Source organism: Leopardus geoffroyi, chromosome X (assembly GCF_018350155.1).
Source record: "Leopardus geoffroyi isolate Oge1 chromosome X, O.geoffroyi_Oge1_pat1.0, whole genome shotgun sequence".
Classification (NCBI taxonomy): Eukaryota; Metazoa; Chordata; class Mammalia; order Carnivora; family Felidae; genus Leopardus; species Leopardus geoffroyi.
In genome coordinates, this window is record NC_059343.1 from 98564614 (window position 1) to 98635333 (window position 70720).

General features: G+C 46.9%; 2 protein-coding genes across 3 annotated transcripts; one reads left to right on the forward strand and one right to left on the reverse strand.

Annotated features, from left to right (window-relative positions):
- The first annotated feature begins 16056 nt into the window (after window positions 1-16056).
- Window positions 16057-24517, forward strand: PGRMC1 (progesterone receptor membrane component 1). The gene is made up of 3 exons (XM_045473110.1): window positions 16057-16483; window positions 19869-20024; window positions 23132-24517. The coding sequence occupies exons 1-3, from the start codon at window positions 16156-16158 to the stop codon at window positions 23233-23235; spliced, it is 588 nt and encodes a 195-aa protein (XP_045329066.1). The 5' UTR covers window positions 16057-16155; the 3' UTR covers window positions 23236-24517.
- Window positions 24518-27760: 3243 nt separating this feature from the next.
- On the reverse strand, window positions 27761-57298 carry LOC123595397 (A-kinase anchor protein 17B-like). Of its 2 annotated transcripts, none has more exons than XM_045473111.1 (6): window positions 56925-57298; window positions 53253-53318; window positions 38625-39393; window positions 37001-37131; window positions 34596-34830; window positions 27761-32400 (listed from the first exon to the last, which is right to left on the reverse strand). In XM_045473111.1, the coding sequence occupies exons 3-6, from the start codon at window positions 39375-39377 to the stop codon at window positions 30760-30762; spliced, it is 2760 nt and encodes a 919-aa protein (XP_045329067.1). In that variant the 5' UTR covers window positions 39378-39393; window positions 53253-53318; window positions 56925-57298; the 3' UTR covers window positions 27761-30759. The 2 variants fall into 2 exon arrangements, with proteins under 2 accessions (XP_045329067.1, XP_045329068.1); XM_045473112.1 differs by having other exon boundaries at window positions 32210-32400; window positions 34700-34830; window positions 56925-57274.
- Window positions 57299-70720: the final 13422 nt, after the last annotated feature.

A 70720-nucleotide genomic window follows, 5' to 3' on the forward strand; every position in this document is an offset into this window, starting at 1 on the left:
CCGTTCTACAAAATAGAATGGCATTAGATGTTTTAGCGGCTGCACAAGGTGAAACTTGAGCTCTGATAGAAACAGAACGCTGTGTATACATTCCAGATGACCACAAAATATTTTTGGATTTCTAACTGACAAATACTCAAATTGGCACTTTACGTGATCTCTCCCTTTCCTTTGATAATCGGTTAAATTCCTGAACTAAAGAAAGATGTTTGTTGACTACCAGAGAACTCTTATTCTTCGGGCTTCTTTTTCTTTTTGTTGTCTTCATCATGTTTTGCTGTTTTCTCCCACATTTGTCTACCTGGTGCTGAGGCTCCTTCACTGCCCGAAGTGCAAGTCAAAAGATGATCCTTTGTCATGCGTTATCAACTCTAGATACAGCTGCCTTAGTCTTTCCGAACTCCTATTAAATTCTCAACTGACCAACCTTGGCCCATAGGTAGGAACGTCTCCACCCCCCTTTTCAGCAGGAAGAAGGTACAGAAGATGAGACCTTCCAAAACCTTAAAGACTTAAGGGCCAAAGTTGTTCAGGGGAAAAATGATGAGGGAAACAAGGGCAAGAGAAATGCAGCTGAAATTAAGTCTCCTTATAGCTTGCAGCCCACTGATAGACACCTGAAACATGCAGAGTGTGACCTTGCTCGAGCCATTCATGTCTGCCTTGCTGCATTGTTTTTGTTTTATTAAAGACTAAAAGTAACCTTATCTTAACAGCAGCTAGCCCCTCAAGGTCCTGCAAGCCTTGCTTTCAAATTCCTTAGAGACTTACGCTCTCCCTCACCCACACTAACTTAAAAGTATATAATCAGTCACTCCTCACAAGCCCAGGGCAGCTCTTTCTGCCCACGGGTCCTGTCCCTGTGCTTTCATAAAATCACCTTTTCACACTTGGGGCGCCTGGGTGGCTCAGTCGGTTAAGCGTTGGACGTCAGCTCGGGTCATGATCTCACGGTCCGTGAGTTCGAGCCCCACATCGGGCTCTGTGCTGACAGCTCGGAGCCTGGAGCCTGCTTCTGATTCTGTGTCTCCCTCTCTCTCTGCTCTTCCCCTCTTCCTCCGCTCATGCTCTGTCTCTCTCTCCTTGAATAATAAATAAAAAATATTTTTAAAAATCACCTTTTTACACCAAAGACGTCTCAAGAATTCTTTCTTAGCCATTGGCTCATTTTGACGCAGGAGTTGAATTTTAAGGAGTTTGTCTTACAGAAATAATCAGAAATAGGCAATAGTTTATACACATAGTTCTCGTTACAGTTTTTGTTTGTAAACAAAAATTGGAAATAAGCCTAAATATGCAAACAGGGGAATGATTAAATAAATTATGGTTAAGGCATGTGATGGTATTATTCAGTCATTAAAATTATGTTTATGAAGAATTTTATTTCTTTTTTAATGTTTTATTTTTGAGAGGGAGAGACAGAGCACGAGCGGGGGAGGGGCAGAGAGAGTGAGGGAGACACAGAATCCGAAGCAGGCTCCAGGCTCTGAGCCATTAGCACAGAGCCCAACGTGGGGCTCGAACTCATGAACCGTAGGATCATGACCTGAGCCGAAGTTGGACACTTAACGGACTGAGCCACAGGCATCCCACAAAGAATTTTAGATGTGGGGTGCCTGGGTAGCTCAGTTGGTTAAGCTTCGGATTCTTGATTTCTGCTCCAGTCACGATCTCACGGTTCGTGAGTTCAAGCCCCGCATCAGGCTCCACACTGATAGTGCAGAGCCTGCTTGGGATTGTCCCTCTCCGTCTGCCCTTACCCTGCTTGTTCACTCTCTCTCTCAAAATAAATAAACTTTAAAAAAAAGAAAAAAGAATTTTATTTTTTTATTTGATTATATTTTTTAACGTTTATTTATTATTGAGAGACAGAGAGAGACAGACCGTGAGCAGGTAAGGGGCAGAGAGGGGGAGACACAGAATCTGAAGCAGGCTCCAGGCTCTGAGCTGTCAGCACAGAGCCCGACGCGGGGCTTGAACTCACAAACCGCGAGATCGTGACCTGAGCTGAAGTCGGACGCTCAACCGACTGAGCCACCCAGGCGCCCCGAGAAAAGAATTTTAGATATAACTAATTGATCAAGCAGAGCGGATGGTATTAACATGGGGGAATGGAATAACTGTGGGCACCAAGACCTTGGAGTTTGTTTACCACATAAGAGAAACCGACAAAGGAATGCTCATGGATAAAAGTTGGGCAGCTAGGGGAGCCTGGGTGGCTCATTCGACCTTGCTTCTGACTCTTGATTTCAGCTCAGGTCATGATCCCGGGGTTGTGGGATCATGCCCAACACCACTGATCATGGAGCCTGCTTAAGATTCTCTCTCTCTTGGGGCGCCTGGGTGGCGCAGTCGGTTAAGCGTCCGACTTCAGCCAGGTCACGATCTCGCGGTCCGTGAGTTCGAGCCCCGCGTCAGGCTCTGGGCTGATGGCTCAGAGCCTGGAGCCTGTTTCCGATTCTGTGTCTCCCTCTCTCTCTGCCCCTCCCCCGTTCATGCTCTGTCTCTCTCTGTCCCAAAAATAAATAAACGTTGAAAAAAAAAAAAAAAAAAAAAAAAAAAGATTCTCTCTCTCTCGGGGCGCCTGGTTGGCTCAGTCAGTAGAGCTTCCAACTTGGGCTCAGGTCATGATCTCATGGCTCATGAGCTCGAGCCCTGCGTCAGGCTCTGTGCTGACCGCTCGGAGCCCGGAGCCTGCTTCCGATTCTGTGTCTCCCTCTCTCTCTGCCCCTCTCCTGCTCTCGCTCTGTCTCGCTCTCAAAAATAAAAATTTTTAACAATAACAAAAAAAAAGATTCTCTTTCTCTCTCTGATGCCCCCCCCCCTTCCCCTGCTCACACTCTCAAAAAATAAGAAATAAACAAAACAACAAAACGGGGCAGATAATTGCATGTAAAACTCACCAGCTGTATAATCTTTGGCAACTTACTTGACCTCTATCTCAGCTCACTCATCTGTAAAGTGGGGCTAATATGATAACAGAATTTAGACTAGTGCCTTGCGCGTACAAAGTGTTAGGCATTAGCCGGTGCGTGCGCGCGCGCGCGCGCGTGCGTGTGTGTGTGTGTGTGCCCGTGAAGAGAGAGACAGAAGTAGTGAAGAGACAGTTGCAATAATGATGGCAACCCAACTCCGTGTTCCCGTATCTTGCCAAAGTTTCATGGATGTTGGGAAGCAGTTTATGGTCACAGCGGAAGGCTTCTCTGGGTTGCGGCCAGGGTGACGTGCTCTTGACATCAGCAACCCTAATAGAGGCTTCCAAATCGCCCACTTCCCTGACCGGGGCGGAGGTCACAGACCCGTGTGGAGCCCTGGGAGTCATTGTTAATGTCTCGTTCCTCCAGTTCTTCCAATGATCTTATCAGCACTTAATTCCTTGTGTTAAGTCTCTTTTTCAAAATGACTAAACAACTCCCATTTCTCACCACTGAACACTGACAGATACAGGGAGGAAATAAAAACTTCAGTCTGGGACACGTAAAGATGCTACTGCCTTTTGACGGCAGGTGTGCCTCAGATTGTGGGAGCCCGCAATCTAGGTGCAGGACAAGGGTAAGCAGGTTAAATATATGAGTCTTAGTCTATGGATGACATTTCAAGCCATTAGAACAGATGAAATCACCTGGCTAGAGAGTGAGAACAGACGCCGGCCCGGGACATAGCTGGGGCACCCCAACACTTAAAAGTCTGATAAAAGAGGAAGAAATGGGAAAGGACGCTGAGAAGGAGTATCCAGCGAGAAAAGGCGGGGGGAGGGGGGGATCAGAGTATGTATCCCAGAAACCCAATACGGAAAGTAACTCAAGATGCAGTGAGGAACTCTGTCAAATGCTGCTGAGAGACAAAGACAAGGTTACAGAAATGTCCCTGGGATTGGGAACATAGACAAGAATGGTTCTGAAGGAGTGGTGGGGGCTAAAGCCCAGTGGAGTGAGTGGAGGGGTAGGAGGAAGGATGCAGAGATAGCGTGTGCAGGTAGACAAGCCTTCTGAGAAGTATGGATATGTAGGGAGCGGCTAAATCGAGCAGTAGCCAGGGGCACCTGGGTGGCTCGGTTGGTTGAGCACCTGACTCTTGATTTCGGCTCAGGTCATGATCCCAGGGTCGTGGGGTCGAGCCCCACGTCGGACTCTGAGCTCAGCGTGGAGCTGGCTTAGGATTCTCTCCCTCTCTCTCTCTCTCTCTCCCTCTTGCCCTCTCCCCTGCTCACGCTCTCTCTCTCTCTCTCAAATTAAAATAAGTAAATGTTTAAAAAATACAGCAGTGGTTAGAAGGAAGATCTGGGGTCAAGAGAGGGATGTTCAAAAAGAGAAGACATATTAAAGCAGGTCTATTGCACATAAGCGTGATCAAGCAGACAGGATGATATTAACATGCAGGAAAGAGGAGAGATGACTGTGGGCACCAAAGTCTTGACCGTACACAAGGCAAATGGACGCAAAGCCCAAAGAGGAAAACAGAAAATGGAGACACACATCGAGGGTGGTGGGTTTGGTGGTGGGATGATAAGGGAGTTTCCATGTCCTTGCTTTTTTTCCTTAACGAAATAAAATGCAAGGTCATCAGTTGAGAGTGAAAGCAGAAGGGATATTGGAGGTTTGCAAAGAATGGCGATGGTGTGATAGAGAACGAGGGGGGGGGGAAGGACGGACTGTGGCCATGTAGCGTAATTATTGGACTTACGAATCGTGGTCAAAAACTTTCTTGCGATTTACGGTCCAAATCTTCAAGTGAGTCCTTCCCCATCCCCAGTCCCCAGGTAGCCACTGATCTGTTTTCTGTCACCACAGATTAGATTGCGTTTTCTGGAGATTTAGATCAATGGAACCATATAACATGGTCAATCTTGCACGCTTCAACCTTGCTAAACTCAGTCATTAGTTCTAGTAGCTTCTTTGTAGAATCCATTGGATTTCCCATATAAATGAGCACGGAGTCCATGAACAAAAGTTTTACTTCTTTTCCAAAAAAAAGTATTTTTGTCTTTTTTTTTTTCCTTTTTCCCCCGCTGGTCCCCCAGCGGGGGAGGGCCAGAGAGAGGGGGGGGACAGAGGATCCTAAGCGGGCTCCATGCTGACAGAAGCAAGCCCGATGAGGGGCTCGAACCCATGAACCTCGAGATCATGACCTGAGCCGAAATAGGACACCCAACCAACTAAGCCACCCAGGTGCCCCATACAAGTAATTTTCTTTTTTTTTTTTTAATTTTTTTTTTCAACGTTTATTTATTTTTGGGACAGAGAGAGACAGAGCATGAACGGGGGAGGGGCAGAGAGAGAGAGGGAGACACAGAATCGGAAACAGGCTCCAGGCTCCGAGCCATCAGCCCAGAGCCCGATGCGGGGCTCGAACTCACGGACCGCGAGATCGTGACCTGGCTGAAGTTGGGCGCTTAACCGACTGCGCCACCCAGGCGCCCCACAAGTAATTTTCTTAAGTGAGACCAGCCAGTTAGGACACTGTACTTTTCTGCTACTGTGTGCAGTTGTCTATGTGCAGTTAGGGAACAGGGGGACAGTCAGGTTTAACCGGGGGGTCGGTTTCGAAAAGGTCTAGTGTGTGAACAAGAGAGAAGGTGGCCACGGGTGGGTAGACAGAAAAGATGGTGGAAGTGGAAGAATGTCAAGGAAGGACAAGGTCGGGGTGTGGGATGGGTCATCCATGTGGATGTTAAAGTCACCAAGAACGATGAACCAGTATCAGCTTGAAGGGGACAACAGAGTCTGGAGGAAAAGGAGAAGTATACACTTCCTGCTTTGGGCTTCTAAGGAGTGGAAGGGGCCAGGGCATAGATCCCAGATACTCTGGGACTCTGCCTCCCTCCCTAACAGGTGCTCAGACTTAGGGGATCAAGCCCTCGCCACCCACACTCCATTCCTTCCCCCCCGAGAGGCCTCCGCTGTCAATCCCACTGCAAGCTCTCCCTAACCTAGACTTTATGCAAACAAAGTCCTCTTTACTCTCCTCCTGGGACAATTAAAGTCCAGACCACCTTGTCACCAGCCGTAGCCACGCTCTGGGGCAAGATCGAGTACGGGAGAGAAAAATCCATTTTATTTAGTGAAGCCGCTGTTGGATCATCCTGCCACACACAAAAAATAAAAGAAGGAATGATTCCCGAATCTTAACCCTGGATAGTTCTAGATGGGATAGCGGGATCACAATGTATACACATGCTGAAGTATGGAGTGTGTGTGTGTGTGTGTGTGTGTGTGTGTGTGCACAGGCAAAAGGAGATAGGGAAAATTTGCTTTTGCTACCCTACACCTGCCACTTATTTAATGATCCTTCCCCTTTTATTTAAGTCTCTTGTCTCCGTATTTTCCCTAGGCTACAGAGGGATGCCATCTGTGTGCCCTGTGGCGCAGAATTCTATTCCACTGGTTCCCTTTTGGGTGACAATGGATATGAATGGGTTAATACGATTAAAAACAACCTACTGTTGCTTTAGCAAACCACTGAGTTTCCTAGGCAACATATTGCCTGCATTTCTCCTGTTTCTTCCTGTCTCTAAAAGCCCCTATGGTGGGAATGGAGAAAATATTAACCTTGGCCAGCACTCAAGTCCTGGCTCTGTCTCTCCCCCGCCCCCCTCTACTCCCCCCCCCCACCCCCCACCGCAGCTGACCTTGCCTCCTGCTTCACGGAAAACATGGAGGCTGTCAGGTGTAAATTCCCTCGACCTTGAGGGCCCCACATCTCTCTCCCTCCCCTCTTAAAGGACCAGGCACATCACTCTGCCCGTCCTTTTGATTTCAAGGTCTCCTGTCTCACTTCCTGCCACAAGGTTGGTTAATATCCCCTCTCTCTTATCTTTTCGGTCTCTAAGCATCTGCTGGCCACGTCGTCGTGCAGCTGTGGCTATTAACCGCTTTCAGGGAAAACAAACCAAACCAAGAAATCCAGTCCCCTGTCTTCCACTCCCCGCCACCCTCCCTTTAGTCAAGTTTCTAAACCTTATTGTTTGAGAGCTAGATCTCCCGCCTCGCAGTCCACTCACTCCTGAGGCAGCTTCTGACGCAATACTAAGAGCACTCTGGCTCAGGCAAACCAGGACTTCTCAATGGCCTTGGCCGACCTGCCCTTTAGTCCGCCCCCTTCTTTTAAAAAAAAAAAAAAATTTAACTTTTATTCATTTTTGAGAGACAGAGAGACAGAGCATGAGCGGGGAAGGGGCAGAGAGAGGGAGACACAGAATCCGAGGCAGGCTCCAGGCTCTGAGCTCCGAGCCATCAGCACAGAGCCTGACGCCAGGCTCGAACTCACAGACTGCAAGATCATGACCTGAGCCGATGTCGGTGGCTCAACCGACTGAGCCACCCGGGTGCCCCTGTCCGCCCCCTTCCTGATGCTTCCACAGTGCTCAACGTCCTGAACCTCTCCCTCCTGGAAACTCTCTTCTCTCTTTGCTTCCGTCTCGGACCACACCCTCCGAGTTTTTACTCTCCCACCTCTTTGGTGCGTTCCTCCTTCTCTACCCATCCCTACAATGTGAATCTTCCCCGAGATTCTATCCCGGGCCCTCTTTTTTCTCAACAACCTGTAGACTCCAGGTGAGCAATACGAATGACTAACAGGAGGATGGTGGGTGTGGGAGTGCATAGTATGTGCCGGGATTCACAAAGAAACATGCTCCCCCCCCCCCCGCTTTTTTTTAAGAAACAGTAACCCTCTTCTCTTGCATTTTCCACTTTCCATGGAGTCACGAGTACAAAAAACATTTGACTATCTTCTCTACGACGAACAAAAACGGAGCAAAGGTGATAAAAGATAACTGATGCGTTGGGGGTACAGTAAGGAAAAGCAGGCCTCCCTTACGGGTGCCCTCTGAAGGAGGCGGCCGCCGCTCAGCTCTTGGCCAGTCGTCGCCACAGGGGGGGTCTAATGCCAGATCGTCTCCCCCAGTAAAGAAGTCAGAAGTACAGGTTTAGGTAACGATCTTTTGGTGGAGTGCTGACATTTTGGATTTTAAAAATTAACATAACGTGAGGGTCAAAAAGAAAATGCATTCGAGACAGCTCTAGTCACCAGGGTCAACAATTTTCAACCTTGGTTTAGGACACCGGGCAGTGACCTCTATCCTGAGGGATAGGGGAGGGGTAGAGAGAGGGCGGGGTGGTGGGGGGGAATGGAGAGAGAGAGCATCCCGAGCAGAATCCGCACTGTCAGCGCAGCGCCCGATGCCGGGTTCAAACTCACGAAACCGTGAGATCAGGCATGACCTGAGCCGAAACTGAGAGTGGGACCCTTAACCGACTGAGCCACCCAGGCGCCCCTTGCCTGCGCTTTTGAAACACCAATGTGCATGTGACTCCTGGGGGTCTTGTTAAAATGGAGATGGTGATTCAGTAGTTCTGGGATACCAGCTAATGCCACGAACCACACTTTAAGTCACCACCCCCATCTGAATACAAGGTCCTTTCTGCAAATTTGTTCTTTCCCCTGCATACCTCCTCTTGGTGGATGATACGCTATCTGCCCACCCACCCAAGGGTTTGGGGCATAAATAAGCTGTAGAGGGAATGGGAGAAGTAGACGCCGAATCCTAAGCCCTGTCCCATTCAACTTCTTAACCTGCGTCATATTCATCCCTGTGTTTACATCCTCACTATCACGACTTTGATTTAGGTCCTCCTCTTCTCCCGAGGTAGGGCTCCTCACTGGTGTCCCTGCTCCAATAGCCACTCGTCCGAGGCATCCTCAATGTTCCCGCCAGCATAATACTTCCAAAAAAGAAAAATGATCTCGGGTAAAGCCTGGACTCCGGAGTCAGCCCTTTGAGCGTAAGTCCCAGCTCTGCCCCTTACTAAGTGTGTGACTTTGGGCAAGTCACTTGACCTGTGTATCAGTTTCCTCATCTATAAAAAGAGGATGATAACAGAACCTGACTCAGGGGAGAGAAATGAGTTAATATACGTAACGTGTTTGTAACACTCAATACACCTTAGCTGTGAGGTTGGCCACATCGCTCCTGGTTTTAGTATCGTTGTTGACGGTACAAAGGAAGTAGAGGGGCGCCTGGTTAAGTCTGTTAAGCCTCGGACTCCGGCTCAGGTCATGATCTCACAGTGCATGAGTTCAAGCTGCCTTGGGTTGTCAGTGGGGAGCCCACTTAGGATCCTCTGTCCCCCCCCCCCACTCTCTGCCCCTCCCCCACTCATGTGCTCACGGTTTCACGTGCTCAAGCTTTCTCCCCGCCCCTCCCCCCGCTCCCCCCAAAAAGCAAAATAAACATTAAATAAAAGAAGAAGGAAGTAGAAAGAGATCAAGCTGGACAGGTAGGCTGAGGCCAGATCATGGAAGGCTAGAGCCTTAGGTTGGGTTCCCTGGGGAAACAGACTCTGTGATGGAGTTTAGGTTATCAGAGGCTGATTGGGGAGTGCTCTTGGGATGTCCACCTGAAGGGTAAGGCAAGGAAGCAGGATCCGGAGAGCAGTCACAATGCAGCCTCAGTCAATCCCACAATCCCACTGGGTGGGATGGCCCCACCCAGTCTGCCCCACAAACTACCTGCCTCACAGTGTTTTATGAAGGGTGCGTGAGTTATCCAATCACTAAAAAGAAACGCTAATGATGTGATGTGACAGAGGCGCTAATTATCGCCAAGGACAGCAATCATACACACGTACACCTTACATTTAGACAATATTCTATGTCAAATATGTTTCGATAAAAAAGAGTACACACGTTATTCCATACACAGGGTTTAGAACGTTGCCTAGCGCATGAAAAGTGCTCGAACAATGTTAGTTCTATCACCAAAGATGCAGATTCTCAGGCTTCACCTCAGGCTTTACCTTCTACTGGATCAGAATCTTTGGGGGCTGATCCTAAGCATAGGTATGTTAATAATTACCCTCCCCCCCTCTCCAGATCATTCTGATCTTCACTAAAGTTTGAGAACCACTGGTTTCCCTACAAAACTCATCGCTCCCTTGTCCACTTAGTAAACCTTTGTAAGGCTCAGGTCAAATGTCACTTCCTGTATGGAATCTTCCTAGATCAGACCTTCCAACCCTCCTTTCTCCACCTCCTCCTTGTCGTGTGCAGACCACAATCACAGCATCTATAACCTTTTGAGTGTCTGTCTCCCACTGCTAGATAGGGAGCTCTTTCCTTGAGGGGCAAAGACTTGGCATCCTTAACATCTACCACAGAGCCCAGCATGGAGCAGGATCTCAAGAGACCCTCAAGGTCAAGTGGATGTAAATGGACAGATCCTTTTTGGGTCTCTTTAAAATCTCAGCACCAAATGCTGCCTACCCTAATCTCTGAAATTGAAAATGCGGAACCCATAGGTCGGTTTTTTGGTTTGTTGGTTGGTTCGTTTTGGGAATCCATATGCCTCTATTACAGAAGACATAGTTGGCGACTTTGGAGTTTCGGTTTTTATCTTTTTAAAAGTTTGAATCTTGTATTGCCTTGTAGAATAATGCAAGTAATTTATGCTCCCTGTACAAAAAAGGAAGCAAAAATTCCCCATAAACTCACAACCCAGACATAGCTCTCATTAACTTTTTAAAAATTTTAATCCCACTCTAGTTAATGTACTAGTTGTCATTAACTTCTGCGTGTATTTCCTTCATATTTTGTCTGTGCGTGGGCTTCCATACTGAAATCAGTCACTGGTCTAAGTACAGGGGCTACCATAGGGAAGGAAACAAAATTCCTAAATTTGTTTTTAATGTTTATCTTATTTTTGAGACAGAGAGAGACACAGCATGAGTGGGGGAGGGCAGAGAGAGGGAAACACAGAGTCCGAAGCAGGCTCCAGGCTCCGAGCTGTCAGCACAGAGCCCGACGCGGGGCTCGAACTCGTCAACTGCGAGATCACGACCTGAGCCGAAGTCGGACACTCAACCGACTGAGCCACCCAGGTGCCCCGCTTTATGCTTTTTCTGTACAAATCTCTGTTCCCGTCTCCGAGAACTTCCCTAGGAAAAAGCTCAAGAAGTTAAATTCCTGGGTCACAGATTAGGAATAATTTGCGTATTGCCAAAAGGGCTTTCTAGAAAGTCTGCACTCACTTAAAATGTAATTGCGTCCAACAATATGTATTTATAAATCGAGTGCCTACTACTTTATTGAGGCACACGTGGTCTAGGGGCTTGAAATACGCTGGTGAACAAAATGAATCTTTCACTCTAGCAATTTCACTCTTGCCAGCTGTGTGCTCGCCAAAACCAAGCACTACCATTCTTAAAAAGCCTCAAGAGACAAAAGGCAAAAAAGAATGCTCCGGTCACTTGAATGGTGAAAAGGGGTACGTTGTTATTACGTCCTTTTGGATCTATTCGATTACTAGTGCAGTTGAATTACTTCCCACACGTTTTCTAGCTAATCAGCCAATTGCCCTGTTTTTCTTTAAAAGCTTCTGGAAACCTTTGAAAATAATTTAAAGGAGGCAGGGAGTGTGGAAACATTAACAGACTGAACATATATCTCGGGAAAGAAGCAGCCCTCAGGTCAAGTACATAGGCTTTAGAAATTGATTTGAAGTCCAAGAGCATATATGATGCAACTCTCATGTCTGGAGACGGCTTATTAAGTAAGGCGCTCCCTCCCTATTCCCACAGAATTTTCGAACTCCGGCTGAGACCTCTCCAAGGAGTGTTGTGACACGAGCCAGAAGGGGGGAATGCTTTTTCTCAACAATCCCGACATCCCACCTAAGAGCCCGCCTTAACATCAAATCTGCGTTGACAGCATTTACATTTTTAAGCCGTATCACTGCTTCAGGTTTTAAGCTGCACATGTCTTTTACCCTCTGCATGAGGTAGGACTTCCCTCAACCTATCATCCAGGGGAATACAGAGGCGTAGCAGGAAGGACATTGGATTGCGATAAATGGAAAATCATAAATCCCCCAGCCATCCATAAAAACATTTCCCCCACTTTTTAAACATTAAAAAAAATTTTTTTTTAATTCAAGATTTTATGTTTAAGCAATCGCCACACCCAGCGTGGGGCTCGAACTCACAACCCCGAAATTAAGAGTCCCTTGCTCCACCTGAGCCAGCCAGGCGCCCCTCCCCCACTTTTTATATATAAAATATAGCACAGACGAGATGACACATAGCACTGTGTAAGTTTAAGGTCCACAACACACTGGCTTGATACATTTATACTGTAATGTGATTGCTGTTATAGCATAGCTGACACCTTCTGTCTCATCGCGTAATTATCATTTCTTCTAGCGGTGGGAACAATTAAGATCTAGTCCCTTAGGGGCCCGTGGATGGCTCAGATGGTTAAGCATCCGACTCTTGGTCTCGGCTCATCACGATCTCACGATTCACGGGTTCGAGCCCTGTTGGGATCCCCTCTTTCTCTGCCCTCTCCTCTCTCTCAAAACTAAATAAACATTTTTTTTTTTTTTTTAAATCTGGTCTCTTCGCAAGTTTAATGTTTAAGATACAGTTCTGTTGTTTATAATCACTGTACTGTATATCAGATCTTCAGGACTCATGTATCTACTAGTTATAAGTATGTACCCTTACACAACATCTCTCCCCCTTCCCCACTCCCAGCATTCCACTCTGGGTCTTTTTTTGAGCTCAGTTTCTTTTTTTATTTATTTTTATTTTTTTAATGTGTGTTTTTTGAGAGAGAGAGAGAGAGAGAGAGAGAGCACGAGCGAGCACAAGCCGGGAAGGGGCAGAGAGGGAAAGAGAAATCCCAAGCAGGCTCCACGCTGTCAGCACAGAGACCAACGCAGGGTTCTAACTCACAAACTGCGAGGTCATAACCCGAGCTGACATCAAGAGTCGGACACTTGACTGACGGAACCACCCAGGTGCCCCCTGTTGCTTTTTTTCAGATTCCACATTTTTTCGATATCATGCAGGATTTGTCTTCCAATGTCTGACATTTCCACCGCTTCCAATAGTGGTTATTGTTGAGGAAAGAGAATCAGGGGTGAAGAGAAGGGCTTTAACTTACATTTTTGTGTCTTTCCATTGTTTGAATTTTATGTCCTTAAGCAAATATGACTTTAAAATATTTCAACAAGTGTTATCTGGGTGGGAGCTAATGACTAACTCTCATCTTTTTTACTTTGTATCTCTCTTCATTAGGAAAAAAAACCCCTGATGAACCATTTATTATTTTTAAATTTCCCCAGTTTTGTAAAACAAAATCTGTGTGTGTGTGTGTGTGTGTGTGTGTGTGTTTCATACGTCTGCAAAAATATAAACCAAACTGCTCATGTGGGGGCCCCATTCAAAGATTGTTTGGGGAGCTGGGAGAGAAAGAATGCATTTCATTTTTTTCCTATGCACTTCCGTATTAAGTTTGTTATTATAATGAGCATGTATTACCGTTCTCCTTTTTATTTCACAAAGTAATAATAAACCTTTTTTTTTTTTTCTCCTGAGGCTAAAAGTGACATGAGCTCATTGCAGAAAAATGTAGAAAACTGCAAAGAAGAAACTAACAACCACAACAGTTAACATGTTTCCTTTTAGGTATCCTTTCAATGCATTTTTTTTTTTTTTTACATAGTTGAGTTTTCATGCTGTATCGTTTTATATCTTCTTTTTCTGCCTCAAGATTAAAACGTAAGTATTTTCCCATGTCATGCATGTCATAATAATATTGTATGGTTTTGTCACAATTCAAGTGGATTAATTAGCTATTTCTTAAAGTTTAACATTCAGGTTGTTTCTAGTTTTTTCATATTAAAAACGATTTTCTGGGGCACCTGGCTGGCTCAGTCAGCAGTTCACGCAACTCTTGATCTTGGGGTCACGAGTTCAAGCCCCACGTTGGGCGTCGAGCTTACATTTTAAAAAATGGTTTTTTGATGAGCATCTTAGTAGTGAAATCTTTGTTTGCATTTCTAAGTGTTTCCTTGGCATGGATTCCTAGAGGTCGAAGTATGGACCAAAGAGTAGGTTTCTAGAAGTGGGATTGATAGAAAATATTTTTATGAATGACAGAAGATTATATCAATTTCTACTCGAACCCAAACCCACCAGTCAGGAGATCATGACCCGAGGTGAAGTCACACGGTTCACCAACTGAGTCACCCAGGTGCCTTGAGACAAAACATTTTCCATATGCTTATTCACCACTGGTATCCCCCCCTTGGGTGGACGGACTACCTTTTCCATTTTTGCCCATTTCTTGACTATCATCTTATGGATTTTCTTATCAATTAAAACGAGCTCTTCCAAGATATTAACCCTTTCTCTGTCATTAGATGTAAATGAAACTATTTTTTCACAAGTTTGTTGTTTTTGAACAACAAATCTCGGCGGTAGATTTTTTTTTTTAATTTTTTTTTTCAACATTTATTTATTTTTGGGACAGAGAGAGACAGAGCATGAACGGGGGAGGGGCAGAGAGAGAGGGAGACACAGAATCGGAAACAGGCTCCAGGCTCTGAGCCATCAGCCCAGAGCCCGACGCGGGGCTCGAACTCACGGACCGCGAGATCGCTCGAACTCACGGACCGCGAGATCGTGACCTGGCTGAAGTCGGACGCTTAACCGACTGCGCCACCCAGGCGCCCCTCGGCGGTAGATTTTTTAAAACAAAAGATAATTAGAGTCTAACTACAGCCTTGTGCCCTCGGTTTAAGCCTGTTTTCCCTTGATTCAATCAAAGATCTGAAAGGGCCATTTCAGCTAACCCTAAATTTAGGTCTGTGAAAAAAAAAAAAAAAGTGTGGGCCCGATTTAAGGATTATTCCGCTCATAGGTACTTTTAAATGATTTAAGAAGATGGGGTAGGGGGCAGGGATGGAAGCAGTTTGTGCCAGAAGTTTTTAGAATTCTCAGGTAAGAAGCCAGTTCTCTCAAATCTCTTGCATGTTGAGAGGGGGGAGTAAATTACGTGCAAGCGAACAGTACTCTTGATGGAAAAGTACTGCTCTGGGCTGCAGATGTGTACCAGGCTTGGTTTTAATTATTTTTCCCCCTTCTCTCTATCCTTTCTTCCGCTCCGCCCCCCCTAACCCCCGCCCCGGGCTGGTGACAGCAAAGAGGGCAGCCGGGTTAGGATTCTAAAGGGTATAGACAGGCCTTCCCCTGTTAGGCCTGCTCCAGTGCAGCCGGTTGGCCCAGCAATGGCAGGAGGAAATACCTAGGAAAGGAAGGGACCAAACTCAGGATCTTTCCAAACTCCCGCTTTCGTCTGGGATACAGCACAAGGAGGTGGCGACTGCCAAGGGTAGCTCGGCAGACTTCAAATAAAAGAACGCTGCCAACAAAGAAACTTTGGTCATTATTCTCAGCCAAAAAAAAAAAAAAAAAAAAAAAGCGCGTTAACCACAGAGGGTTGCTTGCTGATGCGCTGGGACTGAGCAAATCTGATTGCCGAGAATGAACTCAACCTAAATCCGGCGAACCGATCCGTCTCCCCAGATATTGGGAGAGTTGTCGGACAGGGGCCCGTGCACCGACTGGAGCTACCCCGGGGGTGTCCACACCACAGCCTCGGGCGGGGAGGACTGGAGAAGGGTCGTGGAGGAGAGTCAAAGGGGGCTCCCAAAGTGGAAATGGGTAGTCTGGGCCTCCAAGGGGCAAAAGGAGCTGGAGGAGAGAGTTTCCTTCCTGTCCCCCAAGAGAGCCCCGCGGCCCCGGGGGGGATGGGCGGGGAAAGGTGAGGCTTCAGAATGCAGGGCGGGGGAGAAGCCTGAAGCAGCAGAAATGGGGCCGTGCGCGGCGCGCATCAGGTGGCGGAGGGGGCCTCCGCCAGAGCTCTGCAAAGCCGAGGCTCTCGGAACAGGTCGGGGCGCAAGGAGCAAGCGAGGGTGCGGAGGAGGGCTGCGCGCTGCGTCGCGCTTAGCTAGAGGATGGCGCAACGATGGCGTGAGGCCGGGGCCGGGGCCTCGCAGGTAGGGCCGAGGCGGGGGGGGGCGGGGGGGGCCGATCCCGCGGCGCCAGGGTAGGCGGGATCCGGCTGGGGGAGGTGAGCGACGGCCCGGAGGCCAGGTGGGGGGCCCGAGCTGGGCGGGGCGCGGCGCCCCGGCGGCCGCGGGGGAGGCGGGGCCGGGAGGCTCCGCCCGCCTAGGCCCCGCCCCGCCCCGCCTCCTCCGCTGGCTAGACCTTGTCCGCCGATCCGTGCGCGCCACAAGCTCGCAGAGAGGGAGGAGAAAGCAGCCAGTTCCGGAGCCCTCCCTAGCCCGGCCCAACCTTTGCTCCAGAGATCATGGCTGCCGAGGATGTGGCGGCGACAGGCGCCGACCCGAGCGAGCTGGAGGGTGGCGGGCTGCTACACGAGATTTTCACGTCGCCGCTCAACCTGCTGCTGCTCGGCCTCTGCGTCTTCCTGCTCTACAAGATCGTGCGCGGGGACCAGCCGGCGGCCAGCAGCGACAGCGACGACGACGAGCCGCCCCCGCTGCCCCGCCTTAAGCGGCGCGACTTCACCCCTGCCGAGCTGCGGCGCTTCGACGGCGTCCAGGACCCGCGCATACTCATGGCCATCAACGGCAAGGTGTTCGACGTGACCAAAGGCCGCAAGTTCTACGGGCCCGGTAACGGCGGCCGCCCAGGGGACGCGGAGACAAAAGAAGGGGCCCCGGCCCGGGGCTGGGTCCGGGGGAGGCGAGGGGGAGCGAGGCGCCCCTGAGGGGAGGAATGGCGATCGTGGCGGGGCGGCTCCCAGCGGCAGAGGGCAAGGGGCCCTCAAGAAGTGCCGCGGCCGGCGGGGGACGCCGCCAGCGCCGGGATGGGGGTGGAGGGAGAAGGCTGGAGCGCTCAGGCCGGGATGGGGGGGGGGCGGGCGAGATCGCTAACCGGGAAGGGGGGCACCGCCGAGCGCAGTGTTCGAGGCGCTTCGAGGGCACGGGGTTTGGGGCTTCCTGGAAGGAGGGGCGGTGTCGGGCTGGAGAAGGGAAACGAGGGTGTCTCGAGGGAAGCCGGGGGGAGGGGAGGAGGTCCAGCCTCGGAGAAGATGCGGAGGCCGCTGCCGCCGGGAGTGGCCGTGGTGTAACGTGAAGGTGCGGGAGATGGAGCGCGGAGGTGGGATTAGCAGCAGGTCGAAGCCGCGTGCGCGCTGGCGGGTGATGTGTGTGTGCGTATCCCGTGTCCGTGGCTCGCCAGGCGCGTGTGTGCGTGCGCGCGCGCGCTTGGAATGTGGCATGTGTCAGGTATGTGTGTGGCATGTGTTTGGTATGTGTGTGCGCGCGCTGCGTGTGGCCGACCGAAAAGCTGGGAGGTGAACGCGGAGATTCCGTTGAGGGGGGGGGAAGGGAGCTGCTCGAGGGCGGAATGAGGCTGAACGTAGCGGACAATGGGGATGTGGCCAGATGAGAAGGTAATAGAGCATTTCAGTCTATAGCGCGAGAGAAAGGACTAGAAGCCAAAAAAAAAAAAAAAATTAAAAATGGAGGGAGAGAGAAGTGGGAGGATCCTGGGAAACAAAAGGGGTAGGGCTGTGAGGGCTGCTGGGTGTGGGGATTTCAGGAAAAGCCAACCGGAGGGGAAATGAGGGTGGCTGACTGCTGAGCCATTGGAGGACAGCAGGCCCGAAGGGCCTTAGAGATGAGGCTTTCTAAGCCTGCTGGTGGATCAGAATCACCTGATGCGCTTGAGGAAAAACACCGATTCCCGGCTTAATCACCGCCACCGTGGAGGAGTCTGTCGGGGAGGTCCAGCAATCTGCTACATTGTAAGAGGCTTTCCCGGGGGCGCCTTTGAGAAACGGCCGGGTTTGGAAAGTCGTGCCATGTAGAATATTTGGAGAGGAAGGAGGTTTTAGCTCGTTTAATACGGACTCCGGAAAACCGAGAGCTCAGGGAGTGTGTCCACATCGAGAGTACTCTCTCTTGCTCGCGGGTCTGGAGAGAGGGAAACGGTCTGGAGACGCGCACACATACCCGTGATCCCCGTCATCCCCACTCCTGCTTTGTTTTACTCGCCCAGTCCAACTAATCAAGATCAGATGTGGGAAAGTTCTTACGGAACTCGTCCCCTTAGCAGTGTTTCCTCGTGGCTGATTTAGAAGACCTACTTTCTGTAGGCCGTGTAACTGTCAAGATCATTTGCAAACCACACCTCTATTATCGGCACTTACCCTGGCACACCTAGAGGCATTTTCAGTGGACATAATCATGCAAATACCCGTTAGTACTGGGCTGCACCGTCAAGTAGTCCAAAGAAGTGCACGGGCCATCATCATATGATTGTAATTTGCAAAGTCATTGGGAGGAATGTAGGCCTGTGCACAGAAACACAACACTGGGAATCAGGCGACCTGAGTTCTAATCCGGGTTGGATTACTGACCAGCTGTGTGACCTGGCACGAAGCATTGTTCTCTCTGGGCCTTAGCTGTCCCTCTGAAAAATGCTGAGGACGGCCCATTGGGAGATCTTCCTAAGTCTCTACCCTGCGCTGTCGTCCTGTGAGCCCATGAATGTGTGATACCATGTGCAAATGATAATCCATGTTACAAAGGATTCCTAAAAATGATTCATGCCGGTGCCCATTATTCTATGCATGGCACCTTTGTGGGCACTGGGAATACAGCAGGGAGCACAACAGAAAAAGGGGCTGCTCATGGAGCTTATATTCTAGGGAAGGTACATTCTGGTGAATATATTCCAGAATGCTCCCCTTGGGCCATTTTTCAGTATTCAGTGACTATAATCTCTGAAGTAGCAAGGTCCAAGCCAGAACAATTGGCCTATTTTCAAGTACTAGATGCTACCATGTCCGCTAGAAGTGTGTGTGTGTGTGTGTGTGTGTACAGTGTGAAAACTGTGAAATGTGTCATGTGAAAACTGTGTAATGGGTTTGTTGGGTTTTACCTCCTCTAGTGGGAGAGCAAACAACCGGTTTTCTTTAGAACCTTATTTGCGTTCAAAAGTTGGTCATAAATTTTGTCTCATTTGTACACAAATAAATTCCTTGTGGATTGAGCTTTCCAGTGACCAGGGGGCATATTGAAACTTGATCTGTTCTCATACTTGGCCTCGTGGTTACCTACAAACTTTTTAATGTCAGAGTTGCTACCCAATCTACCTTGGGGAAACAGCACATGGTTTAAAGTACACTGGATTCTTTTCATTTACTTGTGCAATATTTAAATAAGTCTAAACATCCACGTCAAGTACCTACAAAATGATTCACCGCTCCCTTAGACAAAAGTCTCTATAATAGCATTCTCATGTCTCATATATTTGTTTGGGATATTGATTCAGTCTTTGTTTTTCATGAAAGTGTGAGGATTTTGAGTCTTGTCTTCAAGCTCACCAGGGTGACAGAGGTGATCTCTGTGCTATTTCTTCTTTATTGACGGTGTAGATTATGTAACATGAGAGATTTCTGAACCGCTGATACTCTCATAAAATGATTTCTCCTGCAGATACCACATGTTAATGTTTAATACAGTCTCACAACCAAAGATCGCCATGAGATACTTTGGAGTCGCTAAAACAGACCAGAATACATTTTATAAGGAAATGTTTTCATTTATGCCGTAGTATTTATTACCTTAAGAAACTGTAACTTTCGCTGCTGTAGCCCTAGTGCCTAGAGGAGAGGCAGGCTCTGGGTTCAGTCCTAAAGCCGGATTCTGACCCGTGGGCTCAGTATTATCTTAAACGATTTCCTACCACCGCATCCCGCCCTAGGAGATAAGCATTCATGGCTTTCTTATTAGCGGTCTGAAAATCACAGGAAATGGATGATGATGCATAACATACTGATTTGTGACAGTTTGAGGACAACAGATCCTCCAGTATCCACCATGTAATGACAAAAGCATCCACGTCACTTAGGGTTTCCAAATGGAATTGGATACTGCAGAAGGGGGCTTTCTTCCTTGATGGGGAAGGAAGCTATTTCCTATGTATGAACCACAGAGAAACTGTCCGTCTAATAAAGAACTGATCTTTGGTTTGGTTTTGTTTTTTAAGAGGGGCCGTATGGGGTCTTTGCCGGAAGAGACGCATCCCGGGGCCTTGCCACCTTCTGCCTGGATAAGGAAGCCCTGAAGGACGAGTATGACGACCTTTCCGACCTCACTCCCGCCCAGCAGGAGACCCTGAGTGACTGGGACTCTCAGTTCACTTGTAAGCATTTTTTTGAAATTGTGCCTGGATCAAATTTCTACCAGTAATGGGATTCACGGCAGCACAATAGTTACTACTAAGCAGCCTGAAACTGGGGAGCATTTTGATAGGCTCCTGAACGGACGGATCAAGTTCATGGCTTGAAGTGATTGCAGCAGTGCTGAGTCACCTGCCATGATTGCGTCCAGTTTTTAGCTAGTTCCCCATGGAAACTTGGGTTTCTGTTATTTAAGTTTTTGACGGGTTTGCCTAGATTCCACACTAGGATTTGGTGCTTGGCCTGTCGGGGAAAGGATCATGGCCATGTAGGCTACAGAGAGGGATTTCAGAAGTCCTTACTAGCAAGGCTTGCTATTTAAAAGCAGCCCACATTTCTGTTGAAGAATGGGAGACTTGTGTTCAACAAAACAGCTTCTTTTTGAATCTGACTGAGCCTGACTATAGGCCTCATCTACAAATGATGCTTATAATCTGCCCAGCAACAATGGTGTCTGCATTTTTAAAAAGAAAGGGAAAAGGAGACACTTGTTTCCTGGCTTATGCTATGGGCTGAGGTCTTTGGGGCTGGAGGGTCGGGGGAGGGAGGACGGGGATTAGTTCAAATTTTGGGAATTGAGGAATCAGCTCTTGTCAAACCGAAGTGTTTATCACTTTAGCAACATCTCACTGCTAAGAATTTGACTAACCTTTCCCAGCTTTGAAACAGGATATAAAGACCATGACCATCGCTTTCAGATTTTTTATTTATTTTTGGAGCACCTGGGTGGCTCAGTCGGTTAAGCACCTGACTTCAGCTCAGGTCATGATCTCACGGTTCGTGAGTTCGAGCCCCGCGTCGGGCTCTGTGCCGACAGCTCAGAGCCTGGAGCCTGCTTCCGATTCTGTGTCTCCCTTTCTCTGCTCCTCACCCACTCACTCTCTCTCTCTCTCAAAAATAAAAACATTTAAAAAAAAATTTTAAGGATTTTTTATTTATTTTTTATTTCTTTTAATGTTTTGTTTATTTTTGAGAGAGAGCGAGACAGAGGAGGAGCAGAGAGAGGGGGAGACACAGAATCGGAAGCAGGCTCCAGGCTCTGAGCTGTCAGCACAGAGCCCGACGCAGGGCTCGAACTCATGAACCGTGAGATGATGACCCGAGCTGAAGTCAGACGCTCAACTGACAGCCACTCAGGCACCCCCTAAGATTTTTTATTCTAAAATGCAGTTTTCTATTTGCTGTTCTCTATAGCTAGTTAAATATTACTGACTCTTTTGGCTAAATCCAACCTTCTTTTTTTTTTTTTTGGAAAATAATGCTGACTTCAGTGTTAATTATTAGCCAGCTATGGCTCTACCCCTAGATTTTGAATCCCAAGCAGACAAAGTATAGCTTTCAAGTCTAGAGGCAAGTCTTTTTACTTTGAAAACACGATTCAGCTATTTAACACTATCTAACATAGTCCCTGGTTTTCTTGTATCCTAAGGATGCTTTTGTACACATAGAGAATATTCTTCTGTATGAAACCAGCGAGTTGTAATTTATTACTGACAAAGCTCTATCTTCTAGGGCCTGCCTTCACCAAGGAGGTCAAAACCGTAAAAACTTTCTCCCTCTTCCACTAAGACCCGCCCCAAGTTCTGTTGTGACACCGGAGCTCCACTCAAAACTAGTGTGGGTTCCCCTTAAAGCAGGTTTCTTGGGCACCACCCGCCTTTTATTTGTTTTATGCAATCCCAGGCACCCTAGGGACCTTTACAACATGTTCAGATAGGGAAGTTCCAGTCTAGTGATCATTTCACACAAAAGCCGGTCTGGCTACCTGGTTAGACAGGTTGGTTACTACCTGTTCAGAAAGAGGAGACCCGCCCTCTTGGCCTCTGGCATCCATAGGCTTACTCCCTCATTAGCTTGACCTCAAGAATGCAGCCAGTGGGGCCGTGATCCCTTCTCCTGCCTTTTGCATTCTGGTTTGCACCCTTAAATCCGTTGTCTCCAACATCTCCAGTGCTCTCCTGCCTCCTCAATCACTTGCTTTTAACGATGCATAGCTTTTTCCTTGTGTTGGGAAAAACCACCGTCTGCCGCTTTTCCTCCATCCACTAGAGTCCTCGTTCCTCCCCTTCACTGTCACCCGTCTAAGAAGTGCTGGTCCCTAACCACTGCTTTCTTACTCCCGGCGATGCAGTTTCCGTCCCCACGGTCCCACAGAACTTCCCTTCCTGAAGGTTTCCAGGGACCTGCTTCTTGCCAGTATTCACTTCACTCCTCCCGCCCTTGTAGAGCTCCTGTCACGTGCCCCCGCCCCCCGGGGGGGCCCCCTCTCCAGAGTCCCCAGCTCCCGTTGGAACTTCATTAACTCGTATTTCCAATTTTGCTTTAAAGTAGCTCGCATCCTTCCCTTTCCATTCCCATGGACGTCCTGCTCACTCCTGGCCCTTGTTCCTTCACATCCTGATCTGCCCGCTGGCCGCCTGGGCTCCCTGCGCTGGGCCTCCTTGCTGTCATCTGCCTGGTCTGCCAAAGCGCTGGTTTCCCATGCCGTTCTTTTGTCATAAACCTTCAGTGCCCTTTGCCACCTGTAGACGAAGTCCAGACGCTTCGGGCCGGCTGTCCGCCACCTCCATCATACTCGCCCACACTGCTTAGCCAACCTTCCTCCCGCGCCGTTGAGCTCTCAACTCGGTCTCTCTGATGTTCCCCAGATGTGTGCAGCCTCGCCTGCATGCCTCCGTACGCGGCATTTTCATTTTCTGAAATCCCTCTTGCCTCACGTCCTCCTACGCGTCCTCCCAAGCATGTCGTCCTTCGTGAGGCGTTCTGAAACCCTTCCCACTAACTCCTAGCGAGCCCTGCTCTCCCACTTGTGCACACAAACACGACTCTGCGTCAGCCTTCCCTTGCACACTCCTCGCCCAACGCCGCCACCCCTTCTGTGTTTCTTCTGAACAAAACTCTTAATTCCCGGTCACCAAGGGCTGCGGCATAAGACCTTCCTAACAGAGACCTTCAAGAAGCCCGGCACATCGCCGCATAGACCGTAGGCCTCTAGTGAATGTTTGCAGGTGGGAGGTAGTGGTTCTGGGTAAGGCACGAGAGCGATCATTTGTGTTTTCTTTGCCTCCAGTCAAGTATCATCACGTGGGCAAGCTGCTGAAGGAGGGGGAGGAGCCCACCGTGTACTCCGATGAGGAAGAAGCAAAAGATGAGAGCACTCGGAAAAATGATTAGAGCGTCCAGTGGAAGCATATCTATTTTTGTATTTTGCAGAATCATTTGTAACATTCCAGTCTGTCTTTAAAACATGGTGATTTCCGATATTTAGAAACGTTTCGAAGTTGGCCGTAAGTTTTTGTAATTAACATCACTAGTGACACTGATACACAATTAACTCCCGTCTCCCAAGTGCATGATGCGTTTGTGTGTCGCAAATCCAGACCGTGAACTGCAGGGCCGTAATACAGACGTTATTACCGTTCCCTTCTCTCTGTAGTCAGTACGGGCCGACTTTCAGTTTGTTTTTCCTGAAAGAGACAGGCAAGACTTGGGTATTCCCTCCCTGCCCAAGCAGGTAAAGATGTTAAATGTGCAGAGCCCTTCCAGCAACCGAGAACAAAGGGATGAACTGGCAGTCCCGACGTTCTCAAGACAGCAAATCCCTCATTTCTCAATTGACTTAGCTGCACGATTTCTGTTTTATCTACCTCTAAAGCAAATCTGCAGTATTCCAAAGCCTCTGGTATTGATTAAAGAAAGCTGTCCATTAAAAAAAAAATTTTTTTTTTTTTTTTGAAATCTCCAAGCTGGGCTCAGTTGGGGAAAAATACATTCGCTATGTTTCTAGACCGCCTTACGATTTTTTTTTTTTTTTTTTTTTTTTTTTTTTTGTCCTCTGGACACTCAGATGCCCCCGCTAACACAGCGGTATACAGTGAGGCTTGATATAGGATCTGAACATTCGAAGGGAAGCCTTGGAAGAAATCAGCCGGCTTGCCTGAAAAGCTAACTCGACGAAGGAAATGTAGGGACCCTCTTCCCCATCCCCACGTTCACGGTGGGACGATGGTTGTCCGACCCGGTTTGCCGCGAGGGCGGGGGGGGGGGGGGGGGCGTGCCGAACAGAACACGCGTTTGCTCTCCCGGCAGCCCTCGTGCCCACCTCTGGGGAACGAAGAGAGTACAGGTCGCCGTAGCCACGCGGCTCTCAAAATCCATTCGTTAAGGTAACCGTCATTCTTCTGTCCCGACAAAAGTAGCCGCCGCAAGAGGAGTCGGGCCGGGTGTCTAGGTCTCTGATAACTGGGTCTTTTCAGTTAACCATAAACTTAGCTTAAGTAGACTGTACAGTCGTATGAATTCGTACAAGTATATGAACTAGTGAGGTCTCCAACCCTTGTAATTGTAGTTGAATAGTCCTTGTATTTTGTTGTGAACCGTGTTTAATGGTTTTACCTCAGATCAGAAAACAAAATGAAGTGCTTTGGTCAGTTAATAAAAACGGTCTTACCCAGTATAGCGTGGTGGGTTGTCTTTTTTTTTAAACCTCGGAAATCAGATTCGGTCATTTTACTTTAGCTTAATATTCAGTTTCGCTCCTGAGGTGTGTGTGTGTGTATTCAAAAAGAAACCCGTTAAGGGGCAAGACCTCAGACCCTCACACCACAAACCAAATACCAGCTTATCTTGTGAAGTAGTGAATTGAGGGGCGCCTGGGGGTGGCTCAGTCGGTTAAGCGCCTGATGGGTTCAGGTCATGGTCTTGGGGTTCGTGAGTTCAAGGCTCACATTGGACTCTGCACGGACAGTGCGGAGCCTGCTTGGGATTCTGTCTCCCTCTCTCTCGGCCCCTCCCCGGCTTGCTCTCTTTCTCTCTTTCTCAAATAAAAATAAACTCAGGGGCTCAGTAGGTTAAGCGTCCGACTACGGCTCAGGTCATGATCTCATGGTCTGTGAGTTCGAGCCCCGCGTCGGGCTCTGGGCTGACAGCTCAGAGCCTGGAGCCGGCTTCGGATTCTGTGTGTCTCTCTCTCTGCCCCTCCCCTGCTTGTGCACTCTCTCTCTCCCTCAAAAATGAACATTAAAAATAAACCTAAGAAGACAGTGAATCGAGATTAGCTAAGCTGCCTTAATTCCAACGTACAAATGGACATTGTTTTAAAAAATTAGTGAATTTATTTTTTGTGACTTGTCAAATTCTGCCTCAGAACTTTTCTAAACTCCAAGGCAGACCTCTGCCTTCGGGTCCATAGCAAGGTTATTAAGGGGTAACTGCTGATGGCATTAGCAAGTGCCAAGGCACGGTTGGTTGTTTCCGTTTCCAGATACCATCTGACCAGGAGAATATTCAGGAATTCTTTCACGGTAGCTAATTCCCCCTCCTAGCAAAAGATCAGATTTGCATACGCAGTTGGTTGTATAAATACAGCCTATTAATATTACTGTTTTGCCATTTTGACGTTAAAATTGGCAGAGTTTGCTTACGAGGGATGTACTCCCTGCACGAAAGAGGGCTTGCAGCTTTCCGGTTTTTCTGTTACCAAACATTGCCTATTTCTTTAAGTTTTTATTTATTTATTTCGGGAGTGGGGGCAGAGAGGGGGAGGGAATCCCAAGCAGGCTCCATGCCATCAGCACGGAGTCCGATGCGGGGCTTGAACTCACAAACCAGGAGATCATGGCCTGAGCCAAGATCAAGAGTCAGCTGCTTAATCAACTGAGCCACCCAAGTGCCCCTGTTTCTTTTGTTTTTAAATGAGCTCTTCCCCGCCCCCACTAGGTTTCATGCAACTAATATTCCAGTTGCCTGTTTCGTGCCAAGCACCCTATTACGCTGTGTGCTTCTGGGAAGGGGTGGGAGAGAGAAGTTGGGCCTCCTTGCAGCCTGAAATCTTTCAGATGCGAAGATTAGGCTGCTCCTTTTTCTAAGCTGAACGGGTGTGTCCGATGCCAAGAGGAAAACATCCAGGGCCCTGTTAAAGTTTCAATCTCAAATAGCCCGATTCCCCACCATTGAGAATGAAATCAACATTGTATTGATTACATGTAAAAGGATATTACTAGAAGGCAGGACTTCAGTCTAGAAACTTCTCAAATCCAGCTAGCATATTCAGAAGCCACATTATGTAAAAGGTGCCATTTAAGATGGGGGCGTGGAGGTTACAGGCACCCGGCCAGTGGGGGAGGTGTGAGGTGAACACCTGCTTGTTCCCCTGCCTTTATCCAGCCCCTGCAGAGGCCCTGCGTTCTCAGGACTAGCGTCCTAAGCATTCTCTCCGTGTTTGCCGCGCCTCCCCATATCTGTGGCTTCTCTACATAACAACATGTTCACAACACGTCGTTGGAGGGCCAAACAGGCTAATCCTAGACCCAGAACAAGCATCCGGACAGCCCTTGCCGTTTCAGAGAGAGAGCTTTTTGACCCCCCCCCCCCCCAAAAGGGACCCTTTCAGCTGTAAAGTACCCAGATTGTACTAAGGTACAGGCAGCCTTTGTGACAGAACACTTCGAGGCAGCGTGCCGGATGCTTCACGTGAAAATACAGGTGACACCCGAACGGTCAAAGATTGACCAGTGAAGCCCCCGAGGTGCCCCCACACCCCCACTTAGTCCCAGCTATTGTAGAACTTGAACACTGCCACCAGGTGCTGAAGGGGTGAGATGAGATGCCATGGGGTCCGTTTTGCTACCTTCGAAGATTATTGATAAAACCTTTGCCGGGGCGCCTGGGGGGCTCAGTCGGCTGAGCGTCCGACTTCAGCTCAGGTCATGAGCTCGCGGTCCGTGAGTTCGAGCCCCGCGTCGGGCTCTGTGCTGGCAGCCCGGAGCCTGGAGCCTGCTTCGGATTCTGTGTCTCCCTCTCTCTCTGCCCCAACCCACTCGCATTCTGTCTCTGTCTCTCTCAAATATAAATAAGCATAAAAAAAAAAAAAAAAAAAAAAAAAAAAAAACCTTTGCCGAAGGGAGGATAGTCTTCAGTCCAGATACTATCATTTCGCCTTATCCAAACTGAAGATCAAACTGTGATCTTCAGTTGTGTGAGCTCTGACACAGTTCCCAAACATCAGCGTCATAAAGGGAAAAATTGCATAGAAGCAAAAAGGCTCTTTTTAAAAATTTATTTATCTTTTCGTGTTTATTTTTGAAAGAGACATAGAGACAGAGCAGGAGTAGGGGAGGAGGAAGGGAAGAGAGAGAGAGGGAGACAGTCCGAAGCAGGCTCCAGGCTCTGAGCTGTCAGCACAGCCCGACTCGGGCCTCGAACCCACAAAACGTGACATCACGACCTGAGCCGAAGTCGGTCACCTAACTGACCGAGCCACCCAGGTGCCCCTGTAATTTTTTTCTTAATATTTATTTTTGAGAGAGACAGAGTGGGAGCAGGGGAGGGGCAGAGAGAGAGGGAAGCACAGAATTCAAAGAAGGTTCCAGGCTCCGAGCTGTCAGAGCTGTCAGCACAGAGCCCGACGCAGGGCTCAAACCCAAGAACTGCGAGATCCCAACCTGAGCTGAAGTCGAGTGCTCAACAGACCCCCACATAGGAGCAAGACTAAAACTGGACATGGATAGGGGCGCCCGGCTGGCTCGGTCGGAGGAGCGCGCAACTCTTGATCTCGGGGTCGTGAGCTGGAGCCCCATGCTGGGTGTAGAGATAACTTAAATGAGTGAATGAAACTTAAAAACAAACAACCCAAAAACTGGGCACGTAGATTTTCACAGAAAATGTAGATGATGCACGTGGTAAATGAACAGGCGGTAGGTAGTCACTATGACCATTTTATTTTTAATATATCTGAAAATTAAATATGTGTTATTTCTCTAACGATGCAAATGAGGATCGACAACATTAGTGCAAAGCGGCATCCTACAAGTAGAAACTCACCCCGCCCCGGTGAAATTATTAGCGTTTAAGAGTTCACATTCTAAACAGTCTTTGCCACACAAAAAAATGCGTTTATTTGGTTCTTACTTTCAAAATTACCAGGTTACATAGCTTTCTACCTGAGAAATTCAAACAAATTGAACAAAAATACATTGACAGGTTTTTAGTTTTCGTAAAGCACTATCAGCACATACGAGGAAAAACATGGAGATGTCTGTCTAAAAAGACAAAATTTCAAGTTCAGGCCCTTACTTACTTAATAAGACATAGAAAAAAGATGTGAGAAAAAACTCTTGCACCACTTAAATAACAGCACAACAAAGAATGACTAAGTAACTAGAACCAATAGAAAGTGATCACAATATTTTCGGTTCTATCTCATTCCTTACTAAGCCACTCACTCCATTGAAAAGTATAGGATGAATTGTTGTCTTCCTCGTTTAAGGCCTATGCGCGCGCGCGCACACACACACACACACACACACACACAAAAGAAGTTTATTTAAATCTAAAACTCATTACTATAAGACATATAAAAATTGAAGGTGGTACAGAAAGTAAACATGAAATCAGTGTTTTTACTAACTTCTAGGTCCCAGGATGGTATTTAGCAAACAAACAAAACCAGACAAAAATATTAGAAGTGACTTAGCACCGGTTCTATTATACCAAAAAAAAAAAAAAAAAAAAAAAAATTTGCACATGCTGTATTCTGCAATTTATTTTTTATGCCTGGTTACTGAGCCGCAAATTGTTTTCATGCCCCAAAATCTCTGCAAAGAAAAATGATCTAATGACAGCAGAAATGAAGATTTGTTTTCCAAACAACCATAACTGCTTTCCATTACGAACCCATAGTGTTCTTGGTTTCAATGGCATGGAGCATGAAAAAAGAAGGAGGCAGAGGAGGAGAAAAATACCTAGTTACCAAAAGCTGTCTGACAAAATACAAGCTCTTAGCACTTTAAAAGGCTACTCTGGACAACAGTACTTTGAACATTAATAGTCACTGCTAGTCTTCAGGGGAGAAAAGGCACTCACCCCACGAAACGATTTTTCAGATTTGACAAGCCAAACCTAGTTTTAACGGCAGAGTCACTAGGTTGAAAGTGGAACCGAATACAAGAGAACCAACGAACCGTCCGTTGGTTATCATCTCCTTAAGGATAAACACAATCCGCTACATTACTTGTAAACTTCTGCACGTACTAGCGTAGCTCTCTTAAATGGGAGGAGAAGAGATCAATGAAACGACGTGTGGTTCTTACGTCCGGTAACTTAGAAGATCTTGTGGCCCCTTTAGAGATCAGGTTGCTCGAGTGGCTGGCTGGTTATGAGCACGTAACGTGCCTCGTCACTCAGGGCAACCACACTGACTGGCATTCCACCTTGGCTCTACCGGCTGGTACTTTTCCACAGAATATCAAGTTAAGACTGAAATGAATCATGTCACAGGGAGATGTTGCCTTCCACTACTTCTGTGAATGAAAATCACCCTCTCGTCCTGCAGCCAGTCTGATCTCACTGATGTCTTCAACTGCCGAGTCAGGGATAGCTTGGCTGGGGGTGGGGAAAAAAAAGGTCATCTACTGCCCCTGAGGGTCCTAAATCCTATATAAGGCGGAATGAATCAGCCGAGCTCTTAATAGAACATGCACTGCGTTAAGATGTAAGTCTTTGTGAATCTATAAAATATCTCACTTTAAAAACATAGTCAAGAAGTCCAAAACCAGTAGGTAAAAAGAGAAACTGCTTATGTTACGAGTTTACAAAGCCTTCACACATACCATTTTCCCCCAGCTAGAAAACTAGGGCTTTGCCCTCGACTCCTAACTCCATGGCGTTATTGAGGATTGGGGAGGCACTTGTTAACGTGTTATCAAAAGTCAGTTTGGGGATAGTCAGCGGCTTGTTACAAACTGATGTCATCCAACCCTGAGTGAAAGGATTACATAACCTGAAATGAAATACTGCCACGTCCTGTCCTCCCAAAGTGCTGGTATCGGTGCCCTAGGAGCTTTCGGCATTTCCTTTTGCAAATCCCACTGGTTCTTTTACTTCCATTCTCTTGCTTCTCTAGGATGGAATGACGTGGGGTTCTTCAAAAAAACACACACACACAAAAACAAAAAAGAGAGAACAAAACAAAACTCTGCAAATGGTCCACCATCCGTTTAAACGTCAAGGGACAATCCGAGCCACTTTTAGTTTCGTCTTCCAAATTTTGTTTCTAAAAGGACAACTCTTGGAGTACTATGAACATATTTAAAAGATTAATTTCCCTCTGGTGGGTGGTCACGTAACCTTCCGATGTCGTGAAGGAGTCTCTGGTATGTCCTTGCTGTCATCCCTTCTGTTACCTACAGCCACTTCTGGATAAAAGTCAGGAAAGTTTCGTCGCTGCACGTGGTGTTTCTGACCAAGGCTAAGAAGGTATAAAAAGACCTTACTTCATTCGCTGTTGTCCCTTTTGAAGATAAATGACACTAAATGATGCTGTTAGAACAGCTAAAGAGCCACAGAGGGCCATCTCAACTCCTCTCAACGTTCATTTGCTCCCTTGCTGGCACCCAGTTAAAGTCGCGGCTGAACTGTAGAAATGTCTGTTCTCGGATCAAGAAGTTTTGCGGGCACACTGTTTTACCAACCTTCAGAATCTGGATGTTTTTTATTTCTAAAGTTTGCCAGCACACTGGCAGTCATTTATGCTTTATACTTTGGCAAGAGAAACAAGGTTTTTGCATTTGACCTTGCTCAAGCTTTTAAGTGTCGCTCTCTTGCTCTGTAGTTGCCAACTACATCGCTATATTTGGTTTTAAATTTTCTTCTTGCAGTTTGTTTACTGCGAATGAGAGCGTTTTCTGAACTGAAAGAACTTCAAAACATTTGATAATACAGAGGACTAGTGTAGCCGTTTTGAAAATAGCTTCCACAGTCCGCGTGCTCCTGACTGTTACGTCTAATATAATAATTATCAGAATTCAACCTGAAATCTTTAGAATTCTCATATCTTTTGAACCTTCTCACCTCCTGGTTGTAGTCTGGCCTCCAGGGGGTCTCTCTTCTTCCGGGGAAACCCCTCAAGTAGAAAACATCGGCGCTGTTTGATGATGTTATTGGCACATGAGGGGGCCTATAGTTCACGTTCTGGCCGAATGTGCTATCATCGAACCTCCTCCTCTTTCTTATCATGTCGTCTGATAGATCACCGGGGCTGGATCCACGGTAGTAGCCTTCATCAAACAAATATTTGGGGGCCAGTGTTTCCCTGTTTCGGCTGTTGTTCTTCTCGCCTCTCATGGAACCGTTTTCACCTTCAAGCCATGAGCGTGTCAACTCATACCTGGACCTCTTGACTGGTTTCCAAAGCTCGTATTTAGAGTAGCGTTCCTCCCCGTCGCGGTTCCGCTCTGAACACCAGGTCTGCGGACTTGACCTAATTTCTTGATCGCTAGTGATAATTTCAGCAGCATCAAGAGATCTTTTTTCTCGGGAGCTATCATATGTAGTCACAGATTTCTCATTGTCTTCTTTCTTTATGCTAAGGATTTCACTGAAGCATTCAGAATCACTACTAATGTCCTCTAAGAAATCGGTCAACTCCATTTCTAAGTCTGCTGCCCTGTTGGGTGAGGAATCCTGGCTTTGACTGGTGCATTTGGAATCTCTGATCTCGTAAGCATAAATCTCTTCCGACAGATGGCTCATTGCATCAGTTGGGGACAAATGACCACCAGCCTCACTGGCTGTGTCCTTGCAATGATTTAACTCCTTGTGACTTTCTTTGGCACAATCCACTCTTCCTCTCTTTTGTGGTTTATGCTCAGGACCCCGAGTACAAATCTCCGAGCAGCCATCATCTTTTTGAGCCTGTCGTCTTGTTGCCAGGGCTTGCCCTGGGCTCAGGCTGGTGGAGAGATGGTTACGTTTTCTCAAAGTGACTCGAAATCCATTTCCCTTAGCATGGACAGCCCTCTGCCACTGACGCGTGCTTTCTGGGCCACTTGGTTCTAGGCAGATACGGGCATAGTTTGGAGGCTGATAGTAGGTGAACATGTAATCAATAAATTCATCTGTTTCATAGGCCTTCAGTTTCCTGCCACACCCTTGCTGAAACAATCTGAAGGAATCCGATTTATGAGAATTGCTGCGGTCTTCTTCCTCAAGAGGCTGACCTCGGACTGTTGCATTCTGCAGAGAACTCTGGTCAGAGACCGAACTGTCATTGTATCCATCAGCTAATGATTTTCCAGCTCTTGCCCCTCTAGCTGAAGAGCTTATTTTTTTTCTCCTCAGGTGGTCGGGAGATTGATGTAAGTGAGCCCTATTTATTTTCTTCATTTCTTGTTTTTGTTTATGCTGTGACTTGGCAACCTGATATTTTGGCACTTCTGCTTGATTCTGAAGGTACTGACTGTGTAGCTCTTCTTTCTTCAGAGTTTCCAACGTGTTCCCTGGAGTATGGTTCGCTCTGGGGCTTGGATCGTCTACCCACTGTGGGTTAAACTGGGTGGATTCCTTTAAAGAAAAAGGTTAAACATCTCACATCAAAACTGTAACGGTTTAAACATTTCAAAGAAAACTGGGCTTTCTGGCACGGTTCTGAAGTGGTTTCTAAGCTGTAAGGTGGATCCAGACTAGGAACAACATCGCACTGAGGAACGAAGAGGCACGAATGAAGTGTCTCGGGCTAACGCAAACACTAGGTCTGTGCTCGACCGTTTACACACCTTCAGAGCACATGACCCTTTTCTTTATACGTGCGCAAACTGGTGAGCATTTACTGTTCCGGGTCTTACGCTAGGGGCTGGGGATAGTAAAAGAAGAAATGCTCTACAGCCTTCCCAGAAAATCCTAGAACGAGAAGAGACTGCTGGGTGAAGTGTGTGTCTAAAAGGGAATCGCCTGGCCTAAAAGATGAACCGCCTTTCTGTTTTTCATTCCAGCCTCTTCCCGTGGATTGTAGGGGAGGATATCCCTGAGCTGTCCCCTCTCACCTGCTTCATTCAGAAGCAAGATGACAGGTAGAAAACACGGCCATGCCAGTGGTTCTGCCTGTGTTGTCTGCTCTGCACAACCAAAGGGCAGGTTAAAGGTGCTGCCCACGGGCCCCACCCCGCGGGGAGAGCGTGCACCGTGCCCTCACTGACAGCTCGCGTCAATCGGGACAGTGCCCACCCGTTACCCGGGATCCAAACCTGAGGACCGCACGCGATCAGTATGTGGTATCAGTGGGGCCAAGAATTAGGCACCACACACGTTTAAAAAGGTAAACTCTTAAAAAGGGGTCGCCCCCAGAGATCAGTAAGGTAAATTTAAAAGATTCAGCTAGCCTTATTAGAAAGTCTATGTGGCTGCCCCTCCCCCGTTCATGCTCTCTCTCTGTCCCAAAAATAAATAAACGTTGAAAAAAAAAAATTTAAGAAAAAAAAAAAAAAAAAGGGGCGCCTGGGTGGCGCAGTCGGTTAAGCGTCCGACTTCAGCCAGGTCACGATCTCGCGGTCCGTGAGTTCGAGCCCCGCGTCGGGCTCTGGGCGATGGCTCAGAGCCTGGAGCCTGTTTCCAATTCTGTGTCTCCCTCTCTCTCTGCCCCTCCCCCGTTCATGCTCTCTCTCTGTCCCAAAAATAAATAAACGTTGAAAAAAAAAAATTAAAAAAAAAAAAAAAGAAAGTCTATGTGAGAGTTTTCTGATCTCGATTTCACTCGGGTCGGTTGTCCACACTAATGAGAGAAAGGCTGGGTATCCAGATACGCATCAAGGTAACGCTCTGATACTGAGGCCATTTACTCTTCGTCTTTAAAAACACTGAAGGGGCGCCTGGGGGGCTCAGTCGGTAAAGCGTCCAAATTCAGCTCAGGTCTGATCTCACTGTCTGTGAGTTCGAGCCCCGCAAGGGGCTCTCTGTTGTCACCGAGGAGCCTGCTTTGGATCCTCTGTCTCCCTCTCTCTCGGCTCCTCCCCTGCTCTCCCTCTCTCTCTCTTGCTCTTTCTCTCTCTCAAATAAAATAAAATAAAATAAAATAAAATAAAATAAAAACACTGAATATGCATTTTTAAATTAATAATTTGGGAACCTTTCTGACCTTCACTCCAGGATATCTGTGGAGCCTGGTTATCTTTAGGAGGTCAGTAAAGTGGGGCAAAACCCAAAAACAACAACAACAACAACAACAACAACAGCAAAACCCAAAACTCCAAAACGGAAACTCTCCAAACAAAACAATTGCTCTGTGATGTGAGAAATTCCTTAGCAAATAGTTTAAGACTAGACTAACATGAGCCTGCTACCCTAAGGTCTCTGTTCAAGGTTCTTCCTTCCCATCCAAACCTGTTGCAGATGAATGGACAAGTTAATGGAAGGCTACCCACCTAACACCCCTTCCCTCGCCCTGGCGCCTTCCGTTATATCCATGAGAAACTCAGAGAAGATACACTAGCTATAGGGCTCTGGGTCAGACCATCCTGGAGTTCGGGAACACACAGTGTGCCAGACGGTAAGGGTGAGATACAAGTGCTTTGGACAATTTGGGTACCTCTTTCGCAAATCCACAACTGGGCTACTGGAGATCAGCCTATTGAAAACGAATCCCAAGGAAGGCAAAGAGTCTTCCATGGAGTCGATTTGAAACAGGCCACTGCTTCAGTGTAGAAGTGTGCCTCAGAAAGATCAGTACCTACCAAAAGTGACGGCTGATCAAGAAAGAGCCTTACTGCAATTTTCCTCAAGAGGACGCGTAGCAACCGAAGGGCCTCCCCCCTCCTCTGAGCCAGCAGGCACTTCCTCTCCTCCCACTCTTCCCAAGAGTCGGGCTCACGCGCAGCTTCAGCTTTGGCTGGCTCCTTCTGTTTCCTTTGCCGGTGTCTGTCTCTTTCCTTCAGGGCTCGCCGCCTGACCCTGGCCCTCCTCCTCTTTTCCTGGGCTCTCCTCTCCTCCTCTTTTCTTTTCCTGGACAATGATGAAGATTCAGTCATTCAGAAGGTATTTATTAGGCATTTGCTCTCCTTCCAGCTCCCTCCCCACTGCCCGGGGAGGATGGATCATTTAGGTTTCCAGGAATCACTCAGTGCGAACCCCAGGGCCTGACACAGACAACTTAGGGAATAAGACACCACGCATGGGGCACGGGGGTGGCTCAGTCAGTTAAGCCTCTGACTCTTGATTCCGGCTCAGGTCATGATCCCATGGTTCGTGAGTTCGAACCCTGCGTCAGGCTCTGGGCTGACAACGCAGAGCCTGCTTGGAATTCCCTCTCCCTCTCTGCCCCTCCCCTGATCTCGCCCTCTCAAAATAAAAAAATAAACTTAAAAAAAAAAAAAAGGCTCTATGTGCATCAGTCAAAACAGAAGGACACAAAATTGAGCTGGTTGGTTAGAAGCATGTACAGGAGAGAGTGTACAAAAGGAAGGCTACAGAATTCAAAGGAGGGGCTTCTAGAAGTCCCCACTTTCTCAAACCACAAGCAGTCCAGCTTGTGGACTCAGCTGTCACAGTGCTGATTTCATTTCTCTTGAGATCAAAACCTTCCGTGGAGTTGACTTCACCTTGGCTTATAAAACAGGGAAGTCAAGGCACTCAGAAAATCTTACGGATGAGAACTGGTACTTAACACAGTACACTATCATAAAAACATACTGGCTTAGAAAAATACAGGCTTTGGGGCACCTGGGTGGCTCAGTCAGTTAAGCGTTGGGCTCTTGATCTCAGCTCAGGTCAGGGCCTCACGGTTCGTGAGTTCAAGCCCCGAGTTGGGCTCTGTGCTGATGGCGTGGAGCCTGCTTGGGATTCTCTCTTCTCTGCCCCTTCCCTGCTTGTGTCCGTTCTCTCTCTCTCTCTCTCTCTCAAAATAAATACATAAACTGAAAAAAAGAAGAAGAAGATGGGCTTTGTTTATAGCTGTTCTCTGAAAAATGAAACTGTTTTGGTTAGGCCCTTATGGAAACGTGGGGAAGGAGAAAGAAGGGACAGTTACCTGAGTGAGGACTTAGCCAAAAGCTGAAGGATTATCTAAACTGCATGTTTTGTCCAGAAATTTGGGGCGATGGTTACCTTGACTGGGCTCAATTTCTGGCCAAGTTTCACAGACATGATCTCAATCAACTCATATTACCCCACCAGTCAAAAAAGTGAAAGGTCCGTGAAGGGGTACTCTTTCTCTCCTTTTTTGAACCGCTATAATTCACATGAAAGACTGCAAGAATAAACATGGAAGTGGAGGGGCCAAGAGGCAAGACTTGTTTGTTTGTTTGTTTTTTTTAATTTTTCAATGTTTATGTTATTTTTGAGACAGAGAGACAACGCGTGAACGGAGGAGGGGTGGAGAGAGAGGGAGACACAGACGCTGAAGCAGGGTCCAGGCTCCAAGCTGTCAACACAGAGCCCAGTGCGGGGCTCAAACTCATGGAACTGTGAGATGATGACCCGAGCCGAAGTCGGACGCTTCACCGACTGAGCCACCCAGGCGCCCCACGTAAGACTTGTTTTGAGAGCCCTGTAGTTCCAGCCCATTTGTACCTTCTTGGCAAATCTTTGGCAATCCAATCGCCCTTTCTAGGCCCAAGTCCCTAATTTCAAGACAAGGAGAAGCTCAAAGAAATAAACATGGGGGCTCCTTAAATTCACCGAAAGACCTTAGGCCAACAGGAAATGGAATGCCAAGAAATACATGCCTTCCTGCCTGTCAGTTGGTTTGACTGCTGAGCATTTTGTGGAAGAAAATCTTTTCCAGTCCTAAAAAGAATTTGTTTTTATTTAAATTGGTAGGCAAGGTAAAATTTGGTAGAGTGGGGGGTAAATTGGTATACTTGTTAATTTGGTGGGCTAGGATTTTCATTATAAAAGCCCCTGATCCTTTCTTTTTTAATCCTTTCTTCCCAGATATCTTCATCTAGCTCATTACTTGTTCTCCCTGAGAACCTTCTTTTTAAGTTTCCTGTTTTCAGTTGTTTGGCCATTTTGGTTTTGTAACAGCACAGTCGGAAGACTATAGGCTTCCACAGAATTTTCCAATCTGCAGCAATTCCTACTGCCCCCCACCTCATTGTCACCTATTCACCCAAAGGGAAGAATCCACTCATCGGAAGTGAAAAACCCTCTTTGTTAAAGTCGGTCTCCTCACCTCGCAGCCTCTTCCTCGTCTCTCCTCTTTTCTTTTTTCCTTTCTTCCTCTAGCTCTTGTAATTTCAGCCTTTCTTGATTTCTCCTCCTTATGGCTCCTTCGCTGAAATGTTTGGTCCTATCAAACATAACCTGCCCACAAACAATGCAGAGCTTCATTAGAAAAGTTTGCCAGCTGGCTGGGTGTGTCCCAGGTCAGCGAGATGGAACGGGTGTGTACATTACCATCCAAAACCCAAGGAGTTCAAAATGCCCTCTCTGCATCCCAGTGTCCAGATGGTTCCGCTGCTTCGTGGTCACCTGCCAAACAGCCCTGTAGAATTTCCTTTGGCAGAACCCTTGAGGAGCTCTAATATAGCTATAGATGGCATCACGGTGTCATTTTGGGCACAGGGTCTGAGGGATGTGAGTATATTACCTCTGGTTTGTTATAGCAATCAACTGAGTTCATGTATTTTTTTTTAATCATCAGAGACAAAAATAGTCAAAAAATGGGGGGGGGGGGAGCAGAGGGGGCGGGGAGCGAAGAGGCAAGAAAACTGACCTAATGGGATACAGACATCGGACTGTAGTGATTATTAAGCTACTTAGCAAATCTCAAAATAAAGTGAAAGTCAGATCGAGGCACTACAAACAAATTTGCTCGAAAAATAAAAGGAGACGGAAATAGCCCTTTAAATATACACAAGAATGATAAACACCAAATTCACAATCATGGCTATCTTTGAGGGGAGGAAGGGGAATGGGGTCTCATCTCACTGGTGATGTTTTCTTTTGTAAGCCGGGCAATGGGTACATGGGTGGTCACCATGGTACGTGTTATATCTTTTGTCTGGCTGAATAGCTCCTAATTTAAAAAGATATATTTTAGGGGTGCCCGGGTGGCTCAGTTGGTTGAACGTCTGACTCTTCTTGATTTTGGTCATGATCAAAGGGTTGTGGGATCAAGCCTCAGGTTGGACTCTGCGCTGAGTGTAGAGCCTGCTTAAGATATTCTCTCTCTCTCTCTCTCTCTCTCTCTCTCTCTCCCCCCCCTCCCTCCCCCCCTCCCCCCCCCCCCCCCCCGCCCCTCTCCCCCACTTGCACGCACTCTCTCTAAGAAGATGGCCAAGCATTCAGACATCGATGAGGTGGCATGACTGGACAGACAGGATGATCTTGAAAGGAAAGCATCCAAGCTCGTTGAGGTTACGTTCCAACAATTTACCTGACAGACATCCTGAAAATGTAAGCTGTTGCCCCAAGAGGACAGAGGGAGTAAACCGCTCTCCTGTGGTTTCAAACTGCATGTATCCCTCTCTCTCAGCAACTCGTCAAATAGAACAGGCATACGAGACAGTTCCATAAGGGCCAGAGGAATTCTTCAGTGCCCTGGAGAAGTTAGGGCAGAACCCCGGATAATAACAAAACCCCAGCCAGCAGCATGCCTGCTAGCAGAGCATGTTCAAATCCGGATTATTTTTATTCCTAAACATCCATTTATTAGTGACAACACAAATCTCCACATTAGCTGTCAATCAGAGCCTGGTGGGGTCTAAGGAAATTTATTCTAGATGCTTCCTTCCAGCTTTTGCTCAGGACCACCTGGACAGTGGGGAATGAAAGAAATTCTGGCTCCTTCTTACCTTGATGTTACAGGCCAGAGCTTTCCCATCATCTCCTTTGAGCATTAGCTTCATACCTCGAAGGGACTCCATGGCTTTTACAAAGTCCGTCGACTCCTGGTACTGTATAAAGGCCTCAAACGTCTGCAAGCCGAAGCCGAAACCCCCGAAGTTCCCACCAGTCGTCACTTCTCGGTAGGGGTCTAGCATAGGGATATCCACATTCTTGATCTTCCCAAAGCTTTCAAAGACCACCCGGAGGATCTCTTCACAGGGCTTCTCCCCGCTGGAACCTTTAGGTGCAAACCATTTGCAGGGCAAGCCTTCAAAATATATAGAGTCGGGGCTCTTATCCTGGTCCTGCTCTTCAGCCCCATCACTCGATGAGGCCTCCTTCTCCCTGGGGAAGCGCTCCCACTCTCCCTGGGCGTCCGTAGCCACCACTTTTAAGTCTGTTTTCAAACCGTTTAGCTTGATGATCTTTCCATGTAACTTTGCCTTCAAGATCTGAACCAGACTTCGCGTTTCGGCCTCCCCCTCGAACCGGATGAAGTCCTTGGTACTCTTAGAGAGCCGGACTGTGGTGAACTGATCGGGGCAAATTAGGCTCTTAAGCTGGTCGAGAACTTCCCAGTTGGAGAAGGGTCTCATGGGTTCTGAGCTCTCTGGGAGCAACACATTGATCATCAGTTTTGCTATGGGCTTGAGGTAGAGGTGCTGAGCTGCACAGAGCTCTGTGGCCTCAGAGTTATCATACACCACGGTGACCGTCATGGTAGCCCCCGGAAACCTTAGAGGGTGAGAGAGAACATTTTCATACAGATGGAGCAAAACACGGATTTGGACTTCGAAGGCTGCTAGCATTCCCGGACTTCAGTTCAACTGATAGGGGAAAGCGCACTTGGGGGAGAATGAAGACAATAGCTCGCATTCGCTTAATGTGTTTTAGGGGTTTCAAAGTTTCCGTATACAGTTGGCCCTTGAACAGGACGGGGGTGAGGGGCACCAACCCCCCTCACCCTCATGCAGTTGAAAAGCCACGCATAATTTTGGCTGCCCCCAAACCCAACTACTAATCGCCTACTGTTAACCAGAGCCTGACCGACAACAGAAACAATCGAGGGACACATATTTTGCATGTTATATGGATGATATACTGTATTCTCACAATGAAGTAAGCTAGAGGAAAGAAAATGTTCTTAAGGAAATCAGAAGGAAGGAAAAAAACGGGGGCGCCTGGCTGGCTCAGACAGTGGAGCATGCAACTCTCGATCCCGGGGTTCTGAGTTTGAGCACCGCATTGGGTGTAGAGGTTACTTTAAAAAAAAGAAGAAGAAGAAGAAGGGGCGCCTGGGTGGCTCGGTCGGTTAAGTGTCTGACTTCGGCTCGGGTCATGATCTCACGGTTCATGAGTTCGAGCCCCACGCTGGGCTTTGTGCTGACAGTGAGGAGCCTGCTTGGGATTCTCTCTCTCTCTCTCTCTCTCTCTCTCTCTCTGCCCCTCCCCCACTTGCGCACTCTCTCTCTTTCTCTCTGAGTGAATAAATAAACTTAAAAAAAAAAGAAGAAAAGGGGCGCCTGGGTGGCTCCGTCGGTTAAGCGTCCGACTTCGGCTCAGGTCATGATCTCACAGTCTGTGAGTTCGAGCCCCGCATCAGGCTCTGAGCTGAGCGCTCGGAGCCTGGAGCCTGCTTCCGATTCTGTGTCTCCCTCTTTCTCTGTCCCTCCCCCGCTCACGCTCTGTCTCTCTCCCTCTCTCAAAAATAAACATTAAAAAAAAAAAAAAGAAAAGAAAATCATAAGGAAAAATACATTTATGGTACTGTACTGTATTGATCGCAAAGAAATCCGTGTATAAATGGACCCGCACAGTTCAAACCTGTGTTGTTCAAGGGCCAACTGTACTGTGTTTCAGTTTCCTTCACTGAAAAATTGAGACTCTAGGATTTCTGAGAGGATTCAATGAGCAAGTACATGTGAAAGCTTAAGAATAGTGCCCGGCACAGAGGAAGTTCTCAATAAACACAAGCTATGACGATTCTTTATTTGTGGCAAAAGTGTTATTTTATCTCATTTGATTCACGAAGCAACCTATAAGAATTTTCAGGCCTGTTTTACAGATAGGGAAATTCAGACGGATTCAGAAAAATTCAGTGACTTGCCCACACATTGAGACCCCAAGATTCCAAATCTCCAATCTATTGCATGATTGATCTCAAAGGTCAAATCCCAGAAAAACTGGCTGGGGGCACTACAGAAACGAGGCAAGGGTAAAACACCCATAGCGCATTCGGGAACACGCACCTGATTTAGCATCCTTGGTCCAGGTTGGTTTCTAGGTCTTACGTGGACATATCCACTCGTATGCTCCCAGTCTATTGACATGAACTAAACTGAACTCTAAGTTCAAATGCAGAAGAACCATCCTCTTCTAATGAATGACCAAGTGAATTTGCCCTTGACCTAAAAAATCCCCCAAACATGAGTGCCTGCTGGCATTTCCTATTAACAAACTCTTTTAAGCTGCCCAAGGTGCCCCAAGATTACAAATACTGGGAATCAAGGATTTCTGCTCCTATTTGCTGACTTCAAATAGCACTTTCCAATAAAGGAGTTTTTTCTAAAGTGGATATATCCAGAGTCTATAAAACCTGAGTTTCTCATGTTTTATGTCAACTTCCAATGTCAACTTCTGAGAGGTTTAGACTCAAGCATACATGGCCAGATGATAGAAATTCTAACACAAAATCCACTACTAAATCTTGGTTAACTTTGTAGGTACATAATTCTTTAATAACTGTCCATAAAGGACAGTCCAAGTCAATTTCCTTGAGGAGACAAAGTTTGCGTAGACTGTTTTTTTAAAGGCCTCCAAAGGTTATATCTAAGATATTAAGGTTCTTAGAAATTCTTATAATAGCAACACTGAACTGGGGTGTTATGAAAACAAACATGCTCTCTTTCTCCAAAAACATTATCTAAATAGCAAAATGAGGAAAAAAATCCAGTTACTTTGCTGCAACGTGCAACCTAAATGAGAGTCAACACTAAGCTCCTTTAGGGGAGAAAAATTAATGTGATATTCAACTAAGATACACAGAACTCCCAAATTCATCTACAGTCAATAGGTATTTGTTTACACAACCTAACTCAAAGCAACAGCTTTTAAAAAACCTTCCAGAAAAAATACACACAGAGTAGTTAACCACTTCAAAGCGATCAGGTTTGTCATGCTCTCCCCGTTTATTCCAGTGACAAGCCTTTGTTTTAAACATTTCAGAATGCTTCCTTTTGGATTGATTTCAAAGTCTGGGTTACATTCTTTTAAATAGCCTTGACGGGGGTCAATTTTGAAATTCTTTTATCATGGATTTGATATTTAGAAATTATCAAAAATTACCTAGAATCAAGAACGTTGACTAAAATGGTTGACTATAAGAAACAAACTGATTTTCTTAATTGGCTTATAACCGCCTCCCCCCAAAAAAGGAGATTCTAATAAAGGCTCTGATTCTTGCTTTTTTAATTCGTGGGTACATCGTTGGAATGAGCGTAGAGCTTTGAAAGATGACAACTTTGAAGGACAACATTCATTTGAACGTGGTGGTATAAGAGTTGTGAAAGTAATCTCAAGTTTCCACCCAGCCCCGTATCTACACTCTGCGATGTGACTTTGAGTTACTGCTATCAAGAGACAGAGTCGGGGCGCTTGGGTGTCTCGGTTGGTTAAGCGTCTGACTCTTGATTTCGGAAGACGTCCTAGACCAGCCAGCCCCCAGCCAACCCACCAACTGACCACTGACACGTGAGCAAGTACAACAGTCCTGCCAACCTATAGACTTGTGAGAAACAATAAATCCCTGTTGTTCAAGCCACTAAGTTTGGGGATGGTTTGTTACACAACAATAGCTAACTGATACACATATCGAACTCTTAATTCGTTTCAAGATGTACAATTACAAGGGCACCTGGGTGGCTCAGTCGGTTAAGCGTACGTCTTCAGCTCAGGTCATGATCTTGTGATTTGTATAAGTTCAAGCCCCGCGTCGGGCTCTGTGCCGACGGCTCGGAGCCTAGAGGCTGCTTCGGATTCTGTGTCTCCCTCTCTCTCTCTCTCTGCCCCTCCCCTGCTCGCGCTCTGTCTCTCTCTCTCTCTCTCTCTCTCTCTCTCTCTCTCAACACTAAATAGATACACAATTCCATTTAATAGTCTTTACACAAACGAATAAAAAGTTATAAAAGCCAATTCCTGGGAGAGTTTGGGGAAGAAAAAAACAGGCATCTTCATATCTTGCTAGAGACCATGGAAATCATCTTTTTCTAGAATAATTTAGCCAGACAAACCAAGAATCATAAAAACTCTCATCTCCTTTATCAAGTAACCTGCTCTAGAAACTTATCCTAGAGAAATAATTTAAAATAAGAAAAAAGCATGGGCGTCTGGCTGGCTCAGCTGGTAGAGCATGCAACTCTTGATCTCAGGGTCATGAGTTCAAGCCCCACGTTGGCCAGGGAGCCTACTTTAAAAAACAAAATCAAACCTGCTCAAAGCCACTTATTACAGTGTCATTTGGATATAATTTTGTCCAAATTATGTATGCACAGGAATAAAGTCCAGAAATTGAGTTATGATTTTTTTTTGGAAAAGTAGTTTTTAATGACACATTTACTGATTTAATCAAACTTTTAATAGATGCATTTTTAGTCACTTGTTTAAAATTATGACCAGTATAAATAGATCTTATTTAAAAATTTCTTCTACTTAAATTCACAAAGACGACTAAAAATCATCACCGTTTTGAGATTTAACATATGCCTCACACCCCTCACAAGGATGATTTCTACATAACAAAACAAATTTCTATACTTTACCCACATCTCTCCACTTTCTTGAAGTGTAAAAAAAAAAAAAAAAAAAAAAGGCTCTTATCAAGTTTGGAGAGAAATGAGCCAAATACCATTTTAAAGTGTTTGATGAACTGTGTTTTTGACAGTTTTCAAAAAACTGGCTATCGCTTCCGTCTCACACTGAAGCAAAAATTAGCAGTAAATTCTACAGCAGAAGCCATAAACTCAGATGACTACAGCCAACAGCAAGACGGTCTCAGTGAACAAAGTAAACTGAGCAGAGACTGAGGAACGGGCCAGTCTCAAAGGGCAAGTCCTCCTCAGCTCCAGCTGCAATGAGGGAAGAAGGGCCAGGATCGGCCAGAATGCCCGTGTTTTCCAGAAGCACCAGAAATCCAGGTCCTCACGTGAAATCTGATTTTCAGATGTTGGCAATCAATTGAAACGATTTAAAAGCAGCGCAGAGTACAAATAAACACATCTACAGGACTCTCTGGCGTGCTAGTCCTTGACCTCTCTGCTCTAGAGTATTGTTCTCAGCTCCTTCTCCAGGGATAAGACTCTACACCTGGATTAGGAAGCACCTAAGCTATTTTCTGACCTTCCCAAGATTGGTCTTAAAAACACAAACAAACAAACAATAATGACCCCCTTTAAAGTTCCCAACGCAGGCCCCCCCCCCCCCGAGTCAGAGGAGCACGTGACTCTTGATCTCGGGGTGGTGGGTTCAAGCCCCAGGCCGGGTGTACAGATGACTTAAATAAATAAATAAACTTTTAAAAAATAAAATAAAATCCCCACGGCCAACTCCTGGCTCCCCCAAATAGTAACAATAATGAATTAGACAGTTGTCCTCATATCTTTCCCTGTTGTTCGTGGGCTTTAAAATTAAATGTTCATGAATATTTCATCTTAAAATACTCTCCCAGAATAGGGAGCTAATTTTCCAATCTTAATTTTTAAAAATACTGAGGCATATGTCAGTTCATAATGAAGTTCATAATGAAGTTCATAAGTCCACTGAGGCACTAGATTTTTTTTTTTTCTTTTTTTTTTTTTTGGTATTGTTGCCAGGTTCCATTTTCTTCTTGAAGCTGCTAAGGGATGGAAGCTGCCACTTTCTCATCTGTCTTGGAGACCATGTGATTTCTTGTCTATTTCCCTTTGGGTTATTGTTCCACTCTACCGCATAGCCCTTTGGCTAACCAAGGACTTCCTTCTTTATAAAATTTCAGTGGCTCGGGGCGCCTGGGTGGCGCAGTCGGTTAAGCGTCCGACTTCAGCCAGGTCACGATCTCGCGGTCCGTGAGTTCGAGCCCCGCGTCGGGCTCTGGGCTGATGGCTCAGAGCCTGGAGCCTGTTTCCGATTCTGTGTCTCCCTCTCTCTCTGCCCCTCCCCCGTTCATGCTCTGTCTCTCTCTATCCCAAAAATAAATAAACGTTGAAAAAAAAAATTAAAAAAAAATAAAATAAAATTTCAGTGGCTCTTGACAGTCTCCCGACTGTACATCAGTGAACACAACTATTCACACAACTATTCACATCAGTGTACACAACTATTCACTGTGCCTTGGGTTTTCCCTGAACTTTTGGTTGTGCCTTTGGGTTTTTTTTTTTTTTTTTCTATACGCAATATTCTTCAGCAAATAAATCATGTTTAAAATGGCAGGTGTAGGGGCGCCTGGGTGGCCCTGTCCGTTAAGCATCTGACTCCCGATTTCGGCTCAGGTCATGATCTCACAGTTGATGAGATCGAGACGGCGTCAGGCTCTGGGCTGACAGGGCTAACCTGCTTGGGATTCTCTCTCTCCCTCTCTCTCTGCCCCTCCCTGACTCCATGCGCACACACTCTCTCTCTCGTTCTCTCTCTCTCTCAAAATAAATAAACAAACAGTTAACTCTCTCTCACAATAAATGAATAAACTTTAAAAGAAAAGGGGGGGGGGTGCCTGGGTGGCTTAGCAGTTAGGCATCCAACTCTTGGTTTCAGCTCAGGCCATGATCTCACGATTCCATGAGTTCAAGCCCCGCATTGGGGTCCCACTGATGGTGTAGAGCCTGCTGGGGATTTTTCTCTCCCTCTCTCTCTGACTCTCTCTCTTTCTCTCAAAATAAATCAATAAACATTAAAAAAAACAAACATTTTTAAAAAATAAATAAAATGACAGGTGTAGATGAGCTCCTCTGGGAATGAGAAAACATAGAACCAATCCCCATGGAAAATTAACATTTAGAAGTCAGCATGAGGAGGAGGGCTCCGCAAGAAGAGAGAAGAAGCTGGGGCGCCTGGGTGGCTTGGTCGGTTAAGTGTCCGACTTCAGCTCAGGTCATGATCTCACGGTTGTGAGTTCGAGCCCCGTGTCGGGCTCTGTGTTGACAGCTCAGAGCCTGGAGCCTGTTTCAGATTCTGTGTCTCCCTCTCTCTCTGCCCCTCCCCTGTTCATGCTCTGTCTACCTCTGTCTCAAAAATAAATAAACGTTAAAAAAAATTAAAAAAAAAAAAAAAGAAGAAGACAGAAGAAGCAGCCAGACATGTAGAAGTGTTTCAAGAAGGAGGATTAGTCAGTGATGTTGACTACTCCTAAGAGGTCAAGTAAGGTACTGGGGCACCTGAGTGGCTCAGTCGGTTAAGCATCCGGCTTTGGCTCAGGTCATGATCTCACGGTTTGTGAGTTCAAGCCCCGCATCGGGCTCCATGCTGACAGCTCAGAGCCTGGAGGCTGCTTTGGATTCTGTGTCTCCCTCTCTCTCTGCTCCTCCCCCGTTCATGCTCTGTCTCTCTCTCAAAATAAATAAACATTAAAAAAAAATTTTAAAGAGGTCAAGTAAGGGGAGAATAGAGAAGTGGCCACTATAAATGTTTTTAAGATTTTATTCTTAAGTAATCTCTACACCCAACGTGGGACTTGAACTCACAACCCCAAGATCAAGAGTCACATTCTCTACCAACAAAGCCAGCCAGGCACCCCAAAAAAGTGTCCACTGAATTTGGCAGCATTAGAGGCTGTTGGTGATCTTAGCAAGCATGGTCTTGGGGACTGTTGAGGGCAAAATCCAGATTGTATTAAGTTGAAGAGTTTAAAAGAAGTAGAGAAACAGAGATGGTGTGTAGATTAGGATTTTAAGAAATGGAGCAGGGGGGCCTGGCTGGCTCAGTCAGTAGAGCATGTGACTCTTGATCTTGGGTCATGACTTCAAGCCCCACACTGGGCGTACAGCTGAAGAAGGAGGAAAGGAAGAGGAGGAGGAGGAGGAGGAGGAGGAGGAGGAGGAGGAGGAGGAGAAATGGAGCAGTATCTGGAGAATATTATAGGGTCAGCTGAGGCTTTACGGATCAAGGGATATAATGTATGAGAAAGTGATTTGGAAATTGTAACTTGCCACATATGGGTAAAGAGAAATCCAGAAAGAAGATGGCTAAGGACACAACCCAGGGGGACACCCTCATTTAGAGAATGGAGTGAAAAAGACCTACTGAATCAGAATTTCAGGGCGTGATGCCAAGAATTTGAATGGTCTTAAGCTCATGCTGTATTGTTTGGAAATGTTTCGTTTACGAAGAACCTCACCATAACTGATAGAACCATTCCTCTTGTGGAGGGTCTGGGTTATTTTCACCTTGTTTCTATTGTGGATAATGCCTTTATAGTATACAGTATAGGGATAAGATTGTGGGTTCTAGAGCCACACTGCCCGGGTTTACATCCCAACTCTCACCACTTACTAGCTGTAATTTTGGGCAAACTGTGTAAGCCATCCATATGTCAGTCTGCTCAATTTAGTATAAGTATCACCACAGTGTATCATTTCATTGATGTAAGGACTAAATGAGCAATTGTAAAGCGCTTAAAAACGGGGCCTGGCACACAGTAAACACTTAATAAACACGGGCTATTATTGTTAATATGTACCTTTGTGAATCTAGAGTCAAACTTCTGTTGAACTATTTCCCCAGGATAAAATTTCAGGTTGGGATTACTGCATATGTGGAACCTGAGAAACAAAGCAAAGAAAGGAAAAAGGAGACAAACAAAAAACCAGACTCTTAAACACAGAGAACAAACTGAGGGTTGCCGGAGGGGCGGCAGGTGGGGGGATAGGCGACATAGATAATGGGGACTGACAGTGTACTTATGGTGATGAGCACCGAGCAGTGTATGGAATTATTGGATCATTTTATTGCACACCTGAAACTAATATAACACTGTATGTTAACTACGCATCAATAAAAAGGGATGACAAAACAATAATAAAAAGACTGAGGCATGGAGAATATGGTCAATAAGATGGTAATAGCACTCTTTGGTGACAGATGGTGACCACACTTATCGTGGTGCGCACTGAGTAATGTATAAAGTCATTGAGTCATTATGTTGTACACCTGAAATTAATACAACACTCTATGTCAATTATACTTCCGTTAAAAACGTGTCTAAAAAAACATATATCGGGGCGCCTGGGTGGCTCAGTTGATTGACTAACTGCAGCTCAGGTCATGATCTAGCAGTTCAAGAGTTCGAGCCCCACATCAGACTCACTGCAGTCAGCGCAGAGCCTGCTTCGGATCTTCTGTCCCCCTGTTTCTCTGCTTCTCCCTCCCTGCTCTCTCTCTCTCTCAAAAATAAATAAACATTGGGGCACCTGGGTGGCTCAGTCAGTTAAGTGTCAGACTCTTGATTTCGGCTCAGGTCATGAGCTCACAGTTTGTGAGATCAAGCTCCTATCTGCTGACAGCACAGAGCCTGCTTGGGATTCTCTCTCTCTCTCTCTCTCTCTCTCTCTCTCTCTCCCTCTCTCTCTCTCTCTCTCCGCCCTTCTCCCCTCTCAAAAATAAATAAATAAAAGCAACACTTTTTGTTTTGCTTCGTTGAAGGATTTCATTTTCAAGCAATCTCCACACCCAACATGGGACTTGAACCCACAACCCCCCAAGATCAAGAGTCACATGCTCGGCCAACCAAGCCAGCCAGGCCCCCCTAAAAGCAACACTTCTGAGACCACCTATTCCTTAACAGCTTTGCAGAGGCAAACGAGAGCTCCTCCAACCTTAAAATTGTAGTCATTCAACAATGTTTACACAGCGTGCATTCCAGCAGTATCTTGTGTATACAGCTTTACCAAGGCATTTCACTCAACATGCTCCCAATGCCAGGACATTTCTAGCAGATTCTCAGAGAAAAAGATTGCTCTCTCTAGTCATCTGTCCGCCTCTTTTTCCTTGCCTCTATACCCAGCGGCAAAGCTGACCAAATCGCAGTAGCATAAGAGAACGGACAAAAGAAGCCAGTCTTGAGATGCTCTCACAAGTGTAAAATGGTTGTTTTAACCAGCAGTGAAAATCCCAGAGATTCTGCATCCAAGGTCCCTCTAATACCTTCCTTCATCTCAGAAGATACTTAGAGAGATTCCTCGGCTACATCTCAGGGCTCTCAGATCAAAAGTATAACTTTACAACTTTAAAAACATTTGAATCATAAGCATAAGTGTCCATCATTCATTCTCTCTCGCTTTTACTCACACTCATAAATATTTGCTATCGGAGTGCCAGCAAAGCCATTTCAACGAGGCATGTTTTTAAAAACAGTGGGGAAAAAAATAGGACCATCTGCACAACTCCATATCCTCTTTCAAAGTAGTTCTTTGCTGCCTTTCTTTTTTCTCCAGGCCTTTGAACCTTAAAGTTAGTCATTTTGAAAGCATTTAAGATGTATAAAATTGTATCAACATATTTATAGGCAGTGGGGCAGCCGAGATGCATATGGATCAAAGCAACCTAGCCAATTTCCAGGCTCCTGGCTAGTACACAGTCCCAGTGAGCCTTGACCAAATAGAAATATTCCCTGGCTCTCCAGCCAAGAGGTCATGGATAAATATTCACGTGTTTTGACACATCATTAACCCAAACAGCAATTTTAAAACTGAGGCTGACCATATGCTCTGATCTTGAAAAAACTAAAAGTCACATAATTAAAATGAGTGGCAGTCAGTGTTGCAATAACAGGAATAGAGCCAAGATAGGACGCACAGAATGACCAAATTTCCAAATCGAGATGGTCCTAGAGGGCTTATTGGGGCACTGGGGGCTTTTGGAACAGACAAAAAGGGACTTTTGGAGAGCCATAGCCATTCAGCAATGATACATTAGTGGCCATACCGGAGTCCTGCTGAGGGAGAATCTCTTCTGCCAGCACTCAAAGAAAATCTGTTCTAAGGTATAGGAGGAAAATTGTTTTATTCTGTAAGCTTCAGGTGTACAACATTGTAATTTGACATGTGTATGCACTACAAAGCGATCACTCCCAAAAGTCTAATTACCATGCAACACCCTACAACTGACCCCCTTTACCCCTTTTGCTCAACCCCCATCTCCTTTCCCCTGTGGTAACCACTGATCTGTTCTCTGTGTCTATGGATTTGTTTTTGCTTTTGTTTTGTTTGCCTGTTTGCATACGGTTTGGTTTTTAGATTCTACATATGAGTGAAATCATATGCTATTTGTCTTTCTCCTTCTGACTTATTTCACTGAGCATAATACCCTCAAGGTCCATCCACGTTGTCGTAAATGGCAAGATCTCATTTTTTATGGCTGAGTACTATCCCATTGTGTGTGTGTGTGTGTGTGTGTGTGTGTGCGCGCGCGCGCGCGCGCATATACATATCTCCCACATCATCTTTATCCATTCATCTTTAATGGACAGTTAGGTTGTTTCCTATCTTGGCTATTGTAAACGATGCTGCAATAAATACAGAAGGGCCTGTCTTTTCAAATTAGTGTTTTCATATTCTTCAGATAAATATCCATGGCAGACTAGCTGGATCATATGGCAGTTCTAGTCTTAATTTTTTTGTCCCTACTTCAAGAGGTCATACTAATGCGTCCTTTGTCTGATAATGTTTGTAAAAGCAAAGTGTTTCTAAAGCCACTAAAAAAAATTAACCCAAAGAAAGACTTGTAGCAGGCCTTTCCATGCAAATGGATTTACATAACTCTATATATTGGTGAGGACAGGAGCAAGGGAGCTTTTTTGGGGTGTGGGGAGGGGGGAGCTATTTTTTTTTTAAATAAGCACACAGCAGTGAGCAGAGCCAGCTGACCAGTCCTTTGGTCTTTTGCCCCCTTCTCAGCACCAGAAACATTCTTGAATGCCCCTCTCCAGACGCTTCCAGCCAGGAACACAACTTTGTATCTTGGATTAATTTACCATAGTGCTACTACAGTAGACTTCTTGCTTTCTCCTCTTGTGACACAATAAAAGCGACCAGGGATCTAAAGCAATGCGGCTGAGTAGCTTTCTTTTTGTCTCACTCACTGAACAGTCAGAACGTTATCCGTGGGCAATGCGTTTCACGAAGGCACCTGAGTTTTACTTCTCAGTTTTACCTTCACTGCCTGAAAATTACCAGCAAAATCCCTGCCCGCAAGTCGCCACCTACCGGGGAAAAGCAACCTCTCCGCGAGCCGGTGCCTGGTACAACTAAGCGGTTTCTCAAAGCAGCAGTATTTCCCAACCGTTTGAAAATCCCAAGGCAAACTTATTTGCATACGAGCCCCATGAAGAGGATATTGCCCAATACCTTACGGCGAAAATGTGATCAAGGAAGGAAAGACTGGAGAAGCCACAATGCATGTGAACTCTTCATGGCAGCCTGCCGTGTCGTGGCATCTTGACCACAGAACACTGCCAGGGAGAAAGAATTGTGAAGTCAAAAGAGGATGGAATGGTTTGAAAAACATAAGACAGCAGTAGATTTACGACTTTCAGCATAAACAGCGAAAACAGGTGTCGAGGTGGTCAACACGTTGCTCATTTTTCGTGCCTACAGCCAATTTCTGTACAAATTCCATATAGAGAGAAACCCTACACAAGTGCTGCAAAGACTGAGTATATATTTGGTAAGCTAGTCCCCTTCTCTAGGGATTCGCACTTTCCAATGAATCGTTTTTATTATTATTATTGAAAGAGCACTACACGCGGGCGTCTGGGTGGCTCAGTCGGTTGACAGTCCGACTCTTGATTTCCGCTCCGGTCATGATCCCAGGGTCGTGGGATCGAGCCCCGCGTCAATCTCTGTGCTGTGTGGAGCCTGGTAAAAATTCTCTCTCTCTCTCTCTCTCTCTCTCTCTCTCTCTCTCTCTCTCTCCCCCTCCCTCCCTCCGCCCCTCTCCCTGGCTCATCCTCTCTCTCTCTCTCTCTCTCTCCCCCTCCCTCCCTCCGCCCCTCTCCCTGGCTCATCCTCTCTCTCTCTTCTCTCTCTCTCTCTCTCCCCCTCCCTCCCTCCGCCCCTCTCCCTGGCTCATCCTCTCTCTCTCTCTCTCTCTAAAAGAAAAAAAAGAGAAAGAGCACTACCCTTCCCAAAGGAGCACCACTACCACTCTATCTTTGTGCACATTTTTTAACAAATTATTTCCTCAAAATGTGTTCCCATGTCAAGGGGCAGGAGTGAGCTTATAGGGCTCATGACAGATTGGCAAATTGTTCTTGTGAAGGATTAGGACAATTTATCAGGACCGTAGCCATATTAAGGTGCCCGAGTCCCTCGTAGGCTTGCTGACGCTGGATCGTTACCATTTTTATTTCTGCTGCCTTTAGTGGTAGGTAATGGCAACTTGAAGTGGCTTGAATTCGCATCTCATTTTTCTTAAATTAAATAAAAAGTAAAGGTTGGCTTCAGCTTACACTGACGTTCAACAGCCTATTCAACGTCTCCAAGCTGAAGGTTTCATTCGCATCCCCAGCTAACAAGTGCAACAGATCTCTTCATTTCCATGCCCCCCCAACTGCCCCCCACCTCAAACTTGACCCCCCACCCCACCCAGCGAGTCCCATCGTCCTAAACACAGCCACCCACCTCCCAGGAGCTCAGGCTCAAAACCAGGACCTGTCCCTCCCTCCCGCTCACGTTCAACCCTTCAGCAAGTCCTTCTGATCCCACCTTTACCACGTTCCAAGGCCACCTCCGTCACCGCTGCTGCTCCCCGGGTCCAAGCCAGCGCCATCTGGAACCTGGATGACTGCCACAGCCTCCCAACCAGTCTCTCCTTGTCATCCTTGCCCCATAGAGTCTATGCTAAGTGCCGGTCAAAACGATTTTTTTTTAAACCTCGAGTCAGATTGTGTCACTCTGTTTAAAACCCTCCAGTGACTTTTCATCATGCTCTGAACAAAATTCAAACTGCTTACCCTCAAAACCCAGCCCCTGCCCACCCGGCTCAACACACTGTGTGCCCCTCCTCCCCTGCTGCCCTTGTTCTCTCTCCATCCAGCCTTCTTACCGTTCCTCACAGATCCAAGTTCACTCCACAGGGCCTTTGCACTTGCGGTTCCCTCTGGCTGAAGTGCTCTCTCCCCTAACATTTTCTCATGGCTGGCTTCTTCTCATTTCTCACATTTGGCTCAAATGCCACCTCCTCAGAGAAGCCTTCCCAGAACACTATCTTAAATAGCACAGCTCCCCCCGCCCCCTGTCATGTTGAAGCATAGCACCCCATCTTATTTTCAGCGTGACACTGAAATGCTCGATTATCATGTACGTTTGTTGACATGGTTTTTATCTGCCCCGCCCCCAGCCCTAGTCTGGAAGTTCCACGAGGGCAGGCACCGGCCTCTGTCTGGGTCACCAGTTTATCTTCAGAGCCTAGAATGGTGCCTGGCACGTCGCGGGAACTTCAGAGTGCTAAACCTTAACCTAGGAAAACCTAAAGAGGAACAGTGAGATGCTGAAAAGCAGGCCCGTGTGCCCCGTCAGGCTCTCAGAGCTATCAGTGAGCGGATGTCGTCGAGATCAACCCAGTGTACCTACCCAGTGACGATTCCGTTTGAGACACTTTGGGGGCTACAGCAAGAAGTCGCCCTCGAAGATCAGAGTCTAGAGAGAAAAAGGAATGAAGACAATTAGCTGGAAGCCGAGGAAGAAAACGGTGAGTGATGAAGCAGAGGATATTTCTGGGACACCGAGAAGCAGAAAGGGTTCGAACAGCCTTTCGCTTGAAATGAGTGTTCGAATTCCTGGGGATACGCATCCAGGGGGTTTTGAACGTCCCGGTAACTGCTCCCTTCAAGAGTGTTGGGACACGCGTAGGAACAGCCGGTTGTTGTTGTCACAGGGGCTGGCACAGGGAAGGGCACTGCTGCCATGTGGCAATCTGGGAGTCAGGGGGGCTAGACGTCCTGCGGTGCCTGGACAGACCGACACAAGGGAGAACGCTCCACCCCAAATGGCAAGGCAGAAATGGCTCGCACCTATCCATCCAGAACACATGGAGTGCCTTCGGGGACTTCTCGATTAATGGTTTTTTGGTTTTTTTTTTTTTTTTTTTTTTTTTGAAGGATGAAGGAGAACGGCAAGGCCAGCCCAAATGCCTCTTTGGGTCCCTAGCACAGCGGGATTCAAAACCCCAGCCCAGGGGCGCCTGGGTGGCGCAGTCAGTTAAGCGTCCGACTTCAGCCAGGTCACGATCTCGCGGTCCGTGAGCTCGAGCCCCGCGTCGGGCTCTGGGCTGATGGCTCAGAGCCTGGAGCCTGTTTCCGATTCTGTGTCTCCCTCTCTCTCTGCCCCTCCCCTGTTCATGCTCTGTCTCTCTCTGTCCCAAAAATAAATAAACGTTGAAAAAAAAAAAAAAGAAATCGTTCAGTTTTTATCTTTTTAAAAAGTTTTAAATTTTACTTAAATCCAAGCTAGTTAACATATAGTGTCATAATGCTTTGGGGAGTGGAATTTAGTGATTCATCACTTACTGTAACACCCAGTGCCCACCCCAACAGGTGCCCTCCTTGATGCCCATCCCCCATTTAGCCCATCCCCCCCCCCACCTCCCCACCAGCAACCCTCAGCTTGTTCTCTGTATTTAAGAGTCTCTTATGGTTTGCTTCGCTCTGTTTTTATCTTATTTTTCCTTCCTTTCCCCTATGTTCATCTGTTTTGTTTCTTAAATTCCACAACTGAGTGAAATCCCATGATATTTCTTTCTCTGACTGACTGATTTCCCTTAGCATCATACCCTCTAGTTCCACCTTTCTTTTTCTTTTTAAGTAATCTCTACCCACAACGTGGGGCTCGAACTCACAACCCCGAGATCAAGAGTCACATGCCCCCACCGACTGAGCCAGCCAGGTGCCTCAAGATCTTTTGGTTTTTCACTGTCGACCCCTAATTCAATGGCTTTTTAAAATATCGTGCAGGCTGAAGCACACCCATCTAAGGCTGACCCAGGGACGGCCCTTGACTCATGGAAAGCCCATGACTCACCACAGGAGCTAAGATGGCCTCTGCAGGCCCCCTCCCCCCAGTGTTATTCCCCCTCAAATCAGTGCCATTCATTCTCTGATATGTATGCTAGCTGGGATTCCCTGGGCACCGGGGCCAGCAGGCTTATTCCACTGTCACTTTTCTCTGTGCTTAACAGGAGTCGGGGTAAAAACCCCTTCATGCAATTTACTCCATGCCTCCAGTGACTCCGTGCTTTGAGAGACACCCCCCCCCCCCGCCCAAAAAAGCAGGGCACAGAAAAATGTGACTCCTGGAACGCCATATTCTTTAAAAAGCAACCAAGGGGCGCCTGGGTGGCGCAGTCGGTTAAGCGTCCGACTTCAGCCAGGTCACGATCTCGCGGTCCGTGAGTTCGAGCCCCGCGTCAGGCTCTGGGCTGATGGCTCAGAGCCTGGAGCCTGTTTTCCGATTCTGTGTCTCCCTCTCTCTCTGCCCCTCCCCCGTTCATGCTCTGTCTCTCTCTGTCCCAAAAATAAATAAAGGTTGAAAAAAAAAATTAGAAAAAGCAACCAAAAGGGGGCGCCTGGGTGGCTCAGTCGCTTAAGCGTCCGACTTGGGCTCGGGTCATGATCTCACGGTTTGTGGGTTCGAGCCCCACATCGGGCTCTCTGTTGTCAGCACAGAGCCCGCTTCGGATCCTCTGCCCCCCTGTCTGCCCCTACCCCCCCCCAAAATAAATAAACATTAAAAAAAATAACGTGGGTGGGTACAGGGGCTTCACTTTAAAGTGGGTGGGTTTAGGGGCGCCTGGGTAGCTCAGTTGGTTAAGCCTCGGACTTCGGCTCAGGTCATGATCTCACGGTTTGTCGGTTCGAGCCCCAGCCCCCCACCTTCCCCCAACCCCCATCCTCCCCCACCCCACCCCCATCCCCCTTTGGGCTCTGTGCTGACAGCTCAGAACCTGAAGCGTCCCTCAGATTCTGTCACCCTGTCTCTCTCTGTCCCTCCCCCACTTGTTCTCTCTCTCTCTCTCTCTCTCTCTCTCGGAAATAAATAAATAAATAGCTTTTAAAAAAAAGAAAGGCAACCGAAAAACCAGAACTTGGGGGATCCCAACTAGATTAGCCCAAGGCGGGAATCTCCTCAGCATGAACGCCCCAGCCGCGCCGCCCAAGTTCACGCTAGGTCAACGGCACGAACTTTGAAAGTTACCTCAGAGGCCGGCGGGCAAACGGCCCCAAATGGGCGCCACCCTCAACACCTTTACCCTCAAACGAGAAAAGACCCCGAGAAACCGAGAAAAGACCCCGAGAAACCGAAAAGGCCCCCCAAGGCGACCCGCCCCGGCGCTGGGAGCCGCGCCTCAGGGTCGGCCGCGATCAAAAGTGCTCCGGGAACGGCCGCCTTCCGAAAAATCGGCAAAAAGGGCAGGACGCCTCACGCAAAGCCGAGGGTCCCCAGGGCCGAGGCTACCCCGTCTCCCCCCCGCCCACCCCGCCCCGAGTTCGGGGACGGCAGTTCCTCCCACAGCTTCGGCCTCCCCACCCCGTTTCTTCCCCTCGCCCCGCCCCCCGCCCCCCCTTCCCTGTCCCCCTGCCCCCCCTCACCCCCGCCCCCCCCCCAGTTCCCACCTCGGGACCCGGTGCTTCGGGCCCTGGGAGGGAGTCCGGCTCTCCCAGTCAGACAGGGGAAGGGATTATCCCGCCCGCCGAAGCGACACTCTTGACAAGTCCCTGAAGCCAAAGGGACCCGGTCACCCGCGGGGCCCCGTTAACTGGACGGGGCCGGGCGCGGGGGCGGCAGCGGGGGCAGGAGGGGGGGGGGCGGCCCCGGCCCCCACCTCGAACAGAAGAGGGCACCTTCGGTTCCCAGAAGCGGGAAGCCGCCGCCGGCGTACCCCGGGGGAGCGCCTCGAGTGACCTCTGTCGGAGCAGCGGCCTGAGGGGGCCCCTGAGCGCCCCCTAGTGCGGCGCCGGGGCCCGGCGCGGTCCAGGGAGAAGGGAGAGGACCAGGGGAAGAGCCCAAGCGCATCTCTGGAAAGCCCGACTCTGTGGGGGCAGGTGGGGCGGCCCGGGCCTCCCGCGCCTCCCCTCCGCAATCTCCACCGAGGGTCCTTCGTGGCCCGGCCGAAGCGGTACCAGAGCTTCCCCCCCCCCACCCCACCCCGCCCCCCTCCCCCTCGCCTAGGCCGGGGCGGCCGGCGGGGGCCCGAGAGACGCAGCGGGACGTGGCTGCCTGTCAGCGAGAGCCGCGGAGGGCATTTACCCGGAGCCTGAGGGGCCGCTGCGCCTCCGCTCGGGTCTCCGCTGAGGTAACGGGACCGCCGCCGCCGCCTCTTCCCGGCCGCCGCAGTCGCAACCGCCAACGCTCTCGATCGCTCTCTGCGACTGTGGCCCGCGAGGCCAGCTGTTGAATGGCCGCGTCCAAGCCGGCGACGCACGCGCGCGCCCCGATGCCAACGCCCCGTGCGCCCCCTCGCCCCGCTGCGGCCCTGGCGAGCTCGCGGCGGCTGCTTCCCGACTCCGGGATCCCGGCTCACGGCAGCGGGCTCGCCCACCCGCCCGTCCGTCCGCCGGCTCCCTCCCTCAGCTTGGTGGGCTCTCGCCTAGCCAATTGCCGGCCCTCGCCGGCTCCGCCCCCTGGCTGCGATCCCTCAACTCGCCCTCTGGACCAATAGCAACGATGGGCTAGTCCCGCCCCTTCGAATCCCCCGGGGCCAATCGCCTTCTCCTGAGGACCCGTTCAAGTTAACCCCGCCCCGCTCGTGCGGCGGAGCTGCAGCCAAAGTTGATCCCACTGCGCGGTTGCTCCTGACGATTGAGAGGCTTCGCCCGGGCTCCCCCCACCCCCAACCCCCCCCCACCCCGCGCCAAGTTCAGTGATTTCAAGGCTGCAACTCACCTGGTCTGCCGACCCCCACGCGACCTATTCTGAATAAGCGAATACTTAAAAAGCTAATGAGAGAGGTACCGTTGTCCATCTCATCCCCGAGCAGGGCCGCTGCGAAATGTACACCGTCCTGGCCACAACTCACACATCACAGGGTCAGCAAGAACCTCGAAGGTCATCCGCTGACTCTGTCCCCGCATTGCTGTGTGTCTTGCTTGTGTTTTGTTGTTGTTGTTGTTTGTCCCACGTACAGGGGCTCTGCCCTCCAGGCTGGACAACTTCCAGTGACAAGCACTCACTGGCACCACGGACCGCCACTTGGGTCGCGTGAGACTGAGTGAAACCGGCCCCCTGGTAACTTCTACCCCCTTGAAACCACACAAAGGCAGCTTGGCCCCTCTTCCCACAGGGGTCCAACAATTTGAAGGCAAATCCGGCCCCACAGTTCTTCCAGGCTCTGTTGTTCCAAAGAACGGAGTTCAAGTCTCTCCTTCGAGTTTACGCCAATTCCTTTATAGCTTTCCCAAGTGGAAGGTGGGAAATGAGTCTCTCCGCCCCCCCCCCAACCCCCAACCCCAGGGCACAGACCCTTCTGTATAGAGCAGACCAGGACAGTCACATCCCTTGTCTAGACACTAGATTTTTCTACTCACAGCTCCCTAAGATGGCATTTGCTTTCTTGACAGCTATATCACAGCCAACGAATATTAGATTTACTGTCAACTAACCCCTGGGCTATTTCTCACTGCTGCTGCTATCACAAGGCTCTGTTTTCTACTTGATTAGCTGGTAAATGTCATTGGGTTTTGCTGGGGGTGGGAGGGGAGTGCTAATTTCACTCTTTTCTCTCAGGACCTCTTCACTGGCTCATCCGGTACTTAACATCTCTTCATCTGTCTTGCTACCACCGCCAAGCTCAGGCCCTCATCCTGTGTGCACAACTGCCTCCCCACAGGACACCTTACCTCTAGGCTTGTCCCCTCCCGGTGGCCTCCCAATGCTCCTCTCCTCATCCATTTGACACCAGAAGCCACAGTCGTCTCTAAAACACGAAGATAATCCTGTTACCCCACCTGACCTAAAAGCCCACCCCAGCTTCAGATCCTTTCCTACTCCTTTTCCAACCCCCTCCCCCCCCCCCCCCCGCCTTCAATTCCAGGATAGGATCCCAAACCCCCGAATAACATGTGAAACCCTCGGTGATCTGGCCTTACCTGCCCAGCGTCTGTTTCACCTGCACCACAGAGCACTCCATACTTCAGATCCACTGAACTTCCTTCTGTTTCTCAAATGAGCCATGGTCTCCGACACTTCTATGCCTCTGATACAAAGTCTGGAATAACCTGTCCCCTACCCTCCTAATCCTGACCTACAACACATTGATGTATTTTATTCATTCATTGAACACATATCCTGAGCACCTACGCGTGTCAAGTATGGGGGAGGGGGTATAACAGCGTGATTTCTAAATATTTGATTCGATCCCTTTATCAGGTGCTTCCAGTATAATGATTCTACTTCCATTCACTTTGCCACATAGACATCAGGCAGCTATTTGTAATGATTGGACTCCAGATTCATCCAGGCAACTGAGATTGGGATTTTCTTCCTTGTGGAGTATCAGCGAATAATATTCAAACTCAGTCCATTAAGGTTGGCATTTCCAAGGCCGGAGGTTACGGCCCTTTTCTTTCATTTCCTTCACCTTAACTTAGAAAAAAAAAAAACCAACGTAAGATTAAAATATTCTGTATTTGAGAGAGTATGTGCTTCTTGTGTATGTTGAATTCTTTTTGTCTTTTATTTTTCTTTTTTAAGATCAGGATAAATCAGAGGAGCCTTGGTGGCTCAGTCAGTTGAGCGTCGAACTCTTGATTAAAGTTCAGGTCATGAGCTCACAGTTCGTGGGCTCAAGCCCAGAGTCAGGCTCTGCCTGACAGAGAGGAGCCTGCTTGGGATTCTCTCTCTGCCCCTTCCCCACATGTGTGCACACACACTCTCTTTCTCTCAAAATATACAAACATTTTTAAAACGACCAGGGGGGCCCCTGGGTGGCTCAGTCGGTTGAGTGTCCGACTCTTGGTTTTGACTCAGGTCATGATCTCTCAGTTTTGTGAGTCTGAGCCCCATGTCGGGCTCTGTACTGACATCGCGGAGCCCGCTTGGGGTTCTCTCTCTCCCTCTCTCTCTGCCCGTACCCCACCCGCACTGCCTCTGTCTCTCTCAAAATAAATAAATAAAAACTTTCAAAAAATAAAAATAAAAAACATCAGAATAAATCAATCCAACACATTGTACACTTTAAAGTTACACAATGTTATATGTCAATTATATCTCAAAAACTTAGATGAACAATTAGATCAAGATAGCAATTTGTAACATACCATAGGCATGAATGTTTCTGGATCTGAAGAGAAAGGACATGAACAGGACTGACTGTGTGTTATCAAAATGAAGCCATTGGGATCATGTAATTACAGAACTTCAGTGTTAGAAGGGACTTTTAAGTTAATTTAATCAAATTTCACCCTAGATGCTAGAAACTACTGTGTGGGCAGTTTTACAGGTTCTTTACAAAGTCCTCAGCTCCTTGGCCTCTGAAAGCAGGCTGTGTTCTTACTGTTCAAATATTGGCTCTGCACGACTAAGGGATTTGAGGGGCACCCAGAATGCTTCTCTGTCCATTTTTTTCCCCCTCTAGGATTAGACGTGTCCTCAGGATCTCCTCTTTCAAAATGCAAATAAAACCTGGGCACCTGGGTGGCTCAGCTGGTTGAAAGTCCAGCTGTTGATTTCGGCCTGCGTCCTGATCCCAGGGTGGTGGGATCAAGCCCCACACTCGGCATGGAGCCTGCTTAAGACTCTATTTCTCCCTCTCTCTCTCTCTCTCTCTCTCTCTGCCCCTCTCCCCTGCTCCCACGCATGCGCTTTCTCTCAAAAAATTAAAAAAAAAATTTCAAAATGCAAATCCCACTTGGAAGAGCCACATGCCAGTATGTGTTAGTGATTAACATTTAGCATAAGGAAGACAGCATAGCTCAATAGAAAAAAAACTTTTTAAGGTGCCTATCCCAATTTGCAGTTTTCAGAGTGGTTTCACTTACTTTACCATATTTGATCCTCAGAGTGACCTGAGTAAATACCTCGTTTTCCATTCTACAGGGGAGGAAGCGAAGACTCATCTACTCATCTACGTTAAATCATTCCTCGGGGTATTCAAATTTCAGCTCTGCTGTTAACCTTGGGCAAGTGACCGACCCGGCACCCTAGGTCTCAGTTTCCCCATCACTAAAATCAAGTGAGATGCTTTGCAAGGTTTCTTTCAGCTCGGTCTGTCATCTCCCCCATCCTGCTGGCTGCGATCAGGACAGTGGGGCCCTGGGCACTTTCACGGTGGCAGGAAATAATTTTGGACCAGAGGTACCTTTTGGAAAGGACGCGCACGCTCCAGCGTGAGAGCAGTGAACACTAGAAGGAGGAAAACCTGAGAAAGGACAGACCAGAAGCCCAGAACTCCAAACTTAACCTATGCCTCAGGTCCATGATGCAGTCGCTTCCATTCGAATTTTGAATTAAAAATTCCAACCCATCTGCCCTTAATGATTAAAGAACCGTCTATGCAAACCTTAATTAAAGTCTGCTTGGGGGGGGGAAGGGGAAAAAAAAAGTTAGAGAGGGAGGGAGGCAAACCATAAGAGACTCTTAAAAACTGAGAACAATCCGAGGGTTGATGGGGGGTGGGAGGGCGGGGAAAGCGGGTGCTGGGCATCGAGGAGGGCACCTGTTGGGAGGAGCACTGGGTGTGGTAGGGAAACCAAGGTGACAATAAATTTCATATTAAAAAAAAAAGTCTGCTTGGGCAAACTGTGTGATACTCAGATAAAAATTACCACAATAAATTCCATAAGCCTGTTGTGCGCCCCCTGCGTACTCCATATAACAAAAGGGCGGATAAGAAGCCACAGCCTAAAGGGAGCCTTTTGGAAGGAAAGCCAACAGGCAAAGGGATGCACTCTAATAATTTATGCAAGTCGCGGATGCCACACTGCCCCTCCCCCCCCCCATTCATTTGCTGACAGCACTGAGATGCAGCTGATCTAATGACCCCGTATTTGCTTAATCTCACTAAGCAAAGACAGGCTTTATGCCTAATATAAAAGGAATTTAAGATGCCAGGTGAGAAGCGGTGATCTTTAAACTCGTTGCGTAAGAAACCGAAAGCTAATTCCTGAGGTCATAAGCCTCCTTAATAGTCTGCTCTTTTTGGAGTGTTTAAAAACATGTTTAATGGGGCGCCTGGGTGGCGCAGTCGGTTAAGCGTCCGACTTCAGCCAGGTCACGATCTCGCGGTCCGTGAGTTCGAGCCCCGCGTCGGGCTCTGGGCTGATGGCTCAGAGCCTGGAGCCTGTTTCCGATTCTGTGTCTCCCTCTCTCTCTGCCCCTCCCCCGTTCATGCTCTGTCTCTCTCTGTCCCCAAAATAAATAAACGTTGAAAAAAAAAAATTAAAAAAAAAAAAAAAAAACAACATGTTTAATTACAGTAGAATCAGTTTTCCATTACAGCCACCTAATCATTTTTTCAGTAAATGGCTCAAAAGTCAAAAGAAGTACCACACTAACCTACCTCACTGAGTTCTTACAAGGATTTGTTCATTGGTTTTAAAGGGTTTCGGAAGGCTTTAGAAAAATTTTTTTTTAAATGTTTATTTTTAAGAGAGAGAAAGAGAGCCTGAGCAGCGGAAGGGCAGCGAGAGAGGGAGACACAGAAGCCGAAGCAGGCTCCAGGCTCTGCGCTGTCAGCACAGAGCCCGGCGTGAGGCTCGAACCCACAAACCATGAGATCATGACCTGAGCCGAAGTCGAAGTCGGACGCTTAACCCGACTGCGCCCCCCAGGCGCCCCCCATGGGCTTTGGAAGTCTTATAAAACAGTGGCCAAGGAATCAGGACACCTAGATTTAGTCCAGACCCCATCTTCAGTAGCTGTGTGGCCTGTAGTGATTTAGTTTTTCCTCTGGGGCTCAGTTTCTCCACCTGTAAGATGAGGGGAATTGGGCTAGATAATCTCCATACTTTTGATCTAACTTTTTAACACTCCAGGATTCCCCATCATTATACATAGACCATTTTTGTAGTAGCTTAAAACAGCAATCATCTTTTGGTTTTCCTCCAACCGGGCTCCTGGAAAAATTCTCCCAGTGTCCTAGCGCTCCCCGGACACAGTCCCTTACATATACTGCCCCAGCGAAACTGTCCCCGTACGAATAGAGGAAAATATGAAATATGAATAAATATGAATAAATACGTATAAATCTGAAATAGAAAGAACGGGAAAAATAAAATCTAGACTTTCACATCCATGAACAAGTAAAGGGAAGCCATTCCTTGGTAACGGCAGACCCACACTTTCCTCTCCCCATCTTTTTTTTCCCTGCTTTTCTAAAGATTTGATTGCTTGCCTCTCCTCTAAAATGAATGTGGGGCCCTCGCTGCCAGCTTTATAAACGCTGTGACTATAAGAGAATTTGAGAAAAGGTGTTTTAAAAGGAAAATGGGGGCACCTGGGTGGCTCAGTCGGTTAAGCGTCAAACTCTTGATTTCAGCTCAGGTCATGATTTCACGGTTCATGAGTTCGAACCCCACGTCGGGCTCTGCCCTGGCTGTGCAGAGTCCGCTTGGATCCTCTGTCTCCCTCTGTCTCTCTGTCTCTGCCCCCCCCCTCTCAAAAATAAATAAACATTAAAAAATAAAATGTAGGATTTAGTGTCAGATTGCCTGAGTTTGACTCAAGGAGGACTTACTACCTTGAGTGACGTTGAGTGACCTTGTGTGACCTTGGCCATGTTACTTAATCCCTCTGAGACTGTTTCCTATCTATAAGGTAGCAATAACGCTAGTTTTTTTTCTACCTCATAGAGTAACTTTCAGATTAAATGAGCTACTCCATGTAAGTGCTTAGAACAATGCCTGGCACATTGTAAGCACTCAATATTAGCCATAATGTAAAATGTTAAACATTTATTATAAATATCATGTATGCATGTGGTAAGAAAAATAGTACAAAAGGCTTTATTTTTTTTTTTTTCAAGGTTTATTTATTTTTGGGACAGAGAAAGACAGAGCATGAACGGGGGAGGGGCAGAGAGAGAGGGAGACACAGAATCGGAAACAGGCTCCAGGCTCTGAGCCATCAGCCCAGAGCCTGACGCCGGGCTCGAACTCACGGACTGCGAGATCGTGACCTGGCTGAAGTCGGACGCTCAACCGACTGCGCCACCCAGGCGCCCCACAAAAGGCTTTATTTTTATTTATTTTTTATTTTTCCCCTCCCCCCCAGTACAAAAGACTTCAACATAAAAAGTAAAGTGAGAACATAGAAATAGTTTTCCCCTTTTTAACTCCCAGCCTTCTTTCTTTCTTTCTTTTTTTTTTTTTTTTGAAATGTTTATTTATTTTTGAGAGAGAGAGCCTGTGAGCGAGGAAGGGGCAGACAGAGAGGGAGACACAGAATCCGAACAGGCTCCAGGCTCCGCGCTGTCAGCACAGAGCCCTACACAGAGCTCAAACCCATGAACCACGGGATCGTGACCTGAGCCTTCGTCGGACGCTCAACCGACTGAGCTACCCTGGCGCCCCTCCCAGCCTTACTTCTTGGAGTAATCCCTGTTAACAGCTTCTGATGTATCCTTCCAGAATTTTTTTTTTAATTTTTTTTTTCAACGTTTATTTATTTTTGGGACAGAGAGAGACAGAGCATGAACGGGGGAGGGGCAGAGAGAGAGAGGGAGACACAGAACCGCAAACAGGCTCCAGGCTCTGAGCCATCAGCCCAGAGCCCGACGCGGGGCTCGAACTCACGGACCGCGAGATCGTGACCTGGCTGAAGTCGGACGCTTAACCGACTGCGCCACCCAGGCGCCCCTATCCTTCCAGAATTTTTTAAGGACAGACTCAAACATGTATCTTTCAAACACAGAATCTTGGCATACACACCATTTTTCACCTTGTTTTTTCACTTAATGATCTCCCTTGGGAATCTCTCCATAGCAAACATCTAGATTTATTCATTTCTTCAGTGTGGCGAAAGTGCAGAACCTGAAATTGACCCTTTTTATCATTTTTAAGTACACAGTTCAATATATATATAATATATATAAAGAATACATATATTGAATATATATATAATATATATAAAGAATATATATATTGAGTATATATATAATATATATAAAGAATATATATTGAATATATATAACATGCATATTATATATATTGAATATATACAGTATACATATATATGTTGAATATATATATTGAATATATAAAGAACATACATATATATATTCATACTGTTCTAAAACAGATCTCCAGAACCTTTTGTCTTGCAAATCTGAAACTCTTATACCCATTTAACAACCCTTTTCCCTGTCCCCCAGCCCCTGGCACCACCATTGTGCTGTTTGTGTGAATTTGACTAGGTTAGACATCTCCTAATATGTGGAATCGTATAGTATTTGCCTTCCTGTGACTGGCTTCTTTCTAGCATAATGTCCTCAAGGTTCATCCATGGTGTGACACGTGATGTCCTTCCTTTTCAAAGCTGAATAATACTCCATTGTGTGTGTAGACACCGCATATTATTTATCCATTCATTCGCCAGTGGACATCTGGGTGGCTTCCACCTCCCGGCTATCGTGAATAGTGCCGCTATGAACATGATGTACAAATATGTCTTCAAGACCTTGCCTTCGATTCTTTTGGATACATACCCAGAAGTGGGGTTGCTGGGTCGTACGGTGGTTCTAGTTTTCATTTTTTTAAGGAAGCTTTACACTGTTTTCCACAGCAGCTGCACCATTGTATATTTCCACCAAGAGGGCACAAGAGTCCCAATTTCTCCACATCCTCACCAACACTTGTCATTTTCTGTTTCGTTTTGTTTTGTTTTGTTTTATAGTAGTCATCCTAACAGGCATGAGGTGATTTACTCTTTGTTTTTAACAGCTCCACAGTGTTTCATGGTACAGAAAAAAAACCTCTGTCAACGGACAATTCGATGGAGCCTGGTCTTCAACTATTTCAAATAATGCTACAATCAACATCCATGCGTGAATCTCTTTATACACATGTTGGGTACTTTTTAGCAGGGGAATTGCCAGGACAAAACTGTGTGCATCTGGGGTAACTTTGGTAGTTGTTTTTTGGTAGCTTGTTTTTTCCAGCTTGACAAGAAATGGTTTATTAAGGGGACCTAAGAACAGAACCATGTCCCGGACGCCTGCCAGAAGAGTAGATCTCTGTAACCCCACCTTCTGTAAGACCTGCTTTTATAATCAGGGAGGCTGGGGAGTACACACTGGAAGGCAGCCCGGAGGAAATGTTTGAGAACCGTAGTCATATCTCTAGAGCCGATCAAAGATGTTGTGCCCTGGGAACTATTTTTTTTTTTTTAAGTAATCTCTACACCCAACGTGGGGCTCAAACTCACGACCCCAAGATCAAGAGTGCCATGCTCTACCGACTGAGCCAGCCAGGTGCCCCTTAGTAACTTTTTACTAAAAGATAATTTCAGACTTAACAGGCAAGTTGCGTGAACATCTATGTTCCTTTAACCCAGTTTCCTCAATTGCTAACAGTTTGTTCAATTGCTTTATCATTTCCTTTGAATAATAGGGTATTCCTTTTTTTCCTGAAGTATTTGGGAATAAATTTTACCCACGATGTTACCTTAAGCCTAAATACTTCAGCATGTATCTCTCAGAACAAAATATTTCTCTTCCGTAAGGACAGCACAAATATTAAAATTGGGAAATTAATATTGATGAAATACTGCTGTCTAACCTGTAGACCATATTCATAGTTCTTTAATTGCACAAATAATATTCTTCGCAGCAAAAACAAAATTGGGGGACGGGGTTTCTGGAATGCAATTCAGAATCAGACCTGATATTTGTCATTTCCACCTAGCCTCCCTTAGTCTGAAAGAGTCCCTCCGATGGTCTCTGCCTTTCAAACCAAGCCATTCTTTTCATTATTGTTTTTTTAAGATTTTATTTTTAAGTAATCTCTACACCCAATGTGGAGTTCAAACTCACAACCCCGAGATCAAGAGTTGCATATTCCACTGACTGAGCCAGCCAGGTGCCCACTATTATTATTATTATTATTATTTACTATTATTATTATGAAAAAACCACAAACTTACAGAAAAGTTGGAACTACAGCACAGAATGTCCTGGGTATTTCTTCCTGAACTATTTGAGTGTGAGTTACCAACCTGGTGCCCCATTATCCCTGAATAATTTGTGTGGGTTTTGTGGCCAACAAGGACATCTTCCTATTTATGGCACAATCGTCAAAATCAGGAAATGAGCATTAATAATTAACATCGAATCCTCAGGTCCCACTCAGGCCTCATCAGTTTCCCCCAGATGGTCTGTTCCGAACCATATGGTGCTTTTCACTGTCACATTTTCATCTCCATTAGTCTGGACTATTTCCTTGGTCCCTCATTGACTTTCAAGACCTTGACATTTACGAAAACTACAGGCCAGTTCTTATGGAGAATGTCCCTCAGTTTGGGTGGGTGTGATGTGTCCTCATAATTAGGTTCAGGTTACACATCTTTGGCAGGACTGTGGCAGAAGTGACACCGTACTCTGCATTCCACCAGGCGGATCGTGATGTCTACATGTCCTGATGTTTTCCCACCCTTATTCTTCGTCGTCAATAAATATATCGTGGGAAAGTGCTTTGAAGCTGTGTAAATCTTCCATTTCCCATCAAACTTTCAATGTCTTCATCTGTTTATTTATAATGGTATAGACTCGGGGTTTCTTATTGATTACTTTGATGGTTTACTTTGCTACTCGAGTTGTCCTAGGTTTGGTCACCGGGGGCTCCTTTGAACTGGCTTCTATGTCCCTTTGACATGTCCCCATCATTCTTTGAGTGCTTCTGGCGCAAGACAGTCCAGGATCACCTTGTACTTTCACTGCCTCAGTCCTGAAATTAGCCACCTTTCTGAGAAGCTCCAGTTCCCTTTAGTGGAAAATAGCATTTAGGAGCCAAATCTGGGGGCGCTTGGGTGGCTCAGTCGGTTAAGCGATCAACCGTAGCTCAGGTCATGATCTCCTGATCTCCATGATCTCAGGTTCATGGGTTCGAGCCCCTCATCTGTTGGGGTGGAGCCTGCTTGGAATTTTCTCTCTCTGCCCCTCCCCCATTCTCTCTCTCTCTCTCTCTCTCTCTCTCTCTCTCTCCCAATAAATGGAAAAAGAAGCCAAATCTGGGTGCTGGGTGTAGATATTGTTATCAGTGTGTTGCCTCTCTCTGGCCCTCTCAAAGTCTCCACTTACACATCTTTACTCACATGCTTAAACACACACACTCACACACACTCACACACCCTCACACACACACACTCACTCACAGATCTTACATCTATAGCTATAGCTATCTCTGTCTCTCTATCTATCTAACCATGAGTTCACTCTGATATATCCCATCCAACACCACTGCACTCATTCCAGTCTGGTGGCTTTCTGTATTTGTTGTGACAGTGAGATAACTAGTTTCTTTTCTTTTGTTTTTTTAAAGTAGTCTCCACACCCAATGTGGAGCCAACCCCCGGGCCTGAAATCACAACCCTGAGATCAAGACCTGAGTTGAGATCCAGAGTCAGATGCTTGACCAGCTGAGTCACCCAGACACCCCAAGATAACTAGTTTCTATTATTCTTAATATAGTTACTCACTTTATCAATCCCCCTGTATGTAACTGTGCTGGGAAGTTTCTTTTCTATTTATGTGTGTGTGTGTGTGTGTGTGTGTGTGTGTGTGTGTTTATCTATCTATTTATTTATTTTAGTGATCTCTAACCCCAACATGGGGCTTGAACTCACGATCAGGAGTCACATGCTCCACTGACTGAGCCAGCCAGGTGCTCCTCTTTTCTTTTTTAACAGTAACTACCATTTATTGACTGCTTATCATGTGCCAAGCACTATCTTACCGCTTTACATGCAAAATTTCGTTGAGTTCTCAGTATACCCTATGAGATGGGCATGATTATCCCCATTTTAGACAGGAAATTGAAGCATAGAGAGAGTAAATGACTCAAGGTAGGATAGCTACCAGGGATTAAACAGATAGGATGGAGTTGGGGTTAAACAAAGATCTAAATGACTTCCTAAGCACTGTGCTGTTCCTCCTCCTCCTCCTCCTCCTCCTCCTCCTTCTTTCTTCCTCTTCTTCCCCTTCTTCTCCTTCTTCCTCTTTTTCTTCTTCTTCTTCTTCTTCTTCTTCTTCTTCTTCTTCTTCTTCTTTATTGTGGTAAGAACACTTAACGTGAGATCTATTCTCTTAACAGATTTTTAAGTGCACAATAAGCACAGTGCTATACAGCAGATTGCTAGAACTTACTCGTCTTCCACGATGAAACTTCATACCCTTGAACTGCAACACTGCACTCCCTCCCTCCCCAAACCCCTGCGAACAACCATTCTACTCGCTGCTTCCATGAATGTGACGATTTAGATGCCTCACCTAAGTGGAATAATGCAATATGTGCCCTTCTATGACTGGCTGATTTCACTTAGCATAATGTCCTCGAGGTCCATCCACGCCGTTGTTTATGGCAGGATTTCATTCTTTTGGAAGGCTGAGTAATAATCCACTGTATGTATAGACCGTATTTTCTTTGTCCTTTCATCTGTCAGTGAACACCTAGGACATTTCCACATCTTGGCTGTTGTGAATAATGCTGCAGTGAACATGGGAACACATATCTCTTTGAGATCCTGATTTCAATTCTTTTGGATATATATCCCCAGAAGTGGGATAGCTGGATCATAGAATGGTTCTATTTTTAATTTTTTGAGGAGACTCTGTTCTGTTTCTCCATGGTGGCCACACCACCCAAGCGCCCAAGGGTTCCAATTTCTCCTCCTCCTCACCAACACTTGTTATCTGGTGTCTTTTTTGATAATAGCCACCTTAACAGATGCGCGGTGTTTTTGAGCTGCATGTGCCTTATGATCAGTGATGACAATCACTTCTTCTTACACCCAGTGGCTATTTTTATGTCTTAACTGAAGAAATGTCTACTTCATTTTTTGCCCATTTGAAAAATCAAGTTATTCGATTCTTTTTGTTTTTCACTTCTAAGAGTTTCTTATATTTTTTGGATATTAACCCCTTCCCAGATATATGTTTGGCAAATAGTCTCTCCCATTCCATGGGTTGCCTTTCCACTATGTTGTTTCCTTTGCTGTGCAGAAGCTTTTTAGGTTGATATTGTCTTATTTGTCTATTTTTGCTTTTGTTGCCTGTGCAACACCAAAGGTTTCATAGCCATGAAACCATCACCAAGATCAATGTCATGAAGCTTTTCCCCTGTTTTCTTCTATGAGTTCTACTGTCTCTGATCTTACATTTAAATCTTTAATACATTTTGAGTTGGTTTTTGTGTATAAGAGAAGGGTTTAGTTTCATTATTTTGTACGTGGATATCTAGTTTTCTCAACACGGTTTGTTGAAGACACTGTCCTTCCCTCATTGTGTATTCTTGGCACCCTGGTTGAATCTTTACTGTACATGGGTTGATCTCCAAGTACTTTATTCTGTTCCACGGGCCTATGTGTCTGTTTTTTATGCCAGTATCATACGGTTTTCATTATTGTCACTTTGTACTTTGAAATCAGCCAGTGTGCTTCCTCCAGATTTTTTCTTCTTTCTCAAGATTGGTTTGGCTTGGGGCGCCTGGGTGGCGCAGTCGGTTAAGCGTCCGACTTCAGCCAGGTCACGATCTCGCGGTCCGTGAGTTCGAGCCCCGCGTCGGGCTCTGGGCTGATGGCTCAGAGCCTGGAGCCTGTTTCCGATTCTGTGTCTCCCTCTCTCTCTGCCCCTCCCCCGTTCATGCTCTGTCTCTCTCTGTCCCAAAAATAAATAAACGGTGAAAAAAAAAAAAAAAAAGATTGGTTTGGCTCTTCATAGCCTTTTGTGGCTCTTTATGAATTTTAGGATTGTTGTTTCTAGTTCTATAAACACTGCCATTGGGATTTGCACAGGGATTGCCTTGAATCTGTAGATCACTTTGGGTAGTATGGACAATTTTTCTAAAATGTCCCTCAATGATCCCTGCCTAGTGGTATTCTCCCACTTGTGTGACCAC

Bases quoted from the DNA above. Each gene is read 5' to 3' on its own strand.
- LOC123595397 (XM_045473111.1), bottom strand. From the start codon at position 39,377: ATGACGGTCACCGTGGTGTATGATAACTCTGAGGCCACAGAGCTCTGT. The intron at 37,132-38,624 runs GTAAGAAGGAGC...GTTTGTGGGCAG, and splicing joins CTCTGGCCTGTAACATCAAG to GTTATGTTTGATAGGACCAA. The intron at 32,401-34,595 runs GTAAGGCTCTTT...TTTTCTTTAAAG, and splicing joins TCCTCTTGAGGAAAATTGCA to GAATCCACCCAGTTTAACCC.
- PGRMC1 (XM_045473110.1), top strand. From the start codon at position 16,156: ATGGCTGCCGAGGATGTGGCGGCGACAGGCGCCGACCCGAGCGAGCTG. The intron at 16,484-19,868 runs GTAACGGCGGCC...TTGTTTTTTAAG, and splicing joins CCGCAAGTTCTACGGGCCCG to AGGGGCCGTATGGGGTCTTT. The intron at 20,025-23,131 runs GTAAGCATTTTT...CTTTGCCTCCAG, and splicing joins CTGGGACTCTCAGTTCACTT to TCAAGTATCATCACGTGGGC.